The sequence below is a fragment of the Manihot esculenta genome, chromosome 4 (assembly GCF_001659605.2).
Source record: "Manihot esculenta cultivar AM560-2 chromosome 4, M.esculenta_v8, whole genome shotgun sequence".
NCBI classification, from domain to species: domain Eukaryota; kingdom Viridiplantae; phylum Streptophyta; class Magnoliopsida; order Malpighiales; family Euphorbiaceae; genus Manihot; species Manihot esculenta.
This window is the reverse complement of record NC_035164.2, coordinates 1,919,536-1,991,252: the sequence shown is the minus strand read 5'-3', so window position 1 is coordinate 1,991,252 and position 71,717 is coordinate 1,919,536. Positions and strand designations below refer to the sequence as shown.

At 32.6% G+C, this 71,717-nt stretch overlaps 6 protein-coding genes across 7 annotated transcripts; 4 read left to right on the top strand and 2 right to left on the bottom strand.

Moving 5' to 3' along the window:
• The first annotated feature begins 3,313 nt into the window (after positions 1-3,313).
• On the top strand, positions 3,314-13,849 carry LOC110613837 (dolichol kinase EVAN). Its single transcript, XM_021755183.1, has 14 exons — positions 3,314-3,675; positions 3,952-4,064; positions 5,454-5,642; positions 5,872-5,976; positions 6,366-6,436; positions 6,524-6,604; positions 6,707-6,915; positions 7,381-7,570; positions 7,715-7,780; positions 8,108-8,196; positions 8,291-8,405; positions 8,808-8,859; positions 8,972-9,072; positions 13,262-13,849. Exons 1-14 carry the CDS (start codon positions 3,482-3,484, stop codon positions 13,373-13,375), a joined length of 1,689 nt encoding a protein of 562 aa, XP_021610875.1. The 5' UTR covers positions 3,314-3,481; the 3' UTR covers positions 13,376-13,849.
• Positions 13,850-16,749: 2,900 nt separating this feature from the next.
• On the top strand, positions 16,750-18,801 carry LOC110613081 (heavy metal-associated isoprenylated plant protein 3). Its single transcript, XM_021754014.2, has 5 exons — positions 16,750-16,976; positions 17,102-17,309; positions 17,417-17,640; positions 17,889-17,976; positions 18,072-18,801. The coding sequence occupies exons 1-5, from the start codon at positions 16,968-16,970 to the stop codon at positions 18,623-18,625; spliced, it is 1,083 nt and encodes a 360-aa protein (XP_021609706.1). The 5' UTR covers positions 16,750-16,967; the 3' UTR covers positions 18,626-18,801.
• A 28,025-nt stretch (positions 18,802-46,826) lies between these two features.
• Positions 46,827-47,870, top strand: LOC122723545 (uncharacterized mitochondrial protein AtMg00810-like). The gene is made up of 2 exons (XM_043956039.1): positions 46,827-47,144; positions 47,646-47,870. The coding sequence occupies exons 1-2, from the start codon at positions 46,827-46,829 to the stop codon at positions 47,868-47,870; spliced, it is 543 nt and encodes a 180-aa protein (XP_043811974.1).
• A 3,989-nt stretch (positions 47,871-51,859) lies between these two features.
• Positions 51,860-56,729, bottom strand: LOC110613764 (probable CoA ligase CCL7). The gene is made up of 6 exons (XM_021755062.2): positions 55,520-56,729; positions 54,428-54,617; positions 53,363-53,508; positions 53,154-53,221; positions 52,969-53,071; positions 51,860-52,192 (listed from the first exon to the last, which is right to left on the bottom strand). The coding sequence occupies exons 1-6, from the start codon at positions 56,591-56,593 to the stop codon at positions 52,079-52,081; spliced, it is 1,695 nt and encodes a 564-aa protein (XP_021610754.1). The 5' UTR covers positions 56,594-56,729; the 3' UTR covers positions 51,860-52,078.
• Positions 56,730-60,477: 3,748 nt separating this feature from the next.
• Positions 60,478-65,653, top strand: LOC110612957 (lactoylglutathione lyase). Of its 2 annotated transcripts, XR_006350365.1 has the most exons (10): positions 60,478-60,729; positions 60,815-60,934; positions 61,019-61,080; positions 62,238-62,298; positions 62,454-62,533; positions 62,639-62,709; positions 63,535-63,624; positions 64,636-64,757; positions 65,071-65,164; positions 65,446-65,653. XR_006350365.1 is itself a non-coding variant. In XM_021753828.2 (9 exons), the coding sequence occupies exons 1-8, from the start codon at positions 60,622-60,624 to the stop codon at positions 64,734-64,736; spliced, it is 693 nt and encodes a 230-aa protein (XP_021609520.1). In that variant the 5' UTR covers positions 60,482-60,621; the 3' UTR covers positions 64,737-64,757; positions 65,446-65,653. The 2 variants fall into 2 exon arrangements, 1 of the variants encoding a protein (XP_021609520.1); XM_021753828.2 differs by lacking the exon at positions 65,071-65,164 and having other exon boundaries at positions 60,482-60,729.
• A 2,799-nt stretch (positions 65,654-68,452) lies between these two features.
• Positions 68,453-70,155, bottom strand: LOC110613999 (transcription factor RAX2). The gene is made up of 3 exons (XM_021755442.2): positions 69,940-70,155; positions 69,689-69,818; positions 68,453-69,398 (listed from the first exon to the last, which is right to left on the bottom strand). Exons 1-3 carry the CDS (start codon positions 70,073-70,075, stop codon positions 68,666-68,668), a joined length of 999 nt encoding a protein of 332 aa, XP_021611134.1. The 5' UTR covers positions 70,076-70,155; the 3' UTR covers positions 68,453-68,665.
• Between the last annotated feature and the right edge of the window lie 1,562 nt (positions 70,156-71,717).

Genomic DNA, 71,717 nt, shown 5'->3' with positions numbered 1-71,717 from the left:
GGGCTGAGCTGTGAGCTTACTTTTTATGATTTATTTGGGCTAATAAATTTGAATTTCCGAATCAAGCTCTTGTAGCCAACAAACGTGTGGGTCTAGGCATAAAAAATTAAAACCTCTTTTCCCTTGAAAAAATTATAATTTTATTTTTAGAAGAATTTATTAGTTGATTTTTAATTTTATAAAAATATCTATTAATTAATTTTTTATATTAAAAATATTTTAATTTTTTATAATAATTTATAATTAAAATTAATTAATTCTTTTTAAAATTTCATAATATTTTAAAATTTTTAAAATTTATAAAAATATCTATCCGAATCAAGCTTGTGCTTATTGTCTGCCATTTTTTACAAGGCCTTTGTAGTAAGAAGAGAGATATATAGGGCTTTGTTCTACAAGTAGAAGGAGAGGGGAGAATATTTTACGAAGCTTTTGTTGCAGGAAGATATAGGATTTTGTCTATAAGGGTGAGGGGGAGATACCCATATCGAAAATTCTTACTTTGAATATAAATACAAAATAATTATTCAATATATTTGGTGCACTGCGATCTTTTTTTTTTTTATATATACAATTTAAATTATATATAAGTATTTTTATACTATCATAATTTATTTATCAAATTTTTAATAGATTGCTAATAAAATAATTATATATATTTCATATTTAATAAGATAATTTTTTGAAGGTATTTAGAGATTTTTAAGAGTAAACTTTCTCAATCAGTGGCGGAGTCAGGAGCTTCCCTTTGGTAGGGCACTGCTGCAGCACCACCGGCTGTGCCGCTGCGGCACCTTCATTCACCTTCAAAGCATTTTTCGGTCGCCGGTACGGCACGTGCTCCCGTCCGTACCTTCCCTCCGCCCCTATTCTCAACTCACCAATTTAATGGATTGAAATTTAAGGTTTTTAAAAGTTATTACCTTAAAAATCTTTCACCGTCTTAAAAACAAACAGAAGTTTTTAAATTTTGAAAAATTTTTCATTATCTTGCAAAATCTCCTCTCAAATATAGTGTTAATTTTTTTTTTTTTAGGTCCACATTTATTACAATTTTCTTGAGCCATATGACTTGAATATAATGCTTTTAGTAATGAATTTTCCTTATCTTCGAAAAACAACAAGATAAAAAGTAAGAGATGGAAAAGAAAAAGAAAAAGAAAATTTAGAGGTATTTTGTAAAATATAGATATCTTAATTAAAATATTTAAAATATTGTGCTTTATTTCAAATTTTATCATATTTTGTAGAAATTAATTTATGATACATTGGATATTAACATTTGAAATTGACAATAAGCTTTAGTTTTAGTTTACATATTAAAAACATTTTATAGTAGATTTTAAATTAAAATATTTTATAAATAATTTTATATTCACACATAGTAATGTGTTTGTTATGCTTATAAAATTATGAGAAACTAACAATTTAATTTTTATGATAAAATTTATTAGTTAGTTCTTTTATTTTAAAAAATATATTAAAATATTTTGATATTTTAAAAAGTTTATTAATTATTTTTTTTAATCTTTATATATTTTTTAAATTTTATATAAATATTAAAATTAATTTTTAATATGGTTATTTTTCTTTTTGAAAAATTATTATCAAGTGTCTGAATTTTTAGTTTTTAAAAAATTCACTGATGCATCTTTATTTTAAAATTATTTAAATAAAATATTTATGTATCGCATAAAATTAATTTTTTTATTTTATCAAATAAATTACTAGTTAATCTACTTACATGAAAAATTAATCATATTTATCATATTTATTTTTTCTGAATTTATATATTTTTAGTTAATTATACTTAAATAATTTAATAGATGTAATAAATATAATTAATTTTTTAAATAGAGAGTGATAATTTGAAATTCAGAAAAAATAGGATTTACAAAGTGTTTTCTCAAAACTTGCTGAGAGAGGAGTCTTCCTCTCTTTTTATCCTCTCCTTTTAGTAGCGTGTCTCCCCCTTTCTGGTACGGAACCACCTCTTTTTCCGTATGGGCAAGTACGTATGGACAATACCGTGATTCCTCTTGTGTCAGGCGGCCATTTAATGTCCTCCGGTGCGAAGACGGACAGGGTTGCGAAGTGATCGGGCTTATTGTCCTTTCTTCTCATGACAGGGTTGGAGAGAAAAAGGTCGAATCCAGGAGGGGCCGGGTCTCAGGTTCGAAAGGATTGGGCCGGTCCGACTGTTGGGACTAGCGGGAGTTTGGTCTCGAAACAGAGTGGGATGGGACGGGCTCGGTTTGGAAGCCTTGAGGCCTCCAAGTTGCGGACCGTTAGGGTCTTTGATAAAGAAATCTGGCGCTTATCTGAGAGAATTATAATTTTTTTATTTTTTATAAATAATATAATTACAATACTTGATGACATAAAAAATATTAAAAAATGAGTTATTGGTTTAGAAATCTATTATTTAAAATTATAAGTAAATTGAGTTTGAATTGTTAAATCCAACTTAAAACCAGCATTTAGGATATATTTATTGAGAAAAATAATTATAAGTATAATAGTTAAAAATGATAAATTTTAAGATTTTTTTATAAAAATTTATTTTAAATTATATTAAAATATTAACTTTTAAGGTTGATTAGAATGATGGCGTGACGCTTTAAATTAATTAAAATATAAATAAAATTAATTATTTAATTTAAACTATATTAGTTTAAATTTTTTGTTTATGTTTTATCTATGCAAAAAGTTAGAGATTTTTTTAACTAACATCCCTAATTAAAATATCAAAATCATTGTACTTCATTTCAAGATTTAACATATTTTATAGAAATTAATTATGCTATATTTGGATGTTAACGTTTGAAATTGACCATTTAGCTTTAATTTTAGTATAAATTATTAATAAATTGATTAAATTATATCATTTTACTTATTAAAACATTTTATAGTGCATTTTAAATAAAATTATTCTACAAATAATTTTATATTGACATATAAATAACATGCTTACTATGTTTATAAATTTATTATACATTTTTCATTTGAATCAATTAAAAAAATATAGTTAATATAATATCATATTTTAAATTTTCATTTCCAACGATTTTAAATTATAGTGAATTCCGTGAATTGAAGTTTTCAAACTAAAATTAAAATTTTAAAAATTAAATATATAAAAACTACAAAAACTTGATTGAAATTTATAAATTTTTAATATTTATTTGACCAAACATAATATTCTTTAGTTTTCCCTCCTTTCATGGTGGGCACGTGGAAACCATTAATTGGATAAAACACGTGTTTGTGGGGCCAGAATTAGAGTTAGCAGCAAAGCGGAGAGGAACAATACGCACTCGACACGCGCTTTGAAGCCCACAGTTTCTTCGTTGGAGCCGTTCCCAAAAGAAAATTCTTCCCGCGAAAACAATTTCCACCGTTTCCCCTTCTTAACTAATCTATCCTCTCCCTTCCAATTTTGATTTCTTCTTCATTTTGGCCGTGTAGATATTTAGCAGCCATGGTTGTCCGCTTCTCGCCGTTCCTCAACGGCGAGAGAGCCGTGGTTACGATTTTCATCGGTTGTGTGCTCTTCTCTCTTCCAGTCTCTCTGCTCCTCCACGGCGTTGCGCTCTCTCTCCTAGCTCTCTTAGCCCTTTACATTGAGATACAAGCTGATATTTCCTCCTCTTCCCTTTCTCAATTCGAAACACGGTAACCTTAATTCCTTCATATTTCCCAAATAAGTTAGGGTTTCTTGAAATTGAGATCTAAATAAGGCAGGACTTGAACTAGACCTATCTTTGCTTTTATATTTGGTTTGTTTTGTGACTCATTTCGTGACTCAAGCCAGAAATTTGGTTGTCAACGAGTGATCAAGAGACTTCTTGAGCTAATTGCGATGGGAGTTGCATTATTTGATCTAGTACGATGTATTTGACAGTAATAATAAATTAATCTTACATTTTTTGGTTGATATATGAATTTCAGGCCTGGTGCTTCCACGGGGATTTTGCTTGGTGCGGTTACATTACCTGCTGTTATGCTGTCTAAGTTGATACAGTTATCAAGAGCATTCTCATTTCATGAACTTGAGTCTGCAGGTACTAGTGAAGCACTCATTCTGGCCTCAAATGGCTTTACTATCGCCTAGCAGTCTATGAAATTTTCATAATCACTTAGATTCCTTTATTGATTACTTTGTAACTTAACGCAATTACATTTTTGTTGTTAATAATAGGGTAAATTATACTTTGGTCCCCAACTCTTAAATCCCTCTATAATTCTATCCTTTTTAAATGGATAAACTACCCATTAGTCCTTAAATTTTAAATTTTAACATAATTAACGAATCGATTCCTGTATTTTTTAAATGAATTCTAATCTTTTCACTCATTTCTTGCAATTGAAATTATGAAAATATCTTTATTGTCTCTTTTTTAAATTAAAAATATTAAGAAGTTAGAGTTTCATTCATTTTCCACGTCTATTAAAAATGTTTACATTTTGATTTTTTTATTTTTATTTGAAAGAACACTCAAGTCTTCATTCATTTTTATCCAGATTATCATATTCAACTAAATTTTAACACTCTTTATTTTTCAATTTACGTTTATTAAAATATTATAGTACTTGATAATTTTAAATTTTTCAGAAAATATTTACAATTTCAGTCATTTTTAAGTGGTACCAAATAACTTTTAAATAGATTGTAGATTTTTACAACAAGCATCTGGAAGAAATTGTATTTTCAGAAATTTGATCAGCTACTAGTTTTAAACTAATGTATATAATGGATGGAAGAACAAAATTACTAAATATAGAGGAATTTAAGAATTCAATTTTAAAATTACAAGGACTAATATATTAATTATGTTAAAACGCAAAGACTGAAGTGTAGTTTACATAATATAAAATGCTTCACCCGCATTAGCAAGGATTCAAGTGTTATCGAGGGTATTTTAGGTTTTTGAAATGTTTATTCTCCCTTTGACTTGTTTGACCTATTGACTAACGGAATTATGGATAGAAGGACCTTTCATTTAGACGGACTTATTTTAGAATAATTTAAGTTTATAAAGGGATTTAAGTGTTTGATTTTAAAAATACAAGGACCGATATATTAATTATGTTAAAACTCAGGGACTAAAGTGTAATTTATCTTTAATAATAATATATAGCTGCGAATTATTTCATACTTGGTTCTGATGGTAAATTTTAATACAATGTGGCTGTTAGATGCTTGTCTGTATTTGAATTATGAATATTTTAGCTCTGCGAATGAGTTTCCATTGTTCTAAATACCAGTTGGTTGTGTTGGCTGGAAATTGAGTTGCCATCTTTTGCATTGGTGATCAGATTTGTAATTTATTGTTATCTGCATTGTGATTCCTTAAACTCCATTGAGAAGGAAGGTTCGGTGTAGTGTGATCTTCAACCATCTACCTTTCTAGGTATTCTTTTTATGATGATGTGTTTCATTTACTCTGCAGAACTTAATTATCTGGAAATGCAGTACTGGGCAACATATGGAAGCTGCTTTGGTGTGCTTATCTTCCTCTGTTTTGTCATGTGGCATTCACTGGACAATGCTCACTCCCCTCCACATTGGTCCTGGGCTGCTAAGTTTGGTTTAAGTTGCATTGTTTTATGTGCCGCACTGTTCATTTTTTCTAGTACTGGTAAGTCTGTAATTCTGCAGCTAGTGTTATGTATGTCTTGTGGGGTTCATCTTTGTTGGCTGAGATACCTTAAAGCAAGCAAATTATATCTTTTCCAGTGATTAATTGAACATATCATTTCAAGATAATTAGAAATATGTATAACAGTAGCTTAGTTTGTTGTTCAGCTGATGAACGTTTGTATGACAGATTTCTGTTCCCGATTAAAATGTTTATTTATTTTTTGCAGGGATGCAAACAATGTTAAAACTACTGTGGGTGCTCTTTCATGGATTTGCAGCTGTGAAATTAGTGCAGCATCTACTTAATACTTTTCCTTCATGTGCTTCCATTGGTATGTATAGCTATCCTAAAATAATTCTGCTTTGCTCTAATAGTGATTGTTTATTCCAACAGTGTAGTTGGATATAGGGGTTAATAATTTTATATAGTTAGAGACTGGTCTGCTTTCCTTCTCTTGCAGAAAATGGATTGAAATGTATCATTGGTGCATGCTGTAATTTATGGCTACTGACAAAAATATAAGGTCTTTGCTGGTGATATACATTATAGAGACTTTATTGCCACCAATTTGCACATCTCAAATAATTAGTTGCTGACGTTAATTTCTGTGCAAATAAATTTCTAAAAGTTCATTTCTATTCTTGTAGATGTATTTTTATGTATGACTTTCTCTATTTCATTAAGGCTTTCTCTGTAATTCTATGTTCTGTGTCTTTGTAGGGGAAGCAATTTTGGTGACTTTGGGTCTTGTTGTCTACTTTGGCAACATGTTGGCCTGTACCATTTCAAAGGCTAGTGCTTTCACAAGATATTTTACTATTCCCTGGATTAAGCCAGGAAGTTTTATGTTATATTGGTAATGGATGTTGTTTGAACAGCTTCATGGGTACTTGATTTCATCAGAGTCCGTTCCTGTACAATATGGAATTCAAAGAAGTGAGATTAGTACTATCATCCAGGTATTATATTTTAATTGTCAACATTATCAATAAGAGAATCATTTTAAGGAATTAGTTATGAATGGCATAGCTGGATAGTAAAATTTGTTCTCTTTCATGCAGGGTGTACTTCTTGGTCTTCTTCTCTTCCCAATTTTTTTCAAATTTGTTCTACACATTTGGGATTGCTTCTTCAGTACAACAATCTTAGCGGCAGGGAATGAGAGAGGAAGAGCTTTTCTATTTTTTGCTTCCCTTGGTTTTATCATGGTTGTGATCATTCCTTCATGGATGCAGTTTGTTCAGGATTTTCAAATGCATCCATTGTTATGGTAATTTTTTTCCTCCACAATATTCATTTCAATATGGAACCTTTGTCCACTTTATTCGCATATGAAATAATGTGGAAGTAAACTGTTTATTGACGTTATTAAATTAGCTTTAGAAATGGATGGGTGGGCAGTAGCCATTCTACATTGATGGTATAAATGCTGTAGACTGTGAATCCATGCTTTGCATGAGATTTCATGAGATTTGGATTTCCACAGTAATAATCTTTCCCTTTCTGGGGAAGGTTGTTACCTCATGGGTCTGAAATTGGGAACCTTTGGGATTCAATGGGTGTCTCTACCCTGCTGCCAGGGATGCAAGTCGTTTCAAACTGAAATGCTCATTGATCATGGCAAGTTATTTTCCTGGGCTTGAAATTGTTCAGACTGCAGTTTATTTTGAGGTCAAATTATTTGCAATCCCTTGTATTCAACTTTTCAGACTGACTCAACATTTTTTTTTAACAGGGTGTTGATGTTTGTCTTTTCGGAGCCAGTTAAAAGACTCTCATTATGTATCTACTGGGTTTGCGTGATTTATGTGTCTGTTCTACGGTTTTACAATATTTCAAGGAGTAGTAAGATTGAGAGGATTCTTCTTCGGAAGTATTACCATCTGATGGCGGTTTTGATGTTTCTGCCTGCTGTCATCTTCCAGGTATTCTGGGACTAGTGAAGGACTGATTCAGATTCTCTCTCTTATTTTTCCTTTTGTTCCTTTAGTTTTTTTTGCTTGTGAGCATGCTTTTGTTCTTTTTGTTTGTTTTTATAGATGCTTTACTGAATTTATTTTTGCTTTCAGCCAAAGTTTCTTGACCTTGCATTTGGTGCAGCCTTGGCAGTTTTCTTGACCTTAGAAATTATTCGAGTAAGTGAATCAACCATGCAGATTGTTTGGATTTTTATGTGATTAACCAAAATAAGTAGTTTTTAATGGTGCAATTTTTGAGTTTAAGTTGCAAATTTAGTTGAGGAGAATGTCAATTGCTGAAAACAGGACAATTAGGATTTGTAAAGAGTCCTTATTTTTGTAACTCGGAAATAGTCAATGGAGTTGTAATTTTGATGTGCATGAAAATTCCATATTGAAGTCTGAATGGTCATACTGGAGGCCTGCGACTGACTTTTGTAATTTTCCATGGCTTTTTGTATTTCGTTTTCTGTAGTTTTTTCATAATTGTATATTTTGTTCCAGATATGGAGAATTTGGCCTTTGGGACAACTCATACATCACTTCATGAATGCATTCACTGACCATCGTGACTCTGAACTTCTTATTGTCAGGCAGGGCTGCTTGTTTTCACCTCAAGTTGCTTTTGAGATGCATATGTTTGATGTGAATGACTGATAGGCACTTTTGTTGTTCTCACTTTCACAGCCACTTTTCACTTTTATTGGGATGTGCACTTCCTATTTGGATGTCTTCCGGGTACAATGATCGACCTCTTGCTCCTTTTGCTGGGATTTTGAGCCTTGGAATTGGGGATACAATGGTGAGTGTGGTTTTTACTTCGTAACTGTTGACACGCTAATTATGAAATGCATTTTTGTTTTATAGAGCTATCTCGTTTTGAATTTGTGGAAGTTTTCAAATTGCACCTCCTCGGTCTAACAATTCAGTAGCACCTGTTGGCTTCAATAAATTCTGAGATGCAAAATTATTATAAAGCAATTATAGTTTATGTCCACAGTGGGTTCTTTCACTTTACACATAAATTATACATAGATGTGTTTCTTGCCAGATTAGGCTTATTGTTGGTAAATGGGAATATGAGAATCACGGGATATAACTTTGAGGAAACCCACAATATTCCGCCCAATGTATTATTGTCTTCTTTTGTGCATTGATAATTGGATCTTTCTAGAATAAAAGATGGCTTTGCTTCTATGTACAGGCTTCAATGGTTGGGCACAAGTATGGTGTCCTCAGGTGGAGCAAAACTGGAAGTAAGTATTCTCATTCCTGGGAAAAATTAAAGAACAAAAGAAAGAGGAGTTTATTCTTGGGCAACAATTGCTTTACCCTGCTAATATGTTGTGAAACTTACCTACTTGCTAGAGAAAACCATTGAAGGCACTGCAGCCGGTATAACATCTGTTTTGGCTGCTTGCTCAGTTCTGCTTCCAATTCTCGCATCTACTGGATATATTTTTACCCAGGTCTGTCTTTCTAACCACTCATGGAAATGCACAAGCAAGTGCACACACACACACGAATGCATGCCTGTATGCATGTGCTTCTTCTGTGCCAATACCGTCTGGATTAGTTGATACCCATGCTTATCAGATTTCAAATTCATTACATTTACATTTTGTTCCAAGTTCTCATGCTGATTGTCGCAAGAGTTTCTTGCGGTTATGGGGCGAAATTCTCACTGAAGTGGAAAGTGAGTCGCCTCTCTCATTTTGATGAAAATTAGAGAAAATTATGTGTTAGAAAAAAAAAACCACTTTTGATGTAGAGATTTTAGATTTGGGATCCGTATACGTACTAGGAAGATGTTAGGCGCCTTACATCCCTAAATAGGATAGATGAATTTAAAATTGTACTCAAATAAATTAATTATCAATAATATAGAATGGAGTTTAAATTATAAGATTGATTCCTTGTATTGGACTATAAATAACTTAAAGCGCTTATTGGAACACATAAATTATAAGATTGTAGAACACATAAATTATAAGATTGTGCTCAAATAAATTAATTATCAATAACATATTTAAGTATTTGATTCTACCTTAAAGGCAAATTTGAAATTTATTATTTCTATAAAATTAGGCTTTCAAATTTGACAAACAGACAAAACTTAAAAAGAGAATTATAATGCTTGATTTTAAAAGTGAAAGAATACTTAAAAAATGAATTTTGAGTCTTTTTGCGGAATAAGGTTTAAAATTAAGTTCATTTACAAATGGATTTAAAATGCAAGTGATAATGTAGGTATATTAAATTTTACTTGAAACTAAAATAAGGTGAAATTTAAAATTGTGCTAGATTATGAAAAGTGGAAGCCATGTTTTTAAAAAGTATGATAAATTTTATTAAGCAATCTTGTAAAGAGGGGATATGATTTTACTTTATTGAAAATAAGTTTTAAAGATATGACAATTTAAGAGAAGTGTCTTCTGAAAAATGTTTTATTTATCCTTGAATAGCTTTTGTACTGATGTAAATTTTTAAACGAACGGAGTCGAGTGATATTGAAGTGATCCGTTTCATTGCCAATTTTTCTATACAAACGAAGGATGCATGCATGAATAAAATTAAAACTGGAGTAAAATATAAGAAGTTGAATTAATATGGGTTATAATTGTCACTTCCTTCAATTATGACTAATTTGCATGGAGGGTGAAGACAAACTGAAGTTTCATTATCGACAAAATTAACAGGAAACTATAACCCATTTTAATTCAATTTGAAAATTTCAAGTTCATTTTAAATGTAAAGGGGAAGTGCACATAATTTATTACTTACAATTTTAGTAATAAAATTGAGTTACTATGAGTCAAGATTTCTTCTTTTAATTAAGACTAATTTAAAAGAAGTAATTAATCACCTAAAAAGTTCAACCCATTAGTGAAAACTTTCACTCATTGGACTAAAGTCTCATCATTGGCTAAATCAACTCATAATCTTAACCTATATTTATTCAATTTTTAATAACAAATGTATTCTAAATAAAAGAATCATATGCACTTTATTAAAAAAAAATGTATATAAAGAAATGTAAATGTCATAAACATTAACTATTAAGAAGTTGAATTGATATGGGTCAAAATCTATTCCTCTCAATTAAGACTCAAATTCCTTTAGTTGAATTGATATGGACCAAAATCTATTCCTCTCAATTAGGACTCTAATTCTAAAGGAATCAGTTAGTTACCAGAGTCTTGACGATCTTTACTCGTACTAATTAAGCAACTTTAAAATGACAGCAAATATGCATACAAATTACCACTTACAAGTTTATTGAGATTTTCCTCTAAAACATGGTATTTGCCAATTTCAATAATTCGACATGCACAAAAAATGTTACAATTTTGCATATACTACACATTTAGAATATGGTCAAAATCTTACCACTTTCGTTATTGTTTTATTTATTTTATCATAAAGGCTACAAAATTATTTATTTATTATTATCATTATTATTTTTATTTTTATTCTTAAAAGCTAAAAGGGTGATGAAAGGATCCGACGAGGAATCTCGCTTGAACCCAAAAATATTTATATTTTAGAGTTTTTTTTACTATATAAAATTAGATTTTATTTATTTAAAAATAGAGCGAACCATGTAATAAAAAGTAATTCTAGAATAAAAAATAGTAACATGAGAAAATTTAAATGGTTGAAGGAATCATTTAAAAAAAATCTTATTTATTGTTATTTTTGTTATTATTATTATTATTATTATTTAAAAGGATATTAACACTAGCCTCAATCAAATATCATGTGATTCATATCCCAGCTTATTGTAATTATTTATGGTACGAAAAGAATGCAAATGTCCTAGTGAAAAATTTATTCCACTCTTTAACTTCATTCAGCCTTCATAACCGAATCCCCGATTAAGCGCATGTTGGCTGTAGAAATTGGACGAATAAATGTTTCCATGACGTCCAACACAAACTACAATCTTCAAGTCATAGAACCGCAAAAATTAAAATCCATAACAAAAAGCACAAATTCACTAACCTATCAATTGTTGTACATGTATCAATCTTGTACATTCCCAGCATTATTTCAACACCATCTAAAAACTGCATTTAGCTGCCCAAAAATATGATTCAAAATTAACATCCGTCTTCATACTCTTCTCTCCAAGGACAATTTTCAAACAATAGGTATAGTAAAATGTTGAACAACTTGATCTATTGAGAAGATGAACTCCAAGAGCAATCATCCTTAAATACTGTCCTAAAATAGTGCCTGAAGGCAGGTCCAATAATATGAAAACAAAAGTTCTTGCCACTTGCATAATCTTACAGCTATCTCCTCACAACAAGACCCAAACTCCAATCATACAAGAGACATTATAAATGCAGAGTAAATCAGATATCTCAACGGATTCAATCCATGATAGTAAACTCAACAATAAATAAATAAATAAATGCTCATTTACATACAAAGAACTGAAGTAGATAGAAAATCAATCCTCAATAAACTGTTTTATGCTTACACCACCGTGAATAATCTGGAGTAGGGGATGAAGGTTGCAACAGAGGGATTGAAATCGGTCCAGAGCGGGTCTTTAGGGAAATCACGAGAATCTAGTTCTGGCGGCCTGGTGCAACAGAGGATGGTAGTTGTGTATGGGTCTGTATAGAGCTATAGAAATGCTGGGTCATGGAACCTATAGTGTGGAGCTGGTTGAGAGATATTGAAATGGGTCTGTCAGGGAGGAGATGGGTGTGGTTTTTTATTATGGCCGAGGAAGATGAAGGGGAGGTCGTGCGAAGGGAAGAGGGGATTAGGAGTTCCATTCTGTGGAGGATGGAGGAGTGTCTCGGGTCTGAATGAAACGGTCAAGGTGAGGGGGTGAGGCTGTATCCTTCCTGGGGTGAAGGGTAGCTTTTGGAGAAGTGAAAGCAAAAACGGCTGGCTTGGTCAATTTCCGGATTGCTCCCTTCTAATTTTCTCCCCCCTTGAACAGTGAAAAATGCATGGTATATATAGGGTCCCAAAGCCGTAAATCTAATAGCTAAAAATTAAAGGGGAAAAAAAGGAAGGATGAGGATTAATCCAGATCATTTTTATCTTATTTCTTTTTGATCCGGTGGACTAAAATTATCTTTACAAATATGAAAGGTTAGGATTAATTTGTACAATTTATTTTATTTAATTTTAATCTAATGTAGAAATGAAAAGTACTAAAAGAACCAAAGGCTAGGATTTAAAAGTAGTAAACTAAAATTTAAAATTAAAAATAAAAATAATTGTCTTCATTTTTCTCCTTTTTTTAGATTTTTTCTTTTTACCTTATTGAAAATTAAAATTAAAGTTAAAAATTAAGGTAAAAGAAAGCATTAAAATTTTAGAATTAAAAGGTGAATGAAATTGAAATTTAATTGAAATAAAAATTAATATTTGGCAAAGAACTTCAACCAAAAAAATTCCATGCTTTTGCGACAAATTTCTGGGCCCAAACCTCCTGTCTTATTGTGTTTTGTGTGTGCGTGTGTTTGTGCATCATGTTCACAATTTAACACCATAACCTACTTAAAAAGGAAAAGCATTAAAAGATAAGATTTGTGGAATTCATACTATGTGTTTGATCAATCTCTCCTTTCTCTGCCGTCTTTGTGCCATTGATGCACAAGTTGATGTTTCTGATGCTAATTTATGCAGCACTGGGTCTCTCTTCTCCTAGCGGTAATTGTGAGTGGTTTATTGGAAGCCTACACAGCACAGCTTGATAATGCTTTTATACCACTTATTTTCTACAGCCTTCTATGTTTGTAACTGCAATTCAACCTCAAAATGAAGTGTATTAGCAGCCAATAAAGAAATTCTCCAATAAATTCCCTGATTTATACCACATGATTCCCTTGAGAAACAATTTTAGGTACCAACTGTTCTTAGAGAATACAAACAGCTGGTTGTATTGCATATTCTTCCATAGGTTGAGATGGCTTTTGGATAGGCTTAGGACTGACCATATTTCATACTGTAATACTGGGTGTTTTGATCATCCATGGAACGGGCTTGAGCCCCCACATGTACATTAATGAAGCATACAGAGTGAAGCTAGAGATATCAGTATAGAATTTTAGGAATTTTTTTTTCTAGAATTTTAGGAATTTTTTTTTTAAATTTAGTTATGTTGTACCAATGTAATAAAGTCTAAGAACTCAAATTTCCTTTTTGACAAATTTTGCGAGTTGTCCGGCTTGTAAATATTTTTACATTGGTTAATATGGGTACGTTGTTCAGTAATTACACTTGAGAATACCTGATATGTATAGTAATTCACTGATGATATGTTGTGTGATAATGTATTTTATATGGAAAGGGATTGTGAATTCAACAAATCTACAGCTGGGCAATGTAGAAAAAGGATGATAAGGGACATACGACTTTTCAGTGTAGATATTGATAATCTGAATATTTATAGGTTGTGTTTGAAGTCTTCTTGAAGCAAAACTTGGTATGGAATCAACAACCGACTAATATTTGTAAGAGTTGAGAGACGAGCGATTACGGAATTTTTTTTCTATTTTGGTGTGAGGAATTTGGCATCCGTTCAATCCATTAAACGTGTTTTGTGCTTTTCTCCCCATGGATGATAGCTCTCATTTTTTCCAGTAAACAAATGATTGAGACTATATGACCTTGCGGTATGACAGCTGAAGCATACCAGTTTATCTTCGAAAACTCATCATTAGTACCCCAAAGAGCATTCGGGCTGGAGCTTGTGTAGTTGGGCCATTTTTCGAGGTTGGTTTTAATGTTCCAAGACAACTATCTTCTTTTCCTTGTAAACCAATGCCATGCTATAACTCAGTTTATGAGTTTGAGCCTGTTGGGCATTGAATTTAGATATCAGAAAAATGTTTTTAGAAAAACCATCGTTTTAGATATTGAAAAATATAGTTTTCTGTGACTAAATTATGTTAAAAATAATTTTAAATTATCTTTTAAATAGTATTTGTAAGAAAGTGTTTTAACAACAATGTCAAACATGCTTAGTATAAAAGTTTTTAATAATACAATTAGTGTATTAATGCAAGTGCTGCTTTAGCCTACTAATTTGATGAACAGAAAGCAATAGCAACTGTTGAAAGGCCATGCTAAACTACTAAAATTCAAAATCCATGGTTCCCTACCCGGCTTAGTTTCAGTCATTGATTGGATAATAGCAGAGGGAAAAAGACGAGAAATCTCGTCCAAAACATTTTTTTTTTTTGCTAAAAATATAAAAGGTTCATTAGATAAAGGCTTAAAGTTTAGTACAACATATCTAAAGCATGCAAGATGCATGCTCAAAACAAATCTCTTGATTAAGACCTAACCGGTCTGAAAAATAAAGGCTCAAGGTCCTAACAAGTAAATTTAAACAAACCAACTCTAAGATATCCGAGTAACTTGATTCGGATAAAAGATTAGTAGAAGTTAGTAACTTGATTCAATAAATAAATTATTTTTCTTTACTTTATTTTTATTTAAAAAATGAAAAACATTCGTAACTTTATATACAGTGATATTAATAAAATCTTTAATTTTTATTTTAAAAAAGTCATTTTCTTTAAAAATAATTTGTTTTTTTAATAAGGACATCTTTTTATTAATTAATTTTCCTTAAAAATATTCTTTTGATAATTTAATAGTAAACATTAAGTAGTTTTTTTTTATCCAAAATTAAAGATTAAGTTGTTAGTTGTTGGGATATTTGAAAAGTTAGAAGATGTGAAGTGTGTTTGAAAAAGAGCTACCAGACCCACAACAGATCATTTTCAGAATCAACCAAAGTTTGGGAGAGTTGGATAGGTCTCATCATATGAATTCTTTTAATTATCAATATGAAGGTTATGTGGTTAATTTTGGTAGGTGGAGACCTCCTCTCAAGGATTTATGAAAGTTTTAATTATCAATATAAAGGTTATGTGGTTAATTTTGGTAGGTGGAGACCTCTCAAGGATTTATGAAAGTCAATTTTGATATTGCTTGGAGTGATTCATCTCAGAAAACATATGTTGTAGCATTATTAGGAATGGAGTTAATTGATGATCAAATTTCTAATTTTTTCTATCGATCCCCTTTTTAGCAGGTGAAGCTCTAACCATGTTGCATGACTTAAAGTTAGCTATGAAATGGACTTTTCAATCTATTATTTTAGAAGTTGAATTAGAGATTTTAATCTCTGCTTTGAATGATCTTCAAAAGTTGCTCTTGGATATTAAAGCTACTGTTTTAATTATAAAGCACCTTTCTAACTCCTTTCTTTCTATCAGTTTCTTTTGTATCAATCCCACTACTAATAAAGCAGCAGATTTTGTAGCTAAAACCAGTTTCAAAAGCAAGCTTACTCATAACTGGTTAGTTTATTTGCCATAGGAACTGTTTTGTATTTTATTTCATGATCTTTTAATATAATGCAAATACTTTTTTTTTTTAAAGTGAAATCAATAATTGCAATTTATTGAATGAAGAAAAAGTTGATATCATTTTTTCTATGAAAATTACCCCGCATCCTAATTCTTAATTACTAGTAATTTTATAGCATGATGTGATATTTTATTAATTATAACTATTTTTTTAATCGAATTAATTATAACTATTTAAAAATTACTTTTTATCTTCTTTTTTTTACTCTATCTCCTTTATTAATCCCATGCAATTAAATTTTAACAGAAATTTTGATTAAATTACCACATATCAAACATAATTTCATTATTTTTAGTATTTATTACAGATTGAAAATATCTTTTTTTTTTTAAATATAAAAAATATCTTCTTTTATTTTTATAAAAACAGAACATAATATAAAAACCAACCGCTTCATCAAATACTATAAGGAAATTCTAAAAATTTTATTTATTAAATTAAATTAGATTTAATGGGTAGGTTTTATTATTTCATAAACGGAAACAATTGAAAGCTTGAGAGTGTAACCCCCCCACCAAATAAAGCAGGGAATTGCAGAAGTAGAGACGATCCATTAAAGGGCAACAAAACGCAGCTACCAACAAATATCAGGGCGGTTTCCCTCTTACTCAAAATCAAAATCAAAATCAGAACCGAAACCAAAAATCAACTCCGCCACCAAGCGTTAAAAGCGCTTATAATAATGACACATCAACTGCGAGCCTATCCCATTTCATTCGCCGAAGCTGCATGATCATCATCATCATCACCATCATCATCACCATCATCATTCATAAAGGTCGCTACATCTCCATTATTCATCATACAACCGCCTTCGCTTCTCCTTCTCTGTTTCTCTTTCTGCCTATAAATAAATCTTCACTCTGTTAGTAACTCCTCTCTCTGCTTCTAACTAATTCTTTTAGCATATAGTAGAAACCGCTCATCTCTCTCATCTCTCACATTTGCAATGGGCAAGGTGAGTGAAAAGAACCCACCCCGAATCCTCTGTTTTTAATGGGTTTTTTGCAACTTTTTCTTTTCATTTTTTGCTGGTTTCTTTAATGGGTTTTCATGTTTTCTCATTATTTTTCTTCCTTGCAGAAGAAGAGCAACAGCAACAACCAAACCTCCGAGCACGACCACGACCACAACAACGAAGGCGAGAAGAAGGAGGTAGTACAAAAGAAGGAAGGCGACGACGGTGGTGGCAAGGAAGGGGGAAAGCATCCTCCGACCGTCATTCTCAAGATTGAAATGCATTGCGAAGGCTGTGTATCTAAGATAATCAAATTAGCTCGTGGTTTGGATGGTAAATTTTGCAAGAGAGACATTGTCGCCTTACGATTTTGAGTTGGGTTATTGTTTAATTTGAAGTTTGTTTGGCTTACTGGGTTTGTTTCCATGATTGAACTTCAGGTGTCCAAAGCGTCAAAGCAGACACTGAATCAAGCAAGTTAACAGTGATAGGGATAATAGATCCTTCACAGATTCGTGAGATTCTCCATCAAAAGACCAAGAAGAAGGTAGAACTTCTCTCTCCTCAGCCCAAGAAGGAAGATTCTAATGCCAAAAACAACAAAGGTGACAACAAGAAATCCAGCGACAAGAAACCAGACGCCGAGAACAAGAAGCCAAAAGAGGTACCGTTATTATTATTATTAATTAATGACCGAGTTCCTATTGAGGCGCATTTTACAGTTCTTCTCTAAACTGCGCATGTGTTGCATGATTTTAATGGCGCTCATTTTCAATTCGGAATCGGACTGGTAGTCAATCATATATTTATTGCAAGTTTATTTTCAGTCAGGTGGGAGATGCGCATTTTAGAATATTTTCTTTATATTTTATTTATTGTCTTTTTTTTTATAAAATTTAAATAATGGGTTAGGCTCCGGTGACGTCGGCGGTAATCAAGGTGGCATTCCACTGTTTGGGATGTATCGAGAAGATTCACAGGATCGTTTCCAAGACGAAAGGTAAAATTATCATATCTTGCTATTTTCCGTTCCGTTAATGCAACGGCGTTTTTTTCACTAATTTTTAACGGCTTTATGAGGCTTTGCTTCCGCAGGTGTGCACGAGATGACTCTAGACAAGCAGAAGGAAACGGTGACAGTGAAAGGGACCATGGACGTTAAGGCGTTGACCGAGACTTTGAAGGACAGACTCAAAAGACCCGTTGAGATTGTTCCTCCAAAGAAGGAGAAAGACGGAGGAGGTGGTGGCGGAGACAAGGACGGTGAGAACACCAGCGGGAAGAAGAAAAACAAGGGTGGTGGTGATGGGCAAGATAAAGCAGCTGCTGGTGGCGGTGGCGGTGGCGGTGCGGCGGCTAAAGTAGAAGGGAACAAAATAGAGTATATGATGCAACCGGGTTTCGGATATGGTCCAGGTCCTGGGTTCGGATACGTGGGGCAGCCTCAGCCTCAGCCTCAGCAGCCTGTGCATGTGTACGGAAGTGGGTACATGGGTCAGGCAATGCAGCCTATGCCTGTTTATGGAAACGGGTACATGGCTCAGCCACAGCCAGTGCCCATGTATGAATACGGATATGGACAAGTCCCGGGTTACCCTGTGCACATGAAGTTCAATGACGAGAACCCAAACGCCTGCTCTGTAATGTGAAGATGATGAAAAATTAGGATATGTAAATACTAAAAATAGAGTAGTGAGAAGGAGAAGGTAAAATCAAATTTTGGATTATCTATTTTGTTTGTGTTTTCATCTTCTAATATAGTTTTACTTCTAATGTATTGTCCTCGAGTTGAATTTGAATCGAGAAATTTAACTTATGAATTAAATCGAGTTTAGATTTCAAGTTATGAACTAATTTTTACTCATTATCAAAGTAACTGGAATGAATTTGTCGCCTACCAATTATTTGTTAAAATTACCCAACGAAACCTCCGAAGAACCACGCCTGCCTTTATCTTAGGTGTCCTGATAAGCCTCGCAGCATGATTCGCGCGCCACAATTTGCTGCTGCTGCTGTCCTCTAGTTTGTAGGAGAGTAAAAAAGGAAGAGAAAAAGAGCCAAATGTAAAGCCATTTCTCTGCGGCTTTAAGATGAATATGAGTCGCATAGTGTGGGAATCTGAAGCAGCATCACTACATGCCCTACAGAATAAGGACATATACCCTAAATAAGAAGGGACATGCATTTTAGTACGATACAGGCCCCACCATTTATTTACTAAATTTTTCCATGTCATGATGAGCTTAGAGGGTGAACTACAGATAGGTGTCATGATGTGAGTGCTGTGAATCACTTTTACACATAGCTAGACAACACCATGTGGGGTCTCCTATAGAATTTTTTTTTTGTTTTTCTTTTCCTTTTTCAATTTCCTATTTTAGAAAAAATAAAAAAGAAATATAAAAAAAATGTATCCCATAATTTGGGTTGGTGGCGTAGCTGACAGTTGGACATATTTATTTTATGGTTGGAGGATAATTATTTTTAAATTTTTTAGAATTAATATCTTAATGTGTTAGATTAAAATAATACATAGAAAATAATATTATTTATTCATTTTAGCGATTTAATTATATAGTTTTTTTTTTTTAATTTTAAATATTTATATTATTTAATTTCTTTAAAAATTAAATAAATTAATTAATAATTTTTTAATAAAAAAATTAAATTTTAATATTTTAATTAAATAATTTTAAAATAAAGTTAATTTGCTAAAAATTCAATCCTTTTACTGTACAAAGTTCAAAAGTTTTAAAAAACCCTTCTTTTAGTGCACACGTCCATGTGGGCCTGCTACAGCTAGTACTAGGACGTGCAAAAATCATGATGCCACATCATGATGTATGTGAATGTCATACTCACATACAATGGTACCACATGCCTACCATTCATTGTAACCTCACACAAGCACATCTATCCACACACGAGTGTAAATATTTCACCATCTACCATTTAAAATAAATCTGTTAAATACCTTCATTAAATAAAAATATTTTGAATATAAAATCTATAAAAATTATATTAGTTAAACACAAAGTATTGGACCTGGATCATAGATAATTTCTCAAAGAAAACTCGAATATAGTTTCATTTATTATGGCCAGTAAATTTAGTTTAAAATTAAATTAAATTAAATAAATTAAAATTTTAATATTTATAAAAATTAAATTAATTTTATTTTAAATAAAAATCAATTTAAATTAAATCGATCAGTTTATTTTAATTTAATTAATTAAAATTTTAATATACTTTTCTTTTTAAAAAAATTTAATTAAAATATTTTAATTTTAATTATAATATAATTTTTTTGTATTATTAAAAATAATATACGACGGTTCACTATTTATAGATTTTTTTAATTAAAATTAAATCGAATTAAAATAATTAAATTTTTTTAAAAATAAAAATTAAATCAAATGGAAAAGAATAAAAATTATATTAAAAAAATTTTTTTTTAGGTAGAGAAGTTGTTGGATTTTGCTTTTTGTATATTTGTGTATATTTTTCAAGAGAAGAAAAATCCATATATAATAATTTGTGAATAGATTCCAAATACATGTGATCAAAGGGCTCTTTTGCATCTTTTTTTCTATACATGTGATGATTGCATAAGCTAAATCCCATGTGGAAGTAGATTATAAAGGAGATATAGAGAAAAAAATTACTATTAGATCCTTTATTTTTAAAAAATTTACTAGTTAAACCCTATTTTAAAATTATTTAATTAAAATATTTTTATATTTTATAAAATTAAAATTTTAATCATTTTATTAAATAATTATTACTCAATTTATTTTAATAAAAAATTAAATAATATAAATATTTAAAAATTTAAAGACTAAAAAATATATATAATTAAAATTATAAAAATACTGTTTTATTAAAGAAGAACTAAAGAGTTTAATTTTTTAAAATATATATACATGTTTTAATTGAATAATTTTAAAATAGAAATGAGTAATTTTGAAATAATAATCAATAAGTTAATTTTATAAAAATTTAAAAATTTAGATTGTAATTTATCCCAAAAAGATAATTTTGATTGATGAATTCCTTTTCAATGATATTTAATTGAAGCTATTCACTAAAGACTTTCTCATTTGCCTTTTTCTTTATTATTAAAAAAATTGAAATGGCACAACTTAAACTACAAAATTCATCATTTCGTTTGACAAAATAATTCATGTGTTGGACGTGTAAAATCTTCTATTCAAATTATTATTTTTGTTAATTATTAATTAAATTAATTTTTATTTTTTTATCGATCAATAATATAAATTAATAATTATAATAAATTAATAGTATTGAAATGACTGATTTAATATTATTAAATAAAATTAAAAATTTAATTTTTATAAATACATCTTATACTTAATTGAATTGGAGATACATGTGGGTAATAAAAAATAGAGAGATTTATAATTTAATCTCTGAATATTGTCATTATTAACAAGTCAGTCCCTGTATTTTTAAAAACCTATTAAAACGTTTTTATGTTTTCTTTCCATCAACGAAATAGTCCTTCCATTTATTTTTACCGTTAAAAATATAGTAAAAGACTAAATTACCCCCCATTATTTTCCTCTCCTCCTCCTTTCTTTTCTTCTTCATCAATTCTTCCTCCTTTCGCTTCTTTTTCTCTTGCTTCTTTTTTCTTCTTTTTTCTTCTTTTTCTTCTTTCTCTTCTTCTTCTTCTCCTTATTCTTCTCCTTCTTCTTCTTCTTCTCCTCCTTCTTCTCCTCCTTCTTCTTCTTTTTCTTCTTTTTCTTTTTTTTTTCTTCTTACTCTTCTTCTTCTTCTCCTTCTTCTCCTTCTTCTTCTTCTTCTTTTTCTTCTTTTTTTCTTCTTTTTCTTCTTTCTCTTCTTCTTCTTCTCCTTCTTCTCCTTCTTCTTCTTTTTTTGAGGAGGAGGAGGAAAGAAAAGACAGGACTATTTCGTTGACAAAAAAAAACAATAAGGACGTTTTAATAGATCTGAAAAAAGATAAGGACTATTTCGTTAACAAAAAGAAACAATAAGGACGTTTTAATATATTTTTAAAAATATAGGGAGGGACGATTTCATTGACAGAAAGAAACGATGAGTAGTGACTATTTTATTGATGGAAATAAATGATAAGGACGTTTTAATAGATATGAGAAAAGATAGAGACTATTTTATTTATTGGAAAAAAATGATAAGAACATTTTAATAGATATGAAAAAAGATAAAAACGTTTTAATAGATTTTAAAAAATATAAGTACTAACTTATTAATAATAGCAATATCCAAGGACTAAATAAATGGTTTTATTTGAGGGTAAAATTGGATTTTAAAAATTTTCTCTCTCCTCTTTTATCTAATTTTAATGGAAAAGAGGACGGAAGAACTATTTCGTTGATGGAAAAAAAACATAAGGACGTTTTAATAGGTTTCTAAAAATACAGAGACTGACTTGTTAATAATGACAATACCCAAGGACTAAATTGTAAATCTCCCTAAAAAATAATCTCTTTTTAGAACATCTTACTGATATGCTTGAAATCATGATTGCTGGAAGACAGAGGCACAAACTTCTTGATAGTTCCAAAATAGACACAGATCATTTCTACTTAGGACATGAAAGAATCCAGCTCTGCCATAATGTTTCATATATGAAGAAACGATAATAATAGAAAATTATTATTTAATATAATTTTAAAAAATTCATCAATTAATTATCTAATTTTAAAAAATATATTAAAATATTTTTAACACATTAAAAATTTATTAATTAATTTTTTTATTAATTTTAATAGTTAATTATTTTTTATTTAGTTATTATAAATTAAAAAAAATTATTAATTAATCTCTTAAATTTATAAAAAAATCTATTAATTAATCTCTCAATGATATTTTAAATTTTTTTATAATACTTAATCGTTAAAATTAATAAAATAATAAATTAATAAATTTTTTAAAATATTAAATATATTTTTTAATTATATCAATTAATAAATTTTTTTATACCATAAAAACTAAATATTAAATTTCTCGACTAATGATAATGATGTTGTTAATATTAAATAATGATGTGGCTAGACTGGAATTATCCTATAATTAGCTAAAATATGCAAGAGAGAAAACGTAAGGCGGTGGTGGATATTCACGATAATCACTCTGATACTCAAATCAATATCTAGAAGAATAGAGAAAATATAATGGATTACTTAGAATTTGAGTAGTCTTAGAAATAGCGTTTATTTGTTTATGTGATCGTTTTCTTTTTATACTGTAAGAAAATAGGGATAAATATAATATTTTCTAAAAATCTGGCAATAATGTGACCGACTACTCGATAAGGGATATCGCCAACTAATAAGTTAGGTAATCCTGCGATCTGAAGTCAAATGAAAATACACATGTTAGCAGTAATTTTATGTCAAGACTTAGCCTATCAAGAGAAGGCGAATCATGATGGCAATCTGAATATTAAAGTATCTGAATCTCTTTTTATTTGGATCTTTACTATGTGATCTCTATCTTGTAACGACAGTTTATAACGATGTCATATAACTTCAAATAATAAATTATTTTGTGATATTCAATGCTCCCTTCTACTTGTAATTTTAATAATATCACAGTAAATTTTTGTTTCATTCTTTTTTTTTTTAGAAAAAAATTGCTATCCAAATTTGTGAGTAGATCAATGATCAGACTGCATGAAGTTTCTCATGTGCAAAACTTTTTCATATTTCAATTATTTAGGCTTAATTATTTTATAATCTTTTGCTAATGAATCAAGCCGTCATAATGCACAACTCATTTTCATGTTTTTATCCCACTCAATAATTTCTCTAATTTATTATTTTTTATTTAAATTTCTTTAATTTATCCCCTTATTTGAAATCAATGAAATGAATTAAAGTCATCAAAATTTTTATTTGAAATAAAAAAAATTTATTTATTTTTAATTTATAAAATTTTTATTAAAAAAATAAAATCATACATAATTTTATTAGTCATTAATTTTTTAAAAAAAAAATACATCAAGCTAAATCAACGGTAACACATTCTAGAGCTTGACTAGTTATGAAGAAGGATTGAATATTTTTTTCTATTGGTCCTTTGCTTTATATAAATATTAATTATATAAACTCTCATTAAACTAAAAATAACAAAAAAAAAAAATATTTTGTCAATTTTCACAGAACAATATCTATCATATGGCATTCATTAAATAGATAAAATTCAAAGTCAAAAAATGTAATTATTATTCAATGACTTAAAGATTAGTTTGTAAATTATTATTATTATTATTATTATTATTATTATTATTATTATTATTATTATTGTGTGTGTGTGTGGGGAAAGTTAAGAGTAATTTGTGAATGATTGAATGAAAAAAATAATAAAAAAAGGTTAGAAGTCTACATAAGCAACTTGGTTGCATACACATTGAAAAGGGAATCAAAATAAATAAATGAATTAATAAAATATTAATTACTTTTAAAAAATTAAAAAATTTATGATAAATTACTCATTCTATCTTATATTTCGAACAAAAATTTAGTACATCTATTTTATATATGAATTTTTCATATTTTCTTTCTAAAAAAGAAACTAAATTAAACTATTAAATATTAAGCGACATCTACCTCTTAAGAAAATTTTAACTCTTAAAATTACTATCTAGGTTTTATAATTTAGTAAAATTAATTATTTAATTTTCGTATTTTCTGAAAATATATTAACAAGTCTATATTTCTAATTTTTAATTATTTAATTACTTTCTCTATAGTTTCAAAACTACAATTATTTTGTCTCCTAATTTCAAAACCATAACTCTTTAATTTCAAAATTAAAATTATTCTGTCCTTTCAATTTCAAACCACAACTAGTCAATCTCTACAATTTTATATCACAATTATCCAATCTCTATCAGTTTAAAATTAAAACTATTTCATTTTTAAAATTCATGGGAATAACCAAGTAGTCGAGAATTAAAAAATGTATATTTTTTTAAAAAAATTGAAAAATAAAAACTAAGTAATTAATTTCCCTTTTCTATTTTATAATCTAAGTTTAAATTGAAATGTATATGTATATGTATGTATATATACGTTATTGCAAGGGCAGAGAGCTTTCTGGAAATTAACACTTTGCTCATAAGATAGGGGAGCAGTGAAGTTTTCTTTTCAAAAAAAAAAAACAGAATCCAGCTGGACCTTCGTGCAGATGGTCCCAAAAGGCTGGTGATTACAGCATTTATTTCTTGGTTCACAGTAAACGCCTTGGCCCTGGTAGTCCCAGTCGTTTTCGACCAAACTCACCAGGCCAACACCCACATGTCCATGACTTGAAGATGCATTATCAATGTCCACGCCACTAGGTCTTGTGAATTTTCATAGGTAATTGCATATCTGTTTTAGCATTTTCTTTTACATTTTAATTTTAATTATAATATAATAAATATTTAAAATTTAAAAAGTTATTATTTTTAAATACAATTTAAGTAAATTGATAATTTTAAAGGGTGTTTAAAAGTAACATTTTTTTTTTAATTTGAAAGTAATTTTTTAAAAAAATTTAAGTGTTTATTAAATTACGATTAAAATTGAAATATTTATCAGTAAAAATATTAAAATACGCATTTGGCCAAATTTATTGTTCTTGTTTATCAGCAACTCAACATAAGATATGTTCATGCACATGCAAAGCCATCCATTCTCATAAATTCACATATCAAACATGTTTTAAAGCTATCTCATATTCTTTCCAACATAACACTGCTTAAATCATCTACCCCAAAAAACACAAACACCGAAACTGGGAAAAAGGTTTATGGGAATTTTGTTCCAGATGTGTTGTCATCATTATCGTCCAAAATAACCTTAACTCCACTATTTTTAAGGGCATTAACAATAGCCCATATCTTGGTTTGGTTTTTAAAACCTTTTTTCTCAACCTCTTTGCTTATATTAACATGAATTCCTCTTCCTTGTCCTTGATCAAGACCCTCCACCTTTAGACGCATACCCAACACCTCTCCAACAACTGCTGCTGCTTTTGCATTGCAGGACCGATCACATTCAAGTGTGTTCTTGATGGAATGTTCAACTGTTGATGCCGTTGCAACAATCCTCCCGTTGTTTCTGTCTACAACGTTAGCTGTAATGTACTTCAATGATATAAACAACCTCAACACGTACCTTTTTAAAACTGTCATTCCTTTGACTCTCCTGAGATTTTATTTAGCAACAAAAGAATTATCTATTTAGGAATTTAGCATCTTTACTAGCAGGGACAGAATGAAAATGCAGCACATGTAAGAAAGACAAATTCAACACTTCATTCTTTCAATAGTTGAATTCCATGCATAGCATAGATTCAGTAAGCAATACAGCTCAGTTTTATTTCCCACAAATAAATAATGCTCATGGACAAGCACTGCATCTGCATCTTATTCATTCCTTGAGTTATCTGACATTTATATTATGACAAGATACACACAAAATTTTCACTAAGGCCTTATTTGGTTGGGCGTAAGTAAAGTAAGGAAGTAGCACTTTTAAGTGCAAAAATCTCTATTTTTGGTTTGCATTTTTAAGTTAACTTCTTGCGAAATAAAATTCTACTTCGGGAAGTAATTTAACTTACTTAGGTAGGACTTGGTAAGTTACACTTCCCTAGTTAAATTCCATAGATTTTACCGATTTATCTTTTCATTTGTTACGCTTCAAATTACATTATAAACATTATTGTCTTTCACAACTTACAAATAATCATACGGGCATGGAAAATATACTTAAGTAGGATATTTTGAATCAAACAAGGCCTAATAGTGTGTTATTTAGGTGACTCTTCTAGGTCATATGATGCCAAAAGGATAACAAACACTGGTTTTCCATACAGGAAGCTTACTCCATTACTAATGTAATAGGGGTTAAGAATGAATAAAAAATCTATATGGGTCTCTCAGAAAGGTAGCAAAAATCAACCAGTCATCACCATGAAGTCTGAATTTTGGGATGGAATTGAAATAATGAACTTGAATGAAGGTTCATTATAGTATGAGCCAGTCTTCTACAAAGGTCATACCACATTACCACTGTACATATTCCATTCTAAATCGCCAGAAATTAATGTTGCATATTCCAAAGAGTTATTGTAGAAGTTAATTGCTACGGCAGGTTAACATGATAAACCGTAGAGACTAAAGAGTAACACTGGGACATTTCATCAAACAACTCACGTACAATGACTATATCAATCACAAACATTAATGCTAGCAAAACATGATAAAATTTTGTGCCATTGATAATAAAACATTAAAGGTTAATTGGTTGCTTCATCAGCTCGCATCAAAATCCAATGGCGAAAGAGCTTGTGGCAAACAGGTGAAAGAAACAGTGACGAAAGGAAATGCTTACCTCGATCACAAGCCAATAGCAATGGAAGCTTGAAATATGTTAATATATTGCAGTGTAAAAGGAATTGTCTGGTTTAATCTTGGAGAACAAGAAGATGGAGCGTCGCAGACAGTGTGCAGAGGATGGTTGCCAGAGAAAAGGAGAGGAATGATGGAGTCAGGGGTATAATTTCAATAAATTACAAAAAGACTCGTTGAACAAATAAAATAAAAAAGTTTTAAGTTTATAGTTATATTCAAAATTTTAAATTTTAAATAATAAAATTAAGAATTTTAATTAATTAAAAATTAAATTAAATTTTAAAAAAATTAATTACAATACAGTTTTTAAAAATTTTTTATTATTAAAATATATAACATTATGATCTGAGATCCAAAATAGAGTTTTATAAAAGTTTATAAATTTTGTATGAGAGGAAGGTGTCTCTCCTTTTATTTTTTTTTTAGTGACATGTAATGACCTCACTCTTATTGGCCATTTGTCTCTGACATACGAATATTAAGGGTCATTTAATTCTCCTTTTTAACGCGCGAGTTAATCGAATAGTTCAAAACTGGACCAGTAATACTCATTTTGCTAAGTTTTCAGGTCAAACTCGAAAAGAGAAAATTGAATCTTTTCCAAATGGATCGAGTCTTTTTACTCGTGGAATTTTGCGGGTCCTGGACCGACGCTTCACTGTGGACTGGCCTGTCACCAAAATAGTAAAATCCAGTATTCATTATAATATTTTAATTTAAATTTTATATTAAAAATAAATAAATTTTATATTTTATTACATATAATAATAAATATTAATACGGGAGTCTGAATGACAATGATAAAATTGTTTCATGAGTAAAAAAAAAAAATCATGAATTGATCTTTTTGTCCGCTGAATAGTGGCAATAATTTTGTTGGCTTGCGGTAAGTGGCGTTAATGGTTCTCGACTGATTTGTCGATTTTTACGTATCGCTATGGTGGTAATTTTTTATTGTCTATCTTTGCGATTTTGAATTTATTTACTTTGTGTTTACATGCAAAGACTAATTAACTTCACCTTAGAATTTATTCGACCAAAGCAAGGTTCACTAGTGTTATCAACTTTGAGTTGGCAGCGTTTTGCTTGTTAGCAAGTCGGTGTTGACGGTGACAATTGAATTTACCCGTTGGCAAGTCAGTGTTGCTTCAAATGTGATGACGATTGAGGCATTCCTTCTCCTTCGAATCCTCTGTTCGATGCTGAGCGTGAGATGGGCTCTGATTAGTGGACTTTTGATTTGTGGGTTGTGGGTTTGTTTGGACTATTTACAATATTTTAAATTGTAATGTTGTGAGTCTGTTTTAAACCTTTTTAATGCAAACTGAATTGTATACAATGTTTTAAACTAAAGATTTGGAGGAGACATTATTGTGTACACAATCGACGACGGGAATGAGAAGCTCTCGATCCCTCTCTCGGTCTCTATTTGTCATCAGGATCGTAGATTTCTCATCTCCTATTGAGTAAACCCTTCGTTCAGCAAACCCTAAGTAATTTGATGCCTTCTTGCAGAGCTTCCTCCGCGTTCTTTGTTGGAGAGGCTAGCAAGGGAGCTTCGTCTTCGACTGTCATCGCTCTTTCCTCACCCTCCCTCTCTATTGACATCAACTTCTCTCTCTCAAATTAACTTGTCCCACTACTTGAAATATACATACCCGTGTATATAAATATTCCTTGCAGTGCTCTCTTGGAAAATTGAAGACAATTTAAACTTAACTTCCTGTAATTAAATTACTGAATGGTATGAGATGTGCTTTGCTCAAGCCATCATGTAAATCAGGTTTTTGCTGCTATTTAGTTGTTAATATATCTCATATTTTTGTACTATTTTTAGGCAAAATTGAGCAAATCCTAAGAGTCATGTATCTAGAAAAACTTCCATTTGAGACAAATTACAACTTTACCAACTTGTATGATTTACTCAACTTGATCGTCATCTCTGATGGAACTTAAGATCTATCACATTCATTTTTATCTATCACATTCAATAATTCATAAGAAGTAGAGTCGTAGTTAATTTTATCAATTTTCAGCCTTAATTCTTTTTTTTGTTTTTGTTATTGAAGGGAAGCGTCGGCCACTTTAAAGGATATTTTCATTAATAAAAATTACATATTCATTAGTTAATGCTAATAGTTAGATATCTCTTTTTAATAAAAGAATCATTTTATTAAACAGAAATAAAAGTTAGGAACTAAGTTGTTACACAAAATTTAGTTAGAGATGAATTTATGGATTTTGTCAAAGTTCCACGTCCCTGAAAATTATCCTTTCTTTCAATTAAATTTTTTCTCTTATTTATATTTCTCAACTTTAGTATGAATGATTTTACAATAAAAATATTCAAATGAACTCTTACAAAATAATTCAAAATGTCATCTCATTTTCAAATTAAAAACCTTTGAATTCTTTTATTTCAAACAAGAATTTTGCAAGAAATTCAAATAAATTAGTTTCTTATAAAATTCTGGATACAAACATTGTTAAATTTGAATCAAAAGTTCTTATAAGGGGCAAGTTACTCCTATCCCAAACGGATATGAGATTCAATATTGGAATGTGATATATTTATAGGAGGCTCAATATTGATACAAGTCTATGATGTCATATTAAATTTGAATCCGATCTAACTCACCCTAAAAGCTAAATCAAGAAGAAAGTGTCTATAGACACATTACCATATCTTATGTAAAATTCAATAATGTGTTTCTTTGATAAGAAATCTTTTGTTGAGATATATAGAGATACTCTCACTTAAAAGCAGCCAAGGTGATACCATTGGTAAGACGGGCGATGGCGCCAACATTAGAATTCCAAAATACAAGCCCCTTCATAACTATAGAAAACTAAAATTATCATAATTTTATTTTTCTATCAATTTCTTGTGATTTCAAGATTTTATCTTTTTTTTTTAATATCTTATTACAAAGATTTTGTATGGATGACAATCAAGTTTTTTTTTTTTTTTTTGAAATCTATATAATTTTTGGAATTAGCTAATATTAGTAATGGTGGGAAGATGTGTTCGGACTAATCTCTATTTCATCTAGAATGACTCTAAGATATAAATGCTTATATTCATTTAATCAATAAATACTTATGTTCATCTAATTAGAGTCAATTATAATTAAAAAAATAAAAGATTTCTTTTTTTTTTTACTAGGGATTTCAACATTTAAAGACTTTAGGATGACATTACACGCATTGAAAAGGGTGGTGAGCTTTAGTCTCGGAACCCAGCATCGAATGTTATCTTTTAGCTAACTAAGTTAAGGCTCTAGATCAAAGATCATAATTATAGATGAATATTATGTTAAATGTATGACATTCTAATATAAATAAATTTTTTCTTAAAGAATTATAAAAATTAAAATATAATACAAAACTATAGAGGATTTGTCCAATCTAAAGATCCCAAAATCAGACCAACTACGAACAACCCACATATTCAACCCAAACATATTACCATATTACACAACCCAAAACCTAGAAAATTGCATGGCCCATAACTCCCAACCAACCCAAACCCCAACCGATGCAAGCACATCCGATCCGACACACCCGTCACAATCAACAAAAACCACATGAACAAGCACGCATACAATAAACAGAAAAAACAAGATCGAGAAATTTGCCGTTGAACAGTGGCGGCTCCAAAGAAACAATAGGCACAAAGGAGGAGGCATAATATCGACCCACGGGAACACGTATTGACAGTGGCGGAGTCAAAAACTTCCCTTTGGTAAGGTACCGGCTGTGCTGCTGCGGCACCATCGGCTGTGCTGTTGCGGCACCATCGGCTGCGCCGCTGCGGCACCTTCATCCCCCTTCAAAGCATTTTCCGATCGCCGGTACAACACGTGTCTCCCCTTATCGTACTTTTCATCCGCTCCTGCGTATTAGTGCAGTTCTAAAGGCAAACATCACATGGTTAGAAATAAAAGTTTATATTCCTTGCTGACTAAATTAAAAATTAAAATTTTAATATTTATAAAAATTAAATTAATTTTAAATAAAAATTAATTTAAATTAAATTAAATCAATTTAATTCGATTTTATTAATTAAATTTTTTATTTTTTTATGTTTTATTTTTAATATTTTAAAATTTAATTAAAATATTTAATTTTAGTTATACTCTAATATTTGTATATTATAAAAAATAATATATTATTACTCATTAATTTATACGATTCGATTTTATTGATTAAAATCAAATCGAGTTAAAATAATAAAATGAACACATAAAAAAACAATCAAACCAAGTGTAAAAGTTTATCCATAATTAAAATTTTTATATTTTACGTTAAAATTTTATTAAATAAAATGATATAATATTAGAAAATTATTTTAATTAAAATAAATTATATCCATGCATTTAATATCTTATGGACATATCTTAGCTTTCATTTCTCTCTCCTCTATCAGAGAAACTTCCCTCTCCTATTTATTTCTCTATGCCTTATTATTCTCCCCTACTTTTCACTTATATCTTCATGTATTCCTAGAAAATGATTGGAAGGATCAATTCTCTATCATATTGACTAATGGAAATGGCGTGGAGACTCGGCCACCGCCCACCACTACTGTTATTGATTTATGGTGCAATCCTTGGATAGCAACTATTTTTTCCTTTTAATGGATTATTTGGTCCTCATTTTTATTAAATAAAATTTTATTTTAATCACAAACATCAAATCAATATGAATCTTTTTGTTTCCATATAAATAATATGATTATATAATTTATTAAATAAAAATAATAAAATAATAAAATTCAATTGTGATAAATGAAAATGACTAATTAATTGTTAAAAAATACACAAATTAAATTAATCGTTAAAGATCTCATGTTTGATTTGAAATTTGAATTTGAATTTTTCTCCATGGAGGTTTTGAATGCTGTCAAATATTGTAAAAAACAAATAAAAACAAATGGAAAGGGGGCCTTCAGAACCTTTGAAATTTGGAGAAGCCAACAAATTGTAGACATGACTGCACTTCGGCTGCGAATGTGACCACTTCCCAGTTTTCCACTCTTCTGTAGCCATTTGAGTTGTCGCCGAATTTCTTGAACTTTTAATTTCTTAAAGTTACTTTCATTTCACATATCTTTAAAATAATATCAAACCATACTTCTATTCATTAACTCCGAGGTATTCGTTTCTTTTATAAAAAATATTTTTAAGAAATATATTTTTATATTTTTTAATATTTAAAATATTTAAAATTTTAATTAATAAAAAATATTTTTTATTTAAAAAATAAATTATTTTATTAAAAAAAATTTATAAATATAAATTATTTTCTGCAAATAAATAAAAGTTATAATTTTTTAATTTTCAGAAAAATTATCATGTCTAATATTAACTGATATTAAAGAACTTTTTTTTTATATAATTTGGAATTCATTCTTTTTTTCTTTTGATAATGGGATTCATTTCTATCAAAAAATATTCTATAAGAATAGGTTTACGTGGGGCAGGCATTTGAGTTTAATTATCATATTAAATTATATTATTTAACCTGACTTGATTTAATAGTTAAATATATAATAATTAATAATTAATTAAAAAATAAAATAATAATAAATATAATAAATATATTTTAATTAATAAAATTAAAAATGTTAGACAATCATCACTGTAATCGACTGTTGTTAACATTTCAGAAGGAAGAGGCTATAAGGCTACCACCTGCCCAATGTCCTTTTCCCCTATTCATCACAAGAAGGGACCAGCTGCAGTCTAGTAGCCTTTGTATTTATTTAAAAAAATAGAAACAAAATTATTTATAACATTTTATCTTTAATAATTTAAATTTATTGAAATTAACGCATAATTAAAAGTAAATTATATAATTATAGAAATTTATAGATATAATATATATTAGAGAGATTTACAATTTAGTTCCTGGATATTGCCATTATTAACGAGTCAGTCCCTATATTTTTAGAAACCTATTAAAACGTTTTTATGTTTTCTCTCCGTCAACGAAATAGTCCTTCTGTCTATTTTTGCCGTTAAAAATATAGTAAAAGACTATATTACCCCATTATTTTTCTCCTTCTCCTTCTCCTCCTCATTCCTTTTCTTCTTCATCAATTCTTCTTCCTTCTGCTTCTGCTTCTTCTCCTTCTTCTTCTGCTTCTTTTTCTTCTTTCTCTTCTTCTTCTTCTTCTCATTCTCCTCCTCCTTCTTCTTCTTCTTCTTCTTCTTCTCCTTCTTCTTCTCCTCCTCCTCCTTCTTCTTCTTCTTCTTCTTCTTCTTCTCCTTCTTCTTCTCCTCCTCCTTCTTCTTCTTCTTCTTCTTTCTCTTCTTCTTCTTCTTCTTCTTTCTCTTCTTCTTCTTCTTCTTTTTCGGAGGAGGAGGAGGAGGAGGAGGAGGACGAAAGAAAAGACAGGGACTATTTCGTTGACAAAAAGAAACGATAAGGACGTTTTAATAGATCTGAGAAAAGATAGGGACTATTTCATTGACAAAAAGAAACAATAAGGACGTTTTAATAGATTTCTAAAAATATAGGGAGGGATGATTTCGTTGACAGAAAGAAACAATGAGGAGGGACTATTTCGTTGACATAAAAAAACGATAAGGATGTTTTAATAGATATGAGAAAAGATAGGGACTATTTCATTGACGAAAAAAAAGATAAGGACGTTTTAATAGATATGAAAAAAGATAAAAATATTTTAATAGATTTTTGAAAATATAAGGACTAACTTATTAATAATTGCAATATACAAGGACTAAATAAATGGTTTTATTTGAGGGTAAAATTAGATTTTAAAAATTTTATCTCTCCTCCTATATCTAATTTTAACGGAAAATAGGACGGAAGGACTATTTCGTTGACGGAAATAAAACATAAGGACGTTTTAATAGGTTTCTAAAAATACAGGGACTGACTTGTTAATAATGGTAATACCCAGGGACTAAATTGTAAATCACCCTATATATTATTTTTTGTACAGGTTTATTTTGTTTTCTTAAAATAGGATTACTTCTTTTTTCTCTTCTTATTTTGTGTTATAAATGTATCTATATATAACTTTCTTTTCGGATAAAAATACACAACAACTGAATTATTCACAGATTTCATTGTTTAACATGGTATCAGAGCAATTCTGATCCTGGAAGAATTGCTTCCTAAATTTCATATCTTGAAACCACCACCGTAACTTATCATCTGCAATATCGTATTTTGTATTCCCCAATACCATTTTTGTTCAGCCACGACAGAGATCCAACAAAATATGAAGGACAAATCACAATCTACAACTAACGTTACCCCCCAGGTATTGTTGGTAAGACAAATGTACTCTCTACAACTTTTAAGAATAATACTTGGATTATTGATACAGGTGCATATGATCATATGACTAGAGATTCAGGGCAGTTACAATTTATTCATGCTTCTTCACAATCTGTTGTATCTATAGTAATGGTGGTATTTCTCCAATTACTAGAGAAGGATCAGTCATCTTCTCTAGTACCCTTACTCTAGATACTGTCTTGATTGTTCTATCTTTTGAATATAACCTTTTGTCGGTTAGCCAAATAACCTCTTCTCTTACGTGTACTGTAACTTTTTTGCCCTCATTTTATGTCTTTTAGGATATTCTGACCCGGAAGATTCTTGGTTATGGTGTTAAAAGGGGCAAACTCTATTACTTGGATTTGACAGAGAATGGAAAACAAAAAAATATCCTTGCATGCCAAACGAGTAGTAGAGACAAAGTTCAAGCAACTGTTTAGTTATGGTATCGGCGATTAGAACATATTTCATTTGGATATCTTAAGAAATTGCAACCACATCTTTTTTTCAAATTTGAATATTTCAGACTTTCATTATGATACTTGTGAACTTGCCAAAAGTCACCATATTTCTTATTTACCATGCTTAAATAAATGTTCTGAACCATTTATGATTATACATTCTGATGTTTGGGGCCCTGCAAAGATTCCTTCTATTTCTAAAGCATGATATTTTGTTACATTCATTGATGAGTGCACACGAATGATTTGGGTGTCTCTGCTTCACAAAAAAAGTGATGTTCTTACAGCATTTCAGGAATTCTACAATATGGTGGGCACTCAATATCAAAGGCAGATTCGTGTTTGCCAAACTGACAACGCACTGGAGTTCTTGGATACAAACTTTGGGAAGTTCCTAAGTGAAAGAGGGATTCAACATCATACTTCTAACACCTATACTCCACAACAAAATGGCTTGGCAGAAAGAAAAAATAGGCAAATAATGAAAGTTGTTCGTGCGTCTCTCTTTGGCATGAATATGCCTCGGTTCTACTGGGGAGAAGCAGTGAAGTCTGCTATTTATCTAATTAATCGGGTCTCCTCTCGCGCACTTGATTTTCGAACTCCTCAACAAAAGATGCAAGTTTTCTTCTCATTGTCACATGTCCTAAATCTTGAACCAAGGGTTTTTTGTTGCACAGTATATGTCCATATTCCAAAAATTTTGCAGAATAAACTTGATCCTTGTGCTAAACGATGTGCATTTGTTGGTTACTCTGATTTCCATAAGGGATATCAATGCTATGATCCACACACAAAAAGATTACATGTGACCTTGGATGTGTCCTTTCGTGAATCAAAAACATACTATTCAGGGGGAGTCACACCTCCTTCTCTTCAGGGGAGAGCTTTAGTGAAGAGAATGTGCCATAAGAAATAATGGCAGATTTCTTAGAACTAGAGGAAGTAAGTGAAAGTTTTCAGCATAACAGTCAGCAAGGTCTCTCTGAAAGATGTGATGAAAATTTATTAGTTCCTTCTGAAAAATTACAAATACCAACGTCTGCTGAAGAATCACCAACATCTGAAGAGTTGCCCATGATAACACCATCAACCAAAGAATCAACTCAGAATGTCCTAAAAACCAACATTTCTACTCAGGTAAACTCGAGTCCTATACTTGATGAGTGTAATGAAACAAGTAACTCTTGTGACAATTTATCTCCTAAATATCCACAAAGATCAAATAAGGGTGTACCAAGGAAACAATATGAACCTGACCTTAGAGCCAATATCAAGTATCCAATTAGTAATTATCTTTCTATTCATAGATTGTCCAAATCATATGCACTTACGATTAATCAATTATCCAAAGTATCTATTCCTAGTAGTGTGTAGGATGCCTTAGCAGATCCAAAATGGACAAAGGCGATGAACGAAGAGATGGAGGCCCTACAAAAGAATTCTATATAGGAACTTGTTCCTCTACCTGAAAGAAAGAAGACAGTTGGATGTAGATGGGTATACACTGTGAAACTTAAAGCAGATGGAAGCATTGATAGATATAAGGCGAGGTTGGTTGCAAAAGGATATACACAAAAGTATGGAGTAGATTATCAGAAGACTTTTGCACCGGTGGCCAAACTCAACACAATTCATATCCTTATTTCTATAGCAGCAAATCGAGGTTGGCCTTTGAATCAATTTGATGTTAAAAATACTTTTCTTAATGGAGATTTGGAGGAGGAAGTCTATATGGAGGTCCCACCGGGGTTAAACGGAGTACTTCAAACAGACATGAAGTTTATAAGCTGAAGAAATCGTTGTATGGGCTTAATGTAACGACCCGGAAATCCGACCCGTTACCGGCGCTAGGATCCAGATCGGCTTAAGGCCGCCGGGACCCGTAGCAAGCCTACATACCTTCTGTAAACTTGTGGAATCCCATACACAACAACATATACATGATCTGTAAAAATTTTTCTTTTCTCTTATCCAAGCAAAACCTGTGCATGCACAAAATCATACATAAACCCCACACTGGAGTCCTCATCAAATACTCCAATGGGGTATCATCATCATACATATCAGCTTGGATAATCATGGTCATTAACATCATTACTCATTAAACACTCTGTACATAATGGGGATTCACACACCTCTAGGTCAAGCACTACTATAAACCTCATTACATCATCAATTTATTCATTACATTACATGGCCATAAATACTCATTACATCATGTTCATGTCCACTACTATCTATTACAACATACATGACTTAACTTCACTCTAGCCAACTTCCCGATCTATCCTGTACCTGCAACTCTGGGGATAAAGGGAGTGGGGTGAGCTACTAGAGCCCAGTGAGCAGAATAATAAAACATCAATTTAAATCATGCTTTCATGTATGCGCCATAACACAAACATTTCACAACAAGGATGAACTTGTCACCATTTAGCCCCTATCTTTCTTACTTATACATGCCGGGGGCGTAGAGCCGTAGCAGGCACACCCGGACCTCCATAATCTGTCATAGTGCCAGGGGCGTAGAGCCGTAGCAGGCACACCTGGACTCACATAGGCTATCATGACATACAAGGGCTAATGGATCATTCAACATTCATCCACATCAACAACAAAGTATGCAATGCAACATATTCGTGAATTCTAATGCAAACAACCTAATATATCTCATGGCATTCATGATGCGTGAATCGTGCTAAAACATTTCATTAATTTGCTTTAAAACTTAAAGTTTATTCCACTCACCTCTGGCTAGCTCTGAAGAGACTCTGAAGCAGCTGGCTCACTGCTGGGGGTCTCGGTTCCTCGGGTCCGAACCTACACAGGTGGACTCAAATGAGGGACCAAACATACATGAATCTGACTCTAAAATACTCCCCAAAAACCCCCTAAAACATCCTGAAAATATCACATGAAAACATGCAAGAAATGGCTGAACAGGGCACTTTCGGCGGCAGGTTCGGCGGCCGAAAGTCCCTCTGCAGCCGAAAGTCATGCAGGTTCGGCGGCACTTTCGGCGGCCGAACCTCCCAGACAGAGACGAAACTTGAGTTTCGGGGGCAGGCTTCGGCAGCCGAAACTGCCTCCACAAGGGGGTTCGGCGGCCGAAAGTCACTTCGGCGGCCGAACCTGAGTTTCTGCCGAAGGGCAGAAACTTGGCTCCCTTGTGTCCACAGCCTCCAAAACGCCTCAAAACATACATAAACTTGTTCCTACACATGCATACACATCATACATCACACCTAGGGGTCTCAAACTATAATATACCCCAACTACAACACATTTCCAACATACATTGTTCAAATCACAACATAAACCTAACAACAAGCCTCAACATGCATTCTACCCCATCAACTTGCATAAAACTTTCATAAAACATAAAAGAAGCATAGATCGAAGCTTACCTCTTGAAGATCGAGAGGAAGAACGACCCTAGCTCGGAAAATGGAGGGATTTAGCTCCAAGACTTCCAAGCTCCAAACTTGCTTAAAAACACTCAAAAACCTTTGTGGAACCTTAAAACTCAAAGAAAATGGTGGGGATTGAAGGAAAAACACAAGATTTGGGAGAGGGAGGTCGGAAGCTTGCTGTGGCTGAAAATGGGAGAAAACTCTCCCATTTCGGCTAAGTGCCCCTTTTATAGGTGGCTGGCCAGGCCACGTTCGGGGGCCGAAAGTGCCTCCGCATGCATGCAAGGTTCGGCGGCCGAACCTGCATTTCCCTCACTCATGCTTTCGGGGGCCTAACGTGCCTCCTAATCACATGCATGTTCGGCGGCCGAACTTCGAAGTTTGGCGGCCGAACCTGGGTTTTCCTCCAAAGATTTTTCATGCAAAAACTCATTTACTTTCTTACTTAAAAACATGAAATACATGAAAACATTTCATAAAATCATAGTTTTACCCTTCTAGAGGTTTCCGACATCCGAGGTCCCACCGGACGGTAGGGATTCCGATACCGGAGTCTAGCCGGGTATTACATTCTCCCCCCCTTAAGAACATTCGTCCCCGAATGTTCCTCAACTAACATACAAAGCATAGCATCAATCATAACATATAACATAGCATACAATATATCATACATGCAACACATAGAACAACTAACACTCACCTTAAAACAGATGGGGGTATTGCTGGAGCATGGACTCCCGTGTCTCCCAGGTGCATTCTTCAATATTGTGGTGGTTCCAAAGGACTTTCACCATCGGGATTTCCTTGTTCCTCAGCTTTCTGATCTGAGTGTCTAGGATCCGCACTGGCTGTTCTACATAGGTGAGATCCTCATGGATCTCCACATCAGGCTCACTAAGAACCTTTCCAGGATCCGACATGAACTTTCGTAACAGAGAAACATGGAAAACCGGATGGATTCTCTCCATCGAAGCAGGCAAGTCTAGCTTGTACGACACATTACCGACCCTCTGAAGCACCTCGAAAGGACCGATGTACCGTGGAGCTAACTTACCCTTCTTCCCGAACCGAACCACTCCTTTCATAGGAGACACCTTGAGCAAAACCAAATCCCCCTCCTGAAACTCTAGCTGTCTTCTGCGGATATCTGCATAACTCTTCTGCCGACTAGCAGCAGTCTTGATCCTCTCTCTGATTATGGGTACCACTCTGCTGGTAAGCTCTACTAACTCCGGACCCGCAAGAGTCCTCTCTCCTACTTCCTCCCAGCAGATAGGTGATCTGCACTTTCTCCCATACAAAGCTTCATATGGAGCCATCCCTATGCTAGCATGATAGCTGTTATTGTAGGCAAACTCCACCAAAGGTAGATGCTGCCTCCAAGAACCGCCAAAATCTAGCACACACATTCTGAGCATATCCTCTATTGTCTGGATGGTCCTCTCTGACTGTCCGTCTGTCTGTGGGTGGAAGGCAGTACTGAAGTCTAATCTGGTACCCATAGCGTTCTGCAGACTCCGCCAAAACCTGGAGGTGAACTGGGGCCCTCTATCTGACACTATAGATACCGGGACCCTATGCAGTCTGACAATCTCATCTACGTACACCTGCGCCAACTTGTCCACAGAGTAACCACTCCTGACAGGGATGAAGTGAGCAGATTTGGTGAGTCTGTCCACAATCACCCATATGGAGTCCAATCTGTTGGACGTCGCCGGTAACCCCACTACGAAGTCCATAGCTATATTCTCCCATTTCCATTCTGGAATCGGTAGTGGATTCAACATTCCAGCCGGCTTCTGATGCTCTAGTTTCACCCTCTGACACACATCGCAGGCTGACACGAACAGTGCCACGTCCTTCTTCATAGCTGGCCACCAATACACTCTCTTCAGATCCTGATACATCTTGGTGGCTCCAGGGTGAACACTATACCTGGTATTATGGGCTTCTCCCATAATATCCCCCTTCAGACCAATGTCATCTGGCACACATAATCTGTTCCCGTAGCGGAGGATCCCCTTATCATCAAACCTGTACTCATTACTCTGGCCTGACTGAACCGTTCGAGCTATCCTGACCAACTCTGGGTCCTCATGCTGTTTCTGAGCTACCTGCTCTAGAAACACGGGTGTCACTCTCATCTGAGCCACTAAGGCACCTGTGCCAGACAACTCCAACTGTAATCCCTCACTCATAAGTCTGTGGAACTCCTTCACCACCGGCCTCCTCTCTGCTGAAATGTGGGATAGACTGCCGAGTGATTTCCGGCTTAGGGCGTCTGCCACAACATTCGCCTTACCCGGATGGTACTGAATCTTGCAATCATAGTCACTCAACAGCTCCACCCATCTCCTCTGCCTCAAATTCAAATCTCTCTGACTCAAGATGTGCTGCAGGCTCTTATGATCTGTGAAGATCTCACATTTTACCCCATAGAGGTAATGCCTCCACATCTTGAGTGCAAAGATGACTGCTGCCATCTCAAGATCGTGTGTGGGGTAATTCAACTCATGCTTCTTCAGCTGCCTAGAAGCATAAGCGATCACCCTCTCATTTTGCATTAGCACACAACCCAGTCCCACACGGGACGCATCACAATATACTGAGAAGTCATCATCACTTTTTGGCAGAGCTAACACCGGTGCTGAAGTCAACCTCCTCTTAAGCTCCTCAAAGCTTTCCTCACACTGATCGGTCCATATGAACTTCTGATTCTTCTTTGTCAATTTGGTCATAGGAGCAGCAATCTTTGAGAAGTCCTGAACGAACCTCCTGTAGTAACCTGCTAAACCCAGAAAACTCTTGATCTCGGTCACTGTGGTGGGTCTAGGCCAGTTAGCTACAGCCTCTACCTTCTTGGGGTCTACTTCAATACCCTGTTCTGACACAATGTGCCCCAAGAATGATATGCTCCTAAGCCAAAACTCACACTTGGAGAACTTGGCATACAAGCCATGCTCTCTCAAGGTCTGCAAAACTGTCCTCAGGTGATGGGCATGCTCCTCTGCATTTCTGGAATACACTAAGATATCATCTATGAAGACAATAACGAAGTGATCCAGATACTGACTGAATACTCTGTTCATGAGGTCCATGAATGCTGCAGGGGCATTGGTCAACCCAAACGGCATCACAAGGAATTCATAGTGCCCATACCTGGTCCTGAAGGCTGTCTTCGGTACATCTTCATTCCTTATCCTCAACTGATGGTACCCTGATCTCAGATCTATTTTGGAGAAACAACCTGCTCCTGCTAGCTGGTCGAATAGATCGTCGATCCTCGGCAAAGGGTACTTGTTCTTGGTAGTGACCTTGTTCAACTGTCTGTAGTCGATACAAAGTCTGAGGGATCCATCCTTCTTCCTCACAAACAAAACCGGAGCACCCCAAGGTGAAGTACTCGGTCGGATGAAACCCTTATCTACCAGTTCTTGCAACTGTTCCTTCAGTTCTTTCAATTCAGCTGGTGCCATCCTGTAGGGAGGGATAGAGATCGGTCTGGTACCAGGCATTAACTCAATCTCGAACTCTATCTCCCTAGCAGGTGGTAACCCTGGCAGCTCGTCTGGGAAAACATCTAAGAACTCACTCACCAGAGGCACTGAGGCGGGCTCTCTGACATGACTATCTAACTCCCTCACATGAGCTAGAAACCCCTGACATCCCCTCCTAAGCAACCTACGAGCCTGAAGAGCTGAGATCAGACCTCTAGGTGTACCCCTCTTGTCTCCTCTGAAGACGACCTCTGACCCATCCTGATATCTGAATCTGACTACCTTGTCTCTACAGTCCAAGGTAGCACCATGGGTCGATAACCAATCCATCCCTAGAATGACGTCAAAATCTGTCAAATCTAGAACCACGAGGTCGGCGGAAAGGCATCTTCCCTCTATGAAAACTGGACTACATTGGCAGACTGCCTCTGCCACTGACGGGTCACACTTGGGTCCACTGACCCATAGGGGACACTCTAACCCAGAGACCATCAATCCTACCCTCTCCACGACTCTCGGAGCAACAAAAGAATGAGATGCACCCGGGTCCATTAAGGCATACACATCAGAACATCCAATGATGAGATTACCTGCCACCACGGTGTTGGATGTGTTGGCCTCCTGCTGAGTCATAGTGAAGATCCGTGCCGGAGCTGATGGACCTTCACCTCTGTATCCTGCTGATGAAGAGGCTGACCCTCTCCCTCTGCCTCTGCCACTGGCCTGTGTTGCGGTTGGAGCTACTGGCTGCACTACACTGCCGGAGGCTGTCTGCTGAGACGGTGCTGCAAAGACTGCTCTAGGACAATCTCGAGCCAAATGACCCGCCTGTCCGCACCTGAAACATGTGTTTGTCCTTGCCAGACATACTCCCTTGTGTGGTCTCCCACATCTCATACATGCTGTAACCTCTGCGCCAGAGCTTGAGCCACTGCCTAAACCCAGACCTGACTTGATCTTGTTCCAGAACTTATTCTTCTTAGATTTTCTGTGGCCTCTGTCCCACTTCTTACTGCCTGCAACTGCTGCACTCAGAGAAGAAGAGTCTAACCTTTCCCCACCTGGGGTCTTGGAACCAGAAGACTGTGCCACTGACTGTTTTACCTTCCCCTCAACAATAGCACAAGCCTCCATTCTCCTAGCCATATCCACTATGGCGTGGAAACTCTCCCTCTCTGCTGATTGTATCAAAGAGGAATACCTGGAGTGCAGTCTCATAATATATCTACTTGACTTCTTTTGATCTGTGTCCAAATTCTGCCCAGCATATGGCAACAACTCCAGGAACTTGTCTGTGTACTCCTCCACACTCATCTGTTCAGTCTGCCTCAACTGTTCAAATTCTATTATCTTCTGCTCTCTAGAGCTCTCAGGGAAAGCCCATCCTGCAAACTCATTTGCGAACTCCTCCCAGGACATACTGTCTGCTCTTGGGTTCACATAGTTCTTGAACCAACCACGTGCCTTCTTGCACTCCAGTGTGAACCCAGCCATCTGAATGGCTCTACTGTCATCAGCCCCTATCTCATCTGTAATAGTCTTGACCCTGTTCAGATACTCAAATGGGTCATCACCTGCTCTGTACTGAGGAGCACCCAACTTCATGTAATCGGTCATCTTGACCTTGCTCCCTCCAGATGAGGTAGGTTTGGGTACTTGTGTTTCCGGGACAGTAGGTACTGGTGGTGGTGGAGGTGCAACATCCCCTGGGGTAGGGTTTGCTGTACTGGTATAGGGAGGTGGAGGTGGGTAAGTGGGGTACTGAGAGTATGGTGGGTAGTAAGGTGGGTATGGCATGTGTGGAGGATAAGGGCTAAAACTGGGGTAATCCGATGTACCTCCCATCGAATACCCTGGATGGTGTGAGTAGGGTGGATAGTGATGTGGCTGGACATAACTCGAGGCCTGAGCGCCTCCTTCTGATTCTCCCATGCCCTCTTCCGGCATGCTCACACCGAGACTGCCATCCCTCCTCTGATCTACTTCCATATCCTCAGACATTCCTCCCTGCACTGTTCCCCTTACTGATCTGCTTCTACCCAAATCCAAAGACCTTCTAGGGTCTCTAGCTACTCTGTCTCTGTTGGACCTACTGGACATTGCCCTAGGCAATGCTGGAGGACGGGCATCAGCGCCCTCGTCCTGAGGTGGCACTCCAGTCAATCGTGCAGATCGACGAGTTCCTCTCATTCTATCTTCTGAAAAACAGCACATAGCATAAACAATCATTAGCATCATATGGTTCATGTGGAAACACATGAACCCTCATCACATACATAGCATCATATCATAGCATTTATGCACATGCATATCATCATGGCATATCATATCATCATATAGACAGGACTCTACATCCTATCCTAGTGGACATGATTTTCCTAGTGTGCTTGACCTTCTAGAACATCTATGAGCCCGACACTCTAGGTCCGACCATATGAACCTAGGGCTCTGATACCACTCTGTAACGACCCGGAAATCCGACCCGTTACCGGCGCTAGGATCCAGATCGGCTTAAGGCCGCCGGGACCCGTAGCAAGCCTACATACCTTCTGTAAACTTGTGGAATCCCATACACAACAACATATACATGATCTGTAAAAATTTTTCTTTTCTCTTATCCAAGCAAAACCTGTGCATGCACAAAATCATACATAAACCCCACACTGGAGTCCTCATCAAATACTCCAATGGGGTATCATCATCATACATATCAGCTTGGATAATCATGATCATTAACATCATTACTCATTAAACACTCTGTACATAATGGGGATTCACACACCTCTAGGTCAAGCACTACTATAAACCTCAATACATCATCAATTTATTCATTACATTACATGGCCATAAATACTCATTACATCATGTTCATGTCCACTACTATCTATTACAACATACATGACTTAACTTCACTCTAGCCGACTTCCCGATCTATCCTGTACCTGCAACTCTGGGGATAAAGGGAGTGGGGTGAGCTACTAGAGCCCAGTGAGCAGAATAATAAAACATCAATTTAAATCATGCTTTCATGTATGCGCCATAACACAAACATTTCACAACAAGGATGAACTTGTCACCATTTAGCCCCTATCTTTCTTACTTATACATGCCGGGGGCGTAGAGCCGTAGCAGGCACACCCGGACCTCCATAATCTGTCATAGTGCCAGGGGCGTAGAGCCGTAGCAGGCACACCTGGACTCACATAGGCTATCATGACATACAAGGGCTAATGGATCATTCAACATTCATCCACATCAACAACAAAGTATGCAATGCAACATATTCGTGAATTCTAATGCAAACAACCTAATATATCTCATGGCATTCATGATGCGTGAATCGTGCTAAAACATTTCATTAATTTGCTTTAAAACTTAAAGTTTATTCCACTCACCTCTGGCTAGCTCTGAAGAGACTCTGAAGCAGCTGGCTCACTGCTGGGGGTCTCGGTTCCTCGGGTCCGAACCTACACAGGTGGACTCAAATGAGGGACCAAACATACATGAATCTGACTCTAAAATACTCCCCAAAAACCCCCTAAAACATCCTGAAAATATCACATGAAAACATGCAAGAAATGGCTGAACAGGGCACTTTCGGCGGCAGGTTCGGCGGCCGAAAGTCCCTCTGCAGCCGAAAGTCATGCAGGTTCGGCGGCACTTTCGGCGGCCGAACCTCCCAGACAGAGACGAAACTTGAGTTTCGGGGGCAGGCTTCGGCAGCCGAAACTGCCTCCACAAGGGGGTTCGGCGGCCGAAAGTCACTTCGGCGGCCGAACCTGAGTTTCTGCCGAAGGGCAGAAACTTGGCTCCCTTGTGTCCACAGCCTCCAAAACGCCTCAAAACATGCATAAACTTGTTCCTACACATGCATACACATCATACATCACACCTAGGGGTCTCAAACTATAATATACCCCAACTACAACACATTTCCAACATACATTGTTCAAATCACAACATAAACCTAACAACAAGCCTCAACATGCATTCTACCCCATCAACTTGCATAAAACTTTCATAAAACATAAAAGAAGCATAGATCGAAGCTTACCTCTTGAAGATCGAGAGGAAGAACGACCCTAGCTCGGAAAATGGAGGGATTTAGCTCCAAGACTTCCAAGCTCCAAACTTGCTTAAAAACACTCAAAAACCTTTGTGGAACCTTAAAACTCAAAGAAAATGGTGGGGATTGAAGGAAAAACACAAGATTTGGGAGAGGGAGGTCGGAAGCTTGCTGTGGCTGAAAATGGGAGAAAACTCTCCCATTTCGGCTAAGTGCCCCTTTTATAGGTGGCTGGCCAGGCCACGTTCGGGGGCCGAAAGTGCCTCCGCATGCATGCAAGGTTCGGCGGCCGAACTTGGAGTTCGGCGGCCGAACCTGCATTTCCCTCACTCATGCTTTCGGGGGCCTAACGTGCCTCCTAATCACATGCATGTTCGGCGGCCGAACTTCGAAGTTTGGCGGCCGAACCTGGGTTTTCCTCCAAAGATTTTTCATGCAAAAACTCATTTACTTTCTTACTTAAAAACATGAAATACATGAAAACATTTCATAAAATCATAGTTTTACCCTTCTAGAGGTTTCCGACATCCGAGGTCCCACCGGACGGTAGGGATTCCGATACCGGAGTCTAGCCGGGGTTAAACGGAGTACTTCAAACAGACATGAAGTTTATAAGCTGAAGAAATCGTTGTATGGGCTTAAATAATTACTTAGAGCTTGATTTGGGAGGTTCACTTCAGCGATGAAGGCATTTGATTATAAACAGAGTAATTCAGACCATACTTTATTTATCAAACACAAAGAAGGGAAGGTAACAGCTTTAATTGTGTATGTCGATGATATGGTCTTAACAGGAGATGGTCGTTGTGAAATGAAATTATTGCAGGACTATTTGGCTGCTAAATTTGAAATGAAGGATCTTGGGCAACTTAAATATTTTTTAGGTATTGAAATAGCAAGATCAGAACGAGGGATTTTCCTTTCACAGTGGAAGTACATTCTGGATTTGTTGACTGAAACTGGAATGCTTGCCTGCAAACCAGCAGAAACTCTGATGGAGGTGAACCATAAACTCAATTTGTTTACATAACAAATTCCAACAGATGTGGGACGCTATCAACGATTGGTTGGGAGATTGATCTATTTGACACACACGAGGCCAGACATAACATATGCTGTAAGTGTTGTAAGTCAATTCATGCATAAATCAAGTGAAGAACACATGAATGCAGTATATCAGATCTTGAGATACCTAAAGGGGGCTCCAGGCAAGGGATTATTATTCTCAAAGAATGGTACATCAAACATTGAAGGATACATGGATACTGATTGAGCAGGCGATCAATCAACAAGGCGATCTATTTCGGGTTATTTTACCTTCGTGGAAGGGAATCTGGTTACATGGAGAAGTAAAAAATAAAAGGTTGTGGCGCGGTCAAGTGTGGAGGCCGAATTCAGAGGTGTGGCATATTGTTTATGCGAGCTATTGTGGATTAAGAGCGTTCTAAAAGAATTGGGAATAGACAATGCAAGTTCAACGAAACTTTAATGCGATAACAAGACTGTAATTGAGATTGCACAAAATCCTGTACAATATGATCGCACCAAACATGTTGAAGTTGATCGTCATTTAATTAAGGAAAAACTAGACCAGAAGGTTATACAGTTCCCATTTGTCAAGTCAAAATACCAGTTAACTGATATACTCACAAAAGCAGTGTCTGGAAAAATATTTCATGATATAGTTGACAAGTTGGGCATGATAGATATCCATACTCCAACTTGAGGGGGAGTGTTGGAATTAACTGGCTAATTAGGAGTAGATTACATAATTATAAATATTTATAGATCTGATATATATTGTTTCTTGTACAGACTTATCTTGTTTTCTTATAATAAAACTACTTTATTTTTCTCTCATGATTTTGTATTATAAATGTATCTATATATAACTTCATTTTTAAAAAAAAATACACAAACAACCGAATCATTTACGAATTTCATTATTCAACAAAATTAAATTAAAAAGACTTTTATGATTTAATAACACTTTCACATTAGTTTTTAAATTTTAAAACCTGAAGATTTAATTTTAAAATTAATAAATTAATTTCTATATAAATTTTATGAAATATAAAAAATATTTTAAATCTAAAAACTAAAAAACTTAAATTAATTTACCTTAGGATTTATTATCAATTTATGTTGGAAGATTCCAAAATATACCTCACTTCGATTGGAAGCATTTAATAGATTTTTTGTTAAAAAAAAAAAATGATTTAAAAAAATTAGTTGACCCCCCACTGTTGGGAGAGTCCCTTCATTTTCGAGTATTTTAGGACCTCAAGTGAAGTGGAGTGTCAGATGTAAAACGCCACATGTCCTCGTTTAATTTGTAGGGACATCAAATCCCACGTGCTTGGTGGCTTTGTATCACGTGGCCTGGTGCATGTCCGATATTAATTCATGGGGCAGATCACAGATTTAAAAATGAAATTTCAGCTGAGGTTCCGCTCACTCTCTTTCTGTGATACTGTGGACATTATCGTGGTGCTTGTCATATCCTTATCCTTTCAAAATCTCCGTATAATATTGTCTCCTCTTCCTTAATTCTCTCTCTCTCTCTCATCTTTTTTTCTTAATTTCCTCTATAAATCTTTGCTTGCTAGAGTTGTGAAGATGGGATCAATGGCTGTGAGCAAATGAGTCCAATATGTTGCCTTCATCTGCATTTGCACCTGCACCTTACTTTTCTTTTTCTTCAACAATCAAGCTTCTACTTTCTCTATGTTACCCACCAGATTTTTTTTTATTCAAGAGAAGCTGCAGGAAACTGAAGGGAATAGAGGTGCAGGTGTGAGTGCAGGCGAATGCCATTTTGGCTACTTCCATCATCTTCAGGATTTATATATATAAATATATTTCTTGCTTATTTCTGAGCTTAGTTGCTGATACATAGATGGGTTTTCTTGGATTCTATCTACCACATGTAGAGGGAAAAATAGAAACTCTAGCATCAGCCATTTTCAGGATGATTGTTAGACGGCCGTTTAAAAAACTGATTGTTGATAGCATTCATCGTTAAGGGACTAACAGTAATCTTTGAGATAATTTCTTTTGTTTTGTTTTGTTTTTCAATTGGTTCTTTTGAAGCAGCTAGAGATCCATGAGTATATGAATATGGTGATCCCCATGAACACAGCTAGGGTTTTTCTCAAGGTAACTGATAATTTTAAACTCTCCTTTCCAAATCTCTCTCTTTTTCACCGATCACACACAAGTATGCAACTGCTGTTTTATAGTTTGCTTTGCAAATGGGTCCTCGTTAATTATTTTCCTCTGAAAACGAAGAAAATGGTTGTAAAAAAGAAAAATCTTTCTGATAGAAACGTTTGATCATTCTAACAATATAATGCAAGCAAAAAAGGCTGCATTTTTTTAAAACTTTATAAAAGAATATACATATTTAGGCTCTAACTGAAGCCAAGACCTTTCTTGATTTCCTAATAAACAATGTAATTTCCCAGCTCTTTCCCTTATATATAAGGAGAAAATCCCAAGAATCTGAAAAGAATATTAATTCATGACAGATATTAATTTTGTCTTCATTTGATTATGAACATTTTCACTTTTATGAAAATCTAAATGTGTGTTTTGTAAAATTTATATAGAAGATATTAAATTAATAATAATAATAAAAAAAATTGTATGAGCATATTAATTGTTTTATTTTCCTCAGATTGGGGAAACAGTTATTTTTCTCTTAATTTGATCTTTAATTAGCCGAAGAAATTTCAACCTTAGATATGGTGTGTTGATAAGGTAAGGTGGTTGAATTAGTCACAACATCTATAGTTGAAAACTAGAATTATATAGACAATATAATTAGAGAGACATATAATGTAATGAAAGTAAATGTCATGAGAAGAGCTTAGCAAATGGGATAGTAATAATTTTGGATATGAAGTATTTCGGTGATTTAAAGTTAATGAGTTATAGAAGAAATAAGAGGTTAAAGAAGACAGAATGAAAGTTGTATTCTCCATAGTGATAGGAATATTTATATAATCGTCCCTACAAAGTATGTCTCGTCTCTTCGGAGTATGTTATTGTACTTTTGACAGAGTCTTTTTAGTTGATCCATTAATAGTAGTGAATTGGCTTAATTAATATTTAGCTGGTTAAAACTATGTTACTCTTAACACAGGTTAAGTTAAGTTTTATGTACGTGTTTTAGAAATTGGAGGGATCGTGTGCTGCAAGTCGGGATGTTATACTAATCGAATTGTTTTAACTCCTCAATTTTAAAAATTGAAGACCTTAATCGTCTGACTTTTTTTATATTCACTCAGACATTATACGATGATAGCGTATATGTCATAATATAAGGAGAGACCTATTTTATAGATTTTTAGCTTGTAACTTTGGTTATTTAAAATATATGTTTGTCTTATTTTGAAAGACAAAAGGATTAGAGGAATATAAGTGGACGATTTTAAAGGGGTAGGAGGATTTAAGAAGAAAACCTAAACAACAAAAACATAAGGTTTTTTGAATTGTTTGAATGCAATTTTGGCATATGAACAACACCCATATGCATGAATTGAGTTTCTTGCATGATTTTTAAGATGCCATTTAACAGATAACTAATACTATATTTGAAAGGAAGTTTGAGGCAAACTAAGATTATTTTTTTTTCTCATAAGAAAGTTAAGATTTTTAAAGGTTTCAAAACCTTTAATTTTTTTTTTAGGGTTTAGGGAAAGCTAGCTAGTTTTCTAGGGTTTTAAGTATTTGAATAGATCTGATCAATTAGTCAAAAAATCTGTTGAAAATTTTAGATAAAACTTTAGATTTGATAAATATATCAAAAATATAACTAGTGATGATTTCCTACGAATGCATTAATTACAAATTCATAAAAATACTGCTATAATCAAATTCAAAAATCATAAATATCAGGCTAGCGAGAAATGCACTTAAAGCATTTTATAATTAAACTATATATTAATAAATAAATAATATAAAAATATGATAAATTTCACATTTAATTAAAATTTTAATATAATTAATAGGACATGTTTTTAAGCACAAGAAAATTACTTGGCCGTGCCTAGCTTATAAGGTGCACTCGAAGAAGTCAAAATTCATTTTGACTGAATTTTATTTGATCAATTTTAATTAGGGAAGCACATTAGTTTCAATTGAAAAAATTGAAAAACTTAATTTGATTATTTATTTTTTTCACTTCGGGGAGTTTTTGTTTTAAAAAATTTTGATAATTTTATTTGATTTGCTTTTAGTAAAAAAATCGATAAAATAAATCAATTAGAGATAATATTATATTATTTTTTATAATGTAGAGATTAAATTATAAAAAATATTTAAATATTTTAATTAAATTTTAAAATATTAAAAAAATAAAAAATTATTAAAAATTCAATTAAATAAATAAAATTGAATTAAACCAAATCTAATCATTTTAATTTAAATTAATTTTTTATCAAAATTAATTCAGTTTAATTTTTATAAATACTAAAATTTAAATTATCAGATCGATTCGATTTTTACGAGTACTAAAATTTCAGTTTATTCAATTTATCATTAATTTAAACATACAAATAATTTTTCACAAGAAAACTAATGGTAAGAGTAATAAAAATTAATGGATATTTTTATATTAATAAAATTAAATTATAAAAATATTTTAATATAATTTTTAAATTATATAAATATTTTAAAAATTTTAAAAAATTATGATTAAAACACTTTAAATTTAAGTTATAATTTGAAAATATCAATAAAATAAATTTTTTCTCAATAATGATTTAAACAACACTATAAATATTCCTTCTTATCCTATAATGCTAAGAAAAATGTTAGATTTATTCCTTCTTATTACACAATCTGAAGATGAGAACGAACTACAAGCATTGTCCTGTAGATTGTGCCTTCGTATCACAAATTATCCAACCGAAAAACAATCATGTGAGATCATATCTTAGATTTTGCTTTCTCAATGAGTTCCCGTCTGAGAATTTTTCCTGAAACTGATTTGGGAACACTGTTGATGAAATTTACCCTTCGCAATCTTTTGAAAGGCGCAACCTGCAACAAGAAAAGAAATCAGTTGAAACGTGTTGAGCAGATAGCTTTGGTACTAAGAAGCTGCCCCCATTGTTGCGCAGGAACTCGTGAAAATGCGGAGGTGCATTGCTTCCACATTCAGCAAATGCAATGGCAGATATTTCAACCTTAGAAAGACACTCGTTGACCTGTATGGTAGAATCAGTAGGGGCAGCTCGAGAGGCTATGGTTTACCCTATGGCGGATGTCAGCGAATTGAGTTCGCTTATCTCCAACTCGTGAACTTAAGCAGGTACAAAGCTACTAGTTTAGAAGAAGGGGAAGGAAAGGAATATAACAGCAAATGCAAATTGAAAATTACTAGTTCTTTAGTTGTTTCTCAAACAGAATATAACTTAGCTCAGGTAATCAGAATTTGATGTAAATAAAACGAAGGGGAAAAAAAAGTTTGAATGAGGGCCGACGAGATGCTCAAACTGACTAGCTAATTGGATCGTGCGTCTTTAACATGAAGACATGGGATTTAAAGCAATTACAAAGGTGACATGACGTGAATCATAATGCTATGTAAAGAGAAGTACAGACAGTGAATTCAAAAAAAAGATCAATCAAGCCTTAAATTTTTCTTCAAGAACCTAGAAGCTATTGCTAATGCAAAATGCCTCAAATGAGACTGCATCAGACAGTGAATTCAGGCTCTGGAAGAAGCCTTTCGAAAATGATGTGGGAAAGGATCCAAAAATGAATGAACTAGACTAAATTAAGTGGTTTCATGAGGCTTCTCATATGTCACGTACCTGATCAGCAATAAATTTCTGAACATCTTCTTCAGTCAGTGAACTGTTGGGTGACCGCACAACATATGCAACTGGGACCTCACCAGCTTCAGCATCAGGAAAGCTACAAGGTGCAAGTGACTCAATTACGAATGGTGCGTCTTACGTGTTGATGCAAGTAGCAAAAATGAGTATATTCAACTTACGGGATAACCACAGCATCTAATATTTCATGGTGAGAAACAAGTAGCCCTTCAAGTTCAGCTGGTGCAACCTAGGACGATAAACAAATTCAATAACACTTTAGTAGCCACCCAATGCCAAATTACAAAGTTCATTAAAGATGTTATCACAGATCTTACAGGTTGTAAACAATTTTGCATGCAGTTTTCAATTTCTTTTTCTTAGAAGTTACCTGATATCCTTTGAACTTGATGAGCTCTTTAATACGGTCAACAACATATAGTTGTCCGTCCTCATTAAAATATCCAAGATCTCCTGTGTGTACCCAACCTTTTTTATCTATGGTCTGCTTAGTGGCCTGAGGATTGTTGAGATATCCTGACAATTAAGTTAAAAACAATGCAACACTAAGTTGAAAGCCTGATATACAACTCCAAAAGAAGAACAGCCAATTCAAAGTTTGAACCTGATATCAAGCTGAAAAGATATCGTAAATGGCAAGTTTACTATCAAAATCGTCCACTAAAGTACCAGAAAAAGGTTATATTTGAGAATTTTTTCCTGGCATGTAAATATATTGAACCTGTTTTACCTTAAGAATGAATACCTTGAGATGTAATTTTCAAAAGAAATAGAGTTTGGAGAGTATATAAACATATGCCAATGTGTACTTCTAATTGGCATCATGACATTGTTTGAAAATTCTTGAAATCAAGCGTATTTCCAGAGTCTTGTCAAAAGAATGTGATTATTGAGAAAAAAGCAAATTTACACTAGAAGTCCTGCCAAATAACACCTGACAATTGCCGATGTTGGTAGTAGATGCTAGATACGACTTAAAAATAGAGAGAATTAAGAATTTGAATCCATACAGAGGAGATCTAGTGGCCCAATTGACTAGCATATCAGAGCTAACAGGAGGAGTTAAAAGTATATTATAGTATATTTATTGGCTGTCATACTGTTCCAGATCAAACATGGTTAAAGATCTAATCATGACCACACAAACCTCAAAATCATTAAGGACCGCTATGAATATGTGACTAGTCAATATAAGCTACAGTGCTAACATGCCTACACCAGAAAGCAGCAGTTTGGTATTACTTTCAAAAGGAAATGGATAGCTGTTAGGTGAAAAGTAAATGCTTTATGAATTAAATTACCCAAAAGAGGAGTCAATACAAGCAGTCTACATTTTCTTTTTGTAATAGGCGGAAATAAATGCTCATGAACTGGATTTTTAGTACCCGGTTTGTGAAGAACTCAGGCGAAAATGCAGTAAATTAAGCTCTCTTACCTTGCATCATATTGGGTCCTCGAACCCATATTTCTCCCAACTGATTTGGAGGGAGAGGTTTCAGAGTATCTACACTGACTATTTGGGCTTCGACTCCAGAAGCAAGTATTCCAGCTGAACCTCTATGTCGAACACCTATTCTTGGATTTTCTACTGAAACAATACCAGTGGTCTCTGTCATACCATAACCCTGAAACCAAAGTGAGCATCATGAATCAGAAGGAAAAGTCTTACTTATAGCAGCTCATCAAATTTTAGAGAGTATGCATGGATGCTCTTTTTTTTTTTCAAATTCTGTTGTAAAATAATGCACATTGATAAATGCTGCCAGTATCATGAACATATAAATTTACCATACAGTCTCAGCTTAGTCTCACCCTAGATCATGAATCCTTCATCAATGTTACTGAGGAGGTTGTCATACAAGTTAACGATCACCAGAAAATGTAAAAAGTAAGTAAAAGATTTGCATAAGTTTCAAGAATTTGAGAATTCTACATTTCTTTCATCAGTGTTACTGAAAAGGCTGTCATACAATTTATCAATCAGCAGAAAATGTAAATAGTAACTAAAAAGTTTGCACAATTTTTAAGAATTTCAGAGTTGTACATTTCATTTGCACATTGAAGGCATTAAGAGTTATGGATTATCAATATTTTGTTTTCCCAATTAATGATAACATTCGTTTTAGAAGCAAAAAGACAATGAACTTTCTTAAAGAGTCACAACATGGGGTTCAGGTATTTTTGCTAATTTCAGAGAAGCCCTAATATATAAACTCTAAAATAGCCTCAAACTTCAGTTAGATAGCTAACTCAAAACACAAAGCATTACCTTATATATATGTTCGGAACTCCAAAGAACCATCTCACATCAATATAAACATTTTAGATCAATATATCATAAATTTTGCTAAAATCCAAAGCAAGCGTCAAAATGAAAGCATCATGGTTTGTACTCCCAAATTACCAGTAATTGAATCCTCTACATGAGTTTAAATGACTGGATCAGATCATTTGAATATGGAAATTTTGACATTGTCGTATATGAATTATGATTCTCCTAAGAATTTTAAGAGGTTCATTCAACTACCTGAGCAACTGCAGCATGAGGAATGCTCTTGGCACATTCCTCCATCAATTCTTTTCCCAAAGGAGCTGCACCAGAGCCAACATGCTGCAATGAAGAGAGATCATACTTCTTAACCAAGCTCTGTTTAGCCAAAGCAAGTATTACTGGAGGAACAACCCACAAATGGGTCACTCTATACTTCTCTACGTTCTTCAAAACCATCTCAAAATCAAACTTCCCCATTGACACTATAGCGTTGCCCTTTTGCAGCTGGCTATATGTGATAATAGACAATCCAAACACATGAAACATAGGCAAGAAACACAAGAAAACATGGTGCATTTCACCTGCCATTTCTTGATCCATAGTGACCATTAAAGAAGCTGCAATGAAATTCCCATGAGTCAAAATCACTCCTTTACTAGTCCCTGTAGTTCCTGAAGAATATAACAATGCAGCTGTATCAGTTTGCTTCACGTTACTCACAGGGAACTCAGAATTAGACGCTCCTAGCTCAACCAGATGATGGAAACTCTTGACTCTTGAATTGGGCTCAACAGATGAAGACTCCTTGGAACCTAAAAACACAGCTGGTAAATTGGAACCTTTAGCTTTGTTCCACAACTCAGGCACAGTGATCACCAGCTTAGGCTTTGAATCTTTTATTTGTTTAGAAAGTTCTGTGGCAGTGTAAAGAGGATTTGCAGTTGTAACTATAGCACCAATTGAAGTAATGGCCAGGAAACAAATAGGGAACTGATAAGAATTGGGAGCAAAGATGAGAACAACATCATTTTTAGAGATACCCAGATGGCGTAAGCCATTGGAGACCTTGATAACAATGGATTTGAGCTGTGCAAAAGATAAGGTTAATGATAAATCTGCATCAATAAGAGCTGGTTTGTCAGGGTAAGAATTGGAATTTCTAAAGAGAAATGAAACCATTGAGAGATTGGGATCTTTAGGGACGACAAGAGTAGGTCTTAGCGACCTGTAAATTCCATCTCTGCCATACCCAGATCTCTCCATTGAAAATTCAGAGGAAAAAACTAGTGGAATTTGCTCTGTTAGAGATTGTGGCACGGATTTAATCATTTAAAGAAGTGGGCACCATACCAGAGCCAAAAAAAAAAATCATCTTGGAGTGATAGTTGCAGATAACAACCATGAAAAAGACAAAAACGACAAAACTGATGGAGGGCTTTGTTGATGAAGGTCGTCCTCTTAAGAGAACGATGGATAACCGTTGTGTTACGATGCTAATATGCAAGTTTATTTAATCCACTGTTTGTATTTAAGGTAAATTTTATATATAATTACTTAATTTTAAATTTTATTTTATTTTATTTTAATAGTATAAATCAGTTTTACAATTTAATTTTTAGAAATTTATAATTTTTATAAATATATTAAAATATTTTTATCTTTTATCAATAAAATAGTCTTTTGATTTGTTTATCTATTAAAAATAAATAAGAAATACTAAAAAAAAATTTGAAGTTTAATTTTACCATCAAATAAAATCTCTTATTTAATTTTTAAATATTACTATTATTAAATACAGTATCTATATTTTTAAAAAATACGTTTTTATTTTTTTATATTTATTAAAATATTTTTATCATTTTTTTTCAATAAAATAGTTCTTATCTTTTATCGTATCTATTAAAATATTTTTATTATTTATTTCTGTCAACAAAATAGTTCATTCTCATCGTTTTTTTTAATCAACGAAATAGTTCATTCCCTAAATTTTCAGAAATCTATTAAAACGTTTTTATTTTTTCTCATATATATTAAAACATCATTATCGTTTTTTTATCAACGAAATAGTTTATATCTTTTCTCACATATATTAAAATATTCTTATTGTTTCTTTCGATCAATGAAATAATCATTCCTCCTCCTAAAAAAAAAGAAAAATAAAAGAAGATGACAATGATGAAGAAAAAAACAGAAAAAAGAAGAAGAAGGAGGAAAAGAAGAAGGAGAATGAGAAGAAGAAAAAGAAGGAGAAGGAGAAGGAGAAGGAGAAGAAGAAGGAGAAGGAGGAGGAGAAAAAAAAGAAGAAGCAGAAGAAGGAAAAAGAATCAATGAAGAAGTAGAAAGAGGAGGAAGAGGAAGAGGAAGAAGAGGGAAAGAAAGGAGGATAATTTAATCTTTTACTATATTTTTAACGGTAAAAATAGACAGAAAGACTATTTTATTGATGAAGAGAAAAGATAATAATATTTTAATAGATTTCTGAAAATATAGAAACTGAGTCGTTAATAATGTCCAAAAACATAAATTGTAAATTTTTCTTTAAATTATTTAATTTTAATTTTTTATATAAAAAATAAAAATAATATTTAGCATTTTCACCCCAAAAATATTGATATTTAAAAATGAAGAGAATTTATTATGGAAAATTAATTTTTAGCCCTTATTTATGATCTAAGTGTATAATGTTTTAACCTAATCGAGATATTCAATATCAAAAGTTAATTAAAAGTTTTTATTTAGCCACTATTATAATAGCTAATTAGTACTCTTCTGCGTCATTTATTTATATAAAATAATTTATATTTAATTATTAATTTTAATTAAAAATAAAATATATCAAAAATTTTATACATGGAAATATTAATAAAATTTTAAACGTGTATAAAATGAATTTTTTATTTTAAGAAGAATAGGTTTTTTTTTAAAATAATTTATTTTTTAATTAAAAATATATTTTTTATTAATAAATTTTTAAATGTTTAAATATAAAAATATTAAAAATGTTTTACTAAAATTATTTAAAAAAAAAAACAAATGGAGCTTTATAAAGATATTTTTAAAAAAAGAAAAATTACTTTTTAGTCCTTGAGGTTTAACGTAATTAATACTTTTGTCCCTCTATTTTGGCGACCCAACACTTAAGTCCCTCACTTTCTCTTCCGTCCAAATTCATAGTCCTTCCATCCAAAATAGCCGTTTGGGACACGTGAATTGACAAAATTAACCCTCTTCTTCTTCTTCTTCTTCTTCTTCTTCTTCTTCTTCTTCTTCTTCTTCTTCTTCTTCTTCTTCTTCTTCTTCTTCTTCTTCTTCCATTATTTAAAAAAAAAAACAAATGGAGCTTTATAAAGATATTTTTAAAAAAAGAAAAATTACTTTTTAGTCCTTGAGGTTTAACGTAATTAATACTTTTGTCCCTCTATTTTGGCGACCCAACACTTAAGTCCCTCACTTTCTCTTCCGTCCAAATTCATAGTCCTTCCATCCAAAATAGCCGTTTGGGACACGTGAATTGACAAAATTAACCCTCTTCTTCTTCTTCTTCTTCTTCTTCTTCTTCTTCTTCTTCTTCTTCTTCTTCTTCTTCTTCTTCTTCTTCTTCTTCTTCTTCTTCTTCTTCTTCTTCTTCTTCTTCTTCTTCTTCTTCTTCTTCTTCTTCTTCTTCTTCTTCTTCTTCTTCTTCTTCTTCTTCTTCTTCTTCTTCTTCTTCTTCTTCTTCTTCTTCTTCTTCTTCTTCTTCTTCTTCTTCTTCTTCTTCTTCTTCTTCTTCTTCTTCTTCTTCTTCTTCTTCTTCTTCTTCTTCTTCTTCTTCTTCTTCTTCTTCTTCTTCTTCTTCTTCTTCTTCTTCTTCTTCTTCTTCTTCTTCTTCTTCTTCTTCTTCTTCTTCTTCTTCTTCTTCTTCTTCTTCTTCTTCTTCTTCTTCTTCTTCTTCTTCTTCTTCTTCTTCTTCTTCTTCTTCTTCTTCTTCTTCTTCTTCTTCTTCTTCTTCTTCTTCTTTCTCTTCTTCTTCTTCTTCTTCTTCTTCTTCTTCTTCTTCTTCTTCTTCTTCTTCTTCTTCTTCTTCTTCTTCTTCTTCTTCTTCTTCCTCTTCTTCTTCTTCTTCTTCTCTTCTTCCTCTTCCTCTTCTTCTTCTTCTTCTTCTTCTTCTTCCTCTTCTTCTTCTTCCTCTTCTTCTTCTTCCTCTTCCTTCTTCTTCTTCTTCTTCTTCTTCTTCTCTTCTTCTTCTTCTTCTTCTTCCTCTTCTTCTTCTTCTTCTTCTTCTTCTTCTTCTTCTTCTTCTTCTTCTTCTTCTTCTTCTTCTTCTTCTTCTTCTTCTTCTGGAATTTCACATTGAGAGAAAGGTATTTTTGGAAAAAATTATCACATCTCACCTTTGACTCTTTGACCAAACGGTTTAAATGGACAGAAGGACTACGAATTTGAACGGAAGAGAAAGTGAGGGACTTAAGTGTTGGGTCGCCAAAATATAGGGACAGAAGTGTTAATTACGTTAAATTTCAGGGACTAAAAAGTAATTTTCCCTAAAAAAATGGTCACTTGGACTTTACTGTGTAGATTAATCCCCTAACTTAATATTAATGTTTTAAAATCATTTGGCCTAAAAAAATGTGTAGATTAAGCCCCTAAAAAAATTGTTAATATGGTCTTTACCATCAATAGTTAATATCATTAAAATCTTTAACTTTTTTAACATAATTCATTTTATATAAAAAAATTTAAATGAATTTTATAAAATTATTTAAAATTTTAATTTTATTTCAAATAAAAAAATAAATTTATTCATTTCAAATAAAAAATATTTAAAAAATTTAATTAAATTTTTAAAAATTTTAAATTCAAACAAAGAGTTTGATACGACTAAAACGATACTGAATAATTAATTTACAAGAAAAAACAAGTGAAGTGATAAATATTTAAATTAATAAATTAAAAAAATTGAGTGTAATATAATATTTTGAATTTAATAGTAATTATATAAAAATTATATATTTTTATTTTTATATTTATATATTTTTATGTAAAAGGTTTGATTATAAGTGTAATAAAAATTTATTACTAAATTATTTTCTATAATGATAACTGTTCATGAAATTTCAACTTGATGAGGAGAGTGGCCAATTTCGGTAAAGTACTATGAATTACGATGTTCAAATTTTTCTTTCCGTTGTGGGACAACTATCATCAGATCAAATCTCATTTTGATTGATGATAAATTTATGAAATTTTTGATTGATGATAAATTTATGAGATTTAAGATGCAAAAAGAATTACAAAATTTTAATAAATTAACGAGGTAAAATTAACATCCAAATGTCATCGCAAATGCCCATTGCATATAACACAACGTCAGTACTTCAATGGCTACTTCGTCTCTAGCGACTTCCTTATCTCGCCTTGCTCTCTTTCGGTTCCCCATTAATAAACTATCTTCAATCCCACCGTCTCTTCACCGTCTCAGCTCAAAGGTTGAAGAAAAAAGCTCGGACTCGATACCCATTTCCTTTTCCTTTTTCTCTTCGCATTTCCACTCATTTCCGTGTCTATTTGCAGAACCCAAATCGATTAAGACTGATTTCAATGGCATCGGAGCCGAAGGAATCGCCAGCCAACAATCCTGGTCTCCAAACTACCCTCGATGAAGCCACCAAGGGATACTTCATGCAACAAACTGTAAGACCACAAAAGTTTCTATATTAATTTTCATGTTTGCTGGCGTTTTGTTTATGGGTCTTGATGCGATTGTTTCATATGCAGATGTATCGAATTAAGGATCCGAAGATAAGTCTCGATTTCTATTCTCGCGTATTGGGCATGATGTAAGTTTTGTTCTTTTGATTTGGGTATTTTCCTTTGTTTTTTTACTTCGTTTGGTAAATGAATTGGCATGTCGAGAGTCTATCTATTTATTTCAGCTTTTCTTTGTCAAGGGTTCATGTTGTTCTGTGATGTGAATTGTTGGAATTAAGCTTGCATTTTAAATGAATTTTGCATTCAAACTCGAAACTTCTTCATTCAGTTCTTATACAGGTCTCTACAGTATATCTGGCATCTGAACTTGTATGTTTGTTCTTTGCTTATTACCTTCAAATGGAAAACATTCAACCTTCAGTGAAATATTTTTGTTGTGATAGAAATCCCATTTTTTCCTCTAATTTGCCCAAATAAGTTTTTGACCCAATTTACCCAAACTTTTTAATTTAGGATAGAATCAAAATAATAATTTTTTTTCAAAATGTTTGTGACAAAAACTAATTTTTATTTTAATATTTTAAAATTATTTAATGATAAACATGGATTATTTTATTTTTATTTTTGTTGGCTCATTCACTCTTAATTCCTTCTGTCCTTGGCCTTATTGATATTTGATTCTCTTTTCCTTCATTATTACACGGTTTACACCAGATCTTTGGTTTAGGCCTTCTTTTTCTTATAAGTTAAAGCTAGAACCTTGTCAACTTCATACATTTATGCCTTTAAATCGTCAGAAACCTTGAATCTTATCCATATCTTGTGGTATCTGAATTACTTAAGAACAGCTTCCTTCTCTCTCTCTCTCTCTCTCTCTCTCTCTCTCTCAAGGAAGTAAATATTAGTTATTATTATTTTTTCTGTTGAATGCTGCACATTAATTTTCACTTATAGCATTTCTTAATCTAAATATTATTTTCAAGATGATACTAATTTTCCAACGTATTTCTATGCTGCATCCCAATTTCCATCTATTATTAGGCCGGGATCTTTCACTCTCAGATACCATTTGTAAGCCACCTGATATGAGATATGCATATGCTGCTACTATAGTTTACTAGTTTAATTTGCCAATGCAGTAATGAATTGTGATTCATATCATCTCAGGTAAGCTAGAATGCATCTACAACTGGGATCATGGTAGAATATTATAATGCTGTTTCAACTTCAATACTTGGGAATTGTACAGGCTTATGAATTTTTACCTTGTCAAACAAATTTTCAGGTTGCTTAAGAGGTTAGATTTTCCAGACATGAAGTTTAGCTTGTACTTTATGGGCTATGAGGTAGTACATTTCACCATATCTTTAATCCCCTTTATTGAAATTGATGACAGTTTTGCCTTGCCCTTTGTATCTTTTTGCCACATGTTGATTCCAGTGTGTATTTGTAAAATGTATGTGATGCTTGGCATTTATGATATACATATCTGTTTGAACAGAATCCAGCATCAGCTCCGAGTGATCCAGTTGAAAGAACAGTTTGGACCTTTGGTCAGAAGGCTACAATAGAATTAACTCAGTAAGAATGCCTGATAAACATGAGTCTTCTCTATTTATTTGCAAGATGGTTCTCCTTTTGGTGCGCTGTGTTTTTATATATATAACAATAATAAACTTCTTACAGTAATTGGGGTACTGAAAGTGATCCTGACTTCAAAGGATATCACAATGGAAATTCAGATCCTCGGGGCTTTGGTATGCTTGTCTATGTACACTCCAGTTGGTATTTTTGTATTTTTGATGCATGTAATTGCTGTGCGTTCTCTTCTTCCCCTTTTACAGCATATATGAGTTATGAAGGGTATCAAATAACTGGATCGATGGTTTTGATGTGTTGTTTTTTGGATTTGGTGCCACAAAATTGATATTTGGCGGATAAAACTTTCCAAAATTGCTTTTAATTTGACCACCCTGAGAATATGGTCTGGAATTATTTTAAGAGAATACTAAATTTGAAAGTAGCTTAGATGTTGCTCAGTAAGGCTTGTCTCACTATAGTTGTTTATTTGATGTTTATGCCACTAGATGTATTTGCATGATTTGAATTCGAACTGACAGGCGCATATTAGGGCCTTATCTGAAGTAGGAGTCTTCATTGATTTCCATTGCTCTAGATTTAGTCCTTATGAGCCAGTTGTTATCTTTTGTCACTTTATTGCCTACTCTTTGAAGCACCACAAAGAAGCCTACAAAGGAATCCATGTTGTTGAACTGTTGAATACTTATGGTACAAAGTTTTCATAGCAGTTTTGACTACTTAGAATACTGTGACTGAATTGTCACCAGCTACAATTTAGAATTAAGTTATTTATTTTATAAACCCCTGAGAACAAGCAAAGCTGCATGCCAATTAACAAAATGGATTTAATCCTTGAAATTTATGACTCTCCTAGAGAGGCTAGTTGAACAACATATGATATTAGTGTGTTTTTATTTTGCTGTGCATATTATATACTTGTGGATATTTATTCTCAAATCATTTAGTGGCTGATTTGAAGTTTGTCATATTTTGTTTTTCAGGACATATTGGTATTACTGTGGATGATGTGTACAAGGCATGTGAGAGATTTGAACGTCTAGGGGTGGAGTTTGCAAAAAAACCTGATGATGGTGAGAAACCTCTTGGCCAATATAATTGGTCTAATAAATAAATTAGCCCCTGAAATATTTGAAAAATGTATATTGCATCCCTAATATTTTATTTCCTCCTATGTCCCCTCAATTTTTAATCTTTTTTTAGTCTATCTATGCCCTTAATTTTTACAACTGATAAGCACAGTTTGCTCAAATAAATAATAGATGATTGAATAAATTATCCAAGTTAATCCATTATAAAATTAAAAAAAATGAGAAATTATTTTAAGTGATGTATTTCATTATTTTTTTATTCTGTAAATTTGAAAAATTGTCTATTGATTGAAGGGTGTAATAGGTCAAAAATAGAAAATAGATGGTGTAACAGGTCAAAATAAATGGTCAAATGGTGCAATCCACTTTTCTTAAATAGTTCAGGGGCTAATATATTTATTAAACCAATATGATTTGCTGAGCATTATGTCATTTTGAAACTGTCGATATTAGTTTCTGTAACAAATATGCTTAAGTCCAAATGGTCTATACTTGGTATTGGTAGAAAAATCATAGTAACTATTTCTCATCATTGATATTTTGGGACACATTGATCATCAGTCCAGCCTTAGATTTCAAGTTGTTTGTCTGCTAAAAGAAAATATCATTATTTTTTGAAGTAAATGGTGAAAAGTTTGGTAATGCCAAGTTTAGCATGCATGTATAATGGAAAAAAGAGGGGAAAATGAATTGCTAGAATACCAGTACAAGAATGATTCAGAAAATTCGGCGCTACGGACTAACTGGATCAGTAGTTCAGGTCCGTTAATGCTAGAAGCTAGAAGCTAGAAGGGGAATGAATTAGGATCAAATTTAAGAATTTAGGGACTGATAATGAAAACAACTTTTCTTGACCCAGTAAACAGTGACTCATGGCCATATTTGTCACTGTGTAAAACAGTTTTCTTTGGGTCAAAGGGATGGAGCTATTTTCTTCATCCTTCGAATGAGTATACGTTCTATAGTTGCTTAAATCTGTGAATTTGGTTGCAGGGAAAATGAAAGGGATAGCTTTCATTAAGGATCCCGATGGTTACTGGATTGAAATCTTTGACCTCAAGACTATTGGGAAAACAACTAGCAATGCTGCTTGAGATAATGGACACAAACTTAAGGTAGCTTGTCCTTCCTCGTTCTCTTCCTGAACAAGTGTCTTCTTCTTCATTTCCTGCTTTCTTTTGACTATCGATTCTTTGCAGCTTATCATTCAGGATAAGATAGTTTGTACAGTATACACCGATTCATGTCCTTTTTATATGTCATAGATTTCTTTTTGTCATCACTACTACATGAAATTTTTTAGGATCTAGTCTGCTAAAATGCAAGACCAACATTTTTCTTGGCTTACTCCCTAGCCCATTATTAGCCTCTCTTATATGGGATCTGTTTATGCCATTGATAAAAGTCTGTTTCATACATTTTTGCCAGGGAGCTAAAACCATATATGTATCTTAATTCTGTCTGGTTCCTTGCATACATGCATCAATGGGGGTACCTGGTCTTCTACTTCGTCATCTGATAAGTTAGTTTACCACTTGCTTTGTTGACAAACCTTGTTACTGTAATATTTTGCGCAGTGTCATCTATTTCATTATTGTTGACTGTTAGCCTTAAGCAATCATAAGTTAGCTAGACTTTATATTGCTTTTGATATCCAACTCTACTCTAACAAGGTAAATGACTAACTTGCTTCTCTCTTTTTCGCCTTTTAAGGATCCTGTTTTCATCCTATGAATTTGATGTATACATGTGATGTATATAAAAAACATGTTTGTGTTTAAACTATGATTTGCCTTGTTGCAGGAGAAGTGGGGCATTTCAAGACTTGTTTTCTTCAGTTCTATTACAAAATATTGATTGAAGTCATTGTCCTGTTGTGTGCATTTTGTAGATGACCTATTTTCAGTAACAAAATGATAATACCTTGGCAGGTGTGGTTGTGGTAGATGACCTATTTTCTTTCTTTCTTTTTTTTTTTAATGAAATAAAAGTCCTCATGGGCTGTTCCTGACGTGGATGGGCCTGGGTCCCAAGATATGGTAGGAACCACCAATTACCAATAAAATTTTGTTGCTTGCTAATACTGCTGTATTAGCCAGAGGAAGCTTAAACAAGGTTTTCAACCCAAAGCTCTGCAAGATCATTCTTCAATATCCAGCATAGTTGAGATTTAAAGGTAAATTTTGGTTGTTCAATATCCAACTGGAGGGCATAAAATGATAGGCGTTAAAGCAAAGGTCCAATGGTTGATATTTGATTGGGTAGCTTGAAGAAGATCAGGTGCTTTCATGCAAACTTCCAAAACCCATCTGTTAATTTTCTCTCTATTCACATTAATTAAAAATATAATTATAGAAATTTAATTAAATTATAGTATTAATTTATAATTAAGAGAAATTTTCTTATACTATGAGACTTGTCTGTATGTGATGTGTCACACGTTTTGACCTTTACACTTCCACTAGAAAAATGCATTTTTCACTTTGAAAAATTAAATGAAAAATAAAATTTGGATTAAAGAAATTAAATAGCTGGCAGTTGCAATCAGTCATGTTCACTATTGTTGTCTTTATTAATAATGATTTTTATTATTTTAATAAAATTTAATATTTTATTTTATATTAAAACAGATATAATTAAAAAATTAGCCTTCAAGTAAAATAATTATAATTTCTTAATCTTTGAATATCAATTTAAAAATGTTATTGTCTGATCTTAAATAGAAATTAAATAGGCAAATCTAGTATATTAACAAGAATTAGGGCTAAATTATGGCTTTATTTAATTAGAGTAATTCAATTAAAAAATTTAAAATTTTTAAAAAATATAAAAAGTATTGTAATTTTTTTTAAACTTACCCAATTAAAGTGACTTCCCTGAATCAAACAAGCCTATGAATGGTGAGAAAAGAACAATGATGGAGGCAGCTGAGCTGGGGAAGTCTGACACAGATCCTTGTGATCATTGCTATTTTGGAACTTATCATGGACTGCTTCCCAATGGGGATTCCCTGTCACTTTGATCTTATATTAATTATTTTCTTTCTTGTTTCTCCTAAAATTTCTCAAAATTCATTTTTTTTTCCAAGAATAAAAGTATTTTTTTAAAATAATCCAAACCCATTCGTTACTGTAATTTCTAGACCAATTTAAATATCTATATGAGTTTGCATGTCGTGATCTGTTTGTCATTTATAGATAATCAAATGGATATGCTGATATTATTATATTTAATTTAAAACTTTATTATTATTATTATTTTTTATGTTTAACAGTTAGAGAATAAAATTTAAATTTAAAGTGTAAATATAAATTTAAATGGGGATGAAAATATTTTTTTATTATTTTTTTTATTCACCCATAATATTTAACGATTTTTCTGTTATAATGTCATTTATTTCTGTCACTTAAATCTGCATATACAGATATATTAGAATCTCTCTGTAATAAATGATTATTTAATTTCTTTCGATATGTATGCAGATAAAATTATAAAATGACTGAATTTACTTTTTTTTTTCACGATACATTATCGTTATTTTCTGTTGAATTTAAATTTACAATCGATCTAACATGTTTCGCATATCTGGATTAAAGTTTAAGACGTAGAATGAGTTGACTAAAAAAATTTTATGAATTTTAAATCAGCGTTATTCTCTTGGATCAGTATCTTTCAGAATAAATAAAATTTAAGGATGATTGATTATTATTATAATTTATGTTATTTTTTATAAAAAAAATTAAAATGTTTGAGTAAATTAACGTGTTACATTACCAATTAATAAAAAATAATATTGCATAAAAAACAAAAGAAAGACTGAGATTATGACTAATTATTAAAAGTTTGTGGCTCCACAAAAATCCAAAATTCATATCATCAGCTTCTTAATTTTTCAAAATTTTGTAATAGACAAAGTTCTCAAGGGGGGTTTGAGTCAGACCTAGCTAGTTCATGTAAAAGATTCTCTAGCAGTCTAATGACCACAACTACCCCTTTTGACATCTCAACTACCATTATAATTTGAAGGGTAAAGTGGCCTTTTCATGAGATATTTCAACCAATAAAAATAATCATAATATCAAACCTAGAGAGGACCACCATATATTTAACTTTGTTCAAGCTTGTATATAATAATATGAAGCTGTATGCATATTCTGTGACATTTTTCTAAAGTAAAATTATACGTTTACCGAGAAAATTTAATATAACTTTTATTTATTTTAAATTATTTAATAATTTTTAATATTTTAAAATTTAGAAAATAAAGTTTAGTGACTTGTGTAAATTTACATGGAGAGAAAAATATTTTTATTTTCTTATTTTTTTTTTTTTTCGTTAGTCATCTAGATCCGTACATACGGATATGTCAAAACCTCTTTTTATATTAAATGACTATTTAATTCTCCGAACGTGCATGTAGACAGAGCTATAAAGTGATCAGACCTGCTCTCTTTTCTCTGGTCACATCACCAGATTGAGTTTCCTTCGGAAGAGACCGCATGTGACGTCTGTCCGGCCTAATTTTTTGATTAGGTTGAGATTCAGTTTGAAAAGAGTTTGGTAGATTTTAAATTTGATGTTCTTATTAGGGCTTGATTTTATTTCTGAGCGTAGAAATTTGATCATCATCAATTTTAAATTAATTATTATGTATTAAATTAATTATTATGAAAATTTTCAGAACGTTATTATTTCTGATTGCTGAGAGAGGTGAGTGAAGGGCAGAAAGTACATCATTCATGGAATTAGTGAAGAGTAGTCATGAACATATCTGTCAAAACCTAAAGAAATGCACAAAAAAAAAAAAAGAAAAAAAAAGAGTTTTTATTTTTTTTATAATACAAATCCATGTACTGTCAAAAGAAGAAATGTTTCATATTTTTCATCAGAAAATAACACAAACCCCCAGAAACTCAAAGTCTTATCTGAAATCTCTCCACCTTATCCCATCAAATCTTCTTTTTCTTGATTTTACTTGCCATGAAAATCATTCAAATATATAAATATAATATAATTATTTTCATCAGTAGTAGTAGTACATGAACTTCTCTCGTGTCTTGTTTTCATCAGTAAGGAAGTAGTAATTATTACTGCTATTATTACTACTGCTACTGCTGCTAATCAGTTGCTTAACATCCTCAAGACAATAATCCAATGCTAGGGTTTCTCCAAAATACCCAGTTACCTTCTCTGTCCATTGGTTCAAATCCCCACTTAGCATGAACTTTTGATTCTCTTCATACCCATTTGAGATAAAGCCTTGAAATCCCATTTCTTCTTGTTTGATGATCTCTTTGCTCCCTCCATAGCTGATCTTGCTGCAACTCCCATCAGAATTAGAACTGCAACTTGCTTCACTTCCAAAAACCAGCAGATTATTATTCCCACTGCTGCTACTGCTGCTACAATTATTGTTATTATCTTTCAGTGGGTGATAGTATTGCAAGGGATTCAACAAGGCTGGCTCTTGGGTTTGAAAAAGGAAAGATGAGTTTGTGGCTAAAAGATTTGATGGGATTGGTGAAATGGGGTCAAAACAAATACTGAAATCTGCAGAAGAGTCTTTGTAGAGAGATGAGAGTGAGTTATATGATAATGGTGGAGATTGATGATTAGGAGGAGATGAGAATGGTACAGATTTCCTTTGAGATTGATGAGAAGCCATGGCCATGAGCTTCTTCTTGAGCTTGGTGTTCCAGTAGTTTTTGATATCATTATCAGTTCTTCCTGGTAACTGAGCTGCTATAATTGACCATCTGTAGTTAGGGAAACAAAATATAAGACTGTAAGCAGAAAAAAATTCCATAGCTGTAATTTTAGGTCTTGATTTTTAGGATCTAAAACTTGTCATGCATGCATAGCAATTATCCAAAAATGGGATATTCTTGATGTGTTCAAAAACTTTTTCTTTTTCCTTTCTCTAACCTAAAAATTTCTGTTTTCTCTCCTTTTCTCAGTTTCCCATTTGGGTTTTCTTTCCTTTTCTTTTTTTTTTTTTTATAAAAAGAAATGATCAAGGGAAAGAGATTGGAAATGTTTAAGGTACCTGCTTCCGATGCTAGCAAATAGAGTGCAGATAATCCTATCTTCTTCATCAGAGAATTCACCATGTTTAATATTGGGTCTCAGATAGTTTAGCCATCTCAATCTGCAGCTCTTTCCACATCTCTTCAAGCCTGATCATCAAGAAACTCACATGTAAAAAAATAATAGTAAAATTTTTAAAAGTAAAAACCAAGAAAAGAAAGCATCCATTAGAGAGAGAGAGAGATGAAACTTGTTTGATCTTTGTGTTACCAGCTTTGTGAGGAAGAGCAATCCAATTCCCACCAGTTCCAAATTTTTCTATGTAATCTTTAAGCTTTGAGTCTTCTTCTGGTGACCAAGGTCCCTTCTTCACATTTGCCTTGTCACAACAAGGAGCTCTTCCCATCTCTCTCTCTCTCTCTCTCTGTCTGATGGCTTGAATATCCTCTAAGAAAATTTCACACTTTCTACATAAACTTAAGGGTGAGGGTTTCAGCTTGGTGCCTTTTAAAATAAGAGAGAATAGTTGGATTTCCACAATTAAAAATTAAAAAAAATAAATATTCAGAGATGTATACAAGTCAAAATGACAGACATGTTCAATCAGTTCCCAAAAGCTTTAATTAATTAATTAATCAATTAGAGAGCTAATTAAGCTAATACATAGAACTTTCCATGTTTCATTTTTGCTGTTTACCCTATATAAAGCCTTGCTCTCTCTCTATCACAAAATAATAATAAGAAGAAAAAAATATTATTTTGCCCTATAGTATAAAAATTTCATTTTATTATTTAATTTATATAATTTTAAAAAATTTATTAGTTAATCTCTTATATTTTTAAAAATTATTAATTAGTCACTCCATATTAAAAATATTTTAAATTTTATTATAATATTTACTATTAAAAATAACAGATAGATTAATTAATAGACATTTTAAAATGTTAGATATATTTTATTGTGTTTTTTAAATTAGAAAATGCTTTTCTCATTGGACTATATAATAATTTTTTCAAATAATAAATAATCTAACAAGTGAAATTGACAGCTATAGCCTCCATGTAATTGTGACATTTTCCAAACCTTGGACTAAGTAATAGCTAGGCATGGATGAATTTATTAGATAATTATAATTAACTGGCTTCAACTATTGGTAGATTATTTTAAAACACCACAATTTAATTGGAAAAAAGAAAAAAATATTTCTGGTTTCATATTTTTAATATTTAAATTCTTTATTATAACAGTTGATTGTATTATAATTAATGAATTTTAGTTAAAAAAAAAATCAATGACTGCATTTTTCTAGAACAATTAAATTAAATAAATTACCACAAGACCCACATCATATATCAGAAAAAAAATTATTTTAATTTAGGACTATTTGCTTTGCAAAAATATTCTTAAGAAAACTTTTTTTCTTTTTTACATTTTCTAACATTCAGGGGATTTAGAAAGATTGATGAATTGGAAACATATTCTTAGACAAAGAGAAAATTAGGGTATTTTTTAAAAAAATAATTAAAATAAAATATTGTCCCTAAATTTTGAAAATTTTATTTACACTATCCAAGGTTTTGTACATTAATCTTATAAGCACTTTTTTAAATATATATTATAATTAAATAATAAAAAATAAACGATTTTTCTGAAACTCTGTTGTCTGACAAAATATTTTCTATAGATATTTTTTTTCCATGAAACAAAAAGGTTAATTCCAAATAGATTTCTACTAATTCTAAACTTGATTCCTCCCTCTTATTCACATTTAGTCCAAAAAATTGAAAAAAGGAATACAAGTTCTTCCCCATCACAAACATCAAAAATTAATCCAATGTGGATTATAATATATATATATCAAGATTGTTTGGTCAAATAACAATACGATAACTCACAGATTTAGCCTGGTGGTAAGTACATCCGAGTAAATCCGAGAAATTTCAAATTCTACTCCCTCAATCTCTGATTTTCAATTCAAAAAAAAAAAAAACGATAAAAAAAGAAAAATTAAGAGTCAACATCGAAGTGTTTATATTCGGCTGTTTAT

Bases quoted from the DNA above. Each gene is read 5' to 3' on its own strand.
- LOC110613837 (XM_021755183.1), top strand. From the start codon at position 3,482: ATGGTTGTCCGCTTCTCGCCGTTCCTCAACGGCGAGAGAGCCGTGGTT. The intron at 6,437-6,523 runs GCTAGTGCTTTC...TTGTTTGAACAG, and splicing joins TGGCCTGTACCATTTCAAAG to CTTCATGGGTACTTGATTTC. The intron at 9,073-13,261 runs GTCTGTCTTTCT...TAATTTATGCAG, and splicing joins CTGGATATATTTTTACCCAG to CACTGGGTCTCTCTTCTCCT.
- LOC110613081 (XM_021754014.2), top strand. The intron at 17,310-17,416 runs GTAAATTTTGCA...ATTGAACTTCAG, and splicing joins ATTAGCTCGTGGTTTGGATG to GTGTCCAAAGCGTCAAAGCA. The intron at 17,977-18,071 runs GTAAAATTATCA...TTGCTTCCGCAG, and splicing joins GATCGTTTCCAAGACGAAAG to GTGTGCACGAGATGACTCTA.
- LOC122723545 (XM_043956039.1), top strand. From the start codon at position 46,827: ATGAAGGCATTTGATTATAAACAGAGTAATTCAGACCATACTTTATTT. The intron at 47,145-47,645 runs GTGAACCATAAA...TGCGATAACAAG, and splicing joins CAGCAGAAACTCTGATGGAG to ACTGTAATTGAGATTGCACA.
- LOC110613764 (XM_021755062.2), bottom strand. From the start codon at position 56,593: ATGATTAAATCCGTGCCACAATCTCTAACAGAGCAAATTCCACTAGTT. The intron at 53,072-53,153 runs GTAAGTTGAATA...TGCACCTTGTAG, and splicing joins TTAGATGCTGTGGTTATCCC to CTTTCCTGATGCTGAAGCTG. The intron at 52,193-52,968 runs GTACGTGACATA...TTCTTGTTGCAG, and splicing joins AGAAATTTATTGCTGATCAG to GTTGCGCCTTTCAAAAGATT.
- LOC110612957 (XM_021753828.2), top strand. From the start codon at position 60,622: ATGGCTACTTCGTCTCTAGCGACTTCCTTATCTCGCCTTGCTCTCTTT. The intron at 60,730-60,814 runs GTTGAAGAAAAA...GTCTATTTGCAG, and splicing joins TTCACCGTCTCAGCTCAAAG to AACCCAAATCGATTAAGACT. The intron at 62,299-62,453 runs GTAGTACATTTC...CTGTTTGAACAG, and splicing joins TGTACTTTATGGGCTATGAG to AATCCAGCATCAGCTCCGAG.
- LOC110613999 (XM_021755442.2), bottom strand. From the start codon at position 70,075: ATGGGAAGAGCTCCTTGTTGTGACAAGGCAAATGTGAAGAAGGGACCT. The intron at 69,819-69,939 runs GTAACACAAAGA...CTTGATGATCAG, and splicing joins TGCTCTTCCTCACAAAGCTG to GCTTGAAGAGATGTGGAAAG. The intron at 69,399-69,688 runs GTACCTTAAACA...CCCTAACTACAG, and splicing joins TTTGCTAGCATCGGAAGCAG to ATGGTCAATTATAGCAGCTC.